This window comes from Nomascus leucogenys, chromosome 22a, assembly GCF_006542625.1.
Source record: "Nomascus leucogenys isolate Asia chromosome 22a, Asia_NLE_v1, whole genome shotgun sequence".
NCBI classification, from domain to species: Eukaryota; Metazoa; Chordata; class Mammalia; order Primates; family Hylobatidae; genus Nomascus; species Nomascus leucogenys.
Genome location: NC_044402.1, coordinates 138585695 through 138655756, shown reverse-complemented (window position 1 = coordinate 138655756; position 70062 = coordinate 138585695). Strand labels below are relative to the sequence as shown.

The 70062-nt window shown below is 48.3% G+C and overlaps 2 protein-coding genes across 3 annotated transcripts; one reads left to right on the top strand and one right to left on the bottom strand.

The window, feature by feature from the left end:
* The first annotated feature begins 25062 nt into the window (after positions 1-25062).
* ILKAP (ILK associated serine/threonine phosphatase) lies at positions 25063-58321 on the top strand. 2 transcript variants are annotated; one of them, XM_030803100.1, is made up of 12 exons: positions 25063-25306; positions 33912-33977; positions 34452-34508; positions 38700-38819; positions 40446-40572; positions 43455-43561; positions 44621-44714; positions 44998-45085; positions 46573-46694; positions 55110-55229; positions 57708-57789; positions 58047-58321. In XM_030803100.1, the coding sequence occupies exons 1-12, from the start codon at positions 25252-25254 to the stop codon at positions 58185-58187; spliced, it is 1179 nt and encodes a 392-aa protein (XP_030658960.1). In that variant the 5' UTR covers positions 25063-25251; the 3' UTR covers positions 58188-58321. The 2 variants fall into 2 exon arrangements, with proteins under 2 accessions (XP_030658960.1, XP_030658961.1); XM_030803101.1 differs by having other exon boundaries at positions 25127-25306; positions 33912-34000.
* Positions 58322-59839: 1518 nt separating this feature from the next.
* Positions 59840-69774, bottom strand: ERFE (erythroferrone). The gene is made up of 8 exons (XM_030803009.1): positions 69548-69774; positions 67020-67142; positions 65875-65977; positions 64716-64978; positions 64532-64640; positions 64355-64445; positions 63034-63112; positions 59840-61772 (listed from the first exon to the last, which is right to left on the bottom strand). The coding sequence occupies exons 1-8, from the start codon at positions 69740-69742 to the stop codon at positions 61674-61676; spliced, it is 1062 nt and encodes a 353-aa protein (XP_030658869.1). The 5' UTR covers positions 69743-69774; the 3' UTR covers positions 59840-61673.
* Positions 69775-70062: the final 288 nt, after the last annotated feature.

The following is a 70062-nucleotide window of genomic DNA, read 5'->3' as shown; positions in this document are numbered from 1 at the left end:
AGGCAGATAGGCTGTTGGGTTGTTGATGTTTGTCTTTTTTTTTTTTTTGAGACAGTTTTTGCTTTTGTTGTCCAGGCTGGAGTGCAGTGGCATGATCTCGGCTCACTGCAAATTCCTCCTCCTGGGTTCAAGTAATTCTCCTGCCTCACCCTCCCAAGTAGCTGGGATTACAGGCACCCGCCACCACACCCAGCTAATTTTTGTATTTTTAGTAGAGATGAAGTTTCACCATGTTGGCCAGGCTGGCCTTGAACTCCTGACCTCAGGCGATCCACCTGCCTCAGCCTCCCAAAGTGCTAGGATTGCAGGCGTGAGCCACCACGCCTGGCCTGTTGTCTCTTGATCCTTGAATACGCAGTCTCTGTCTTGTCTGTATTCCTGCCTCCTATTTTCTCTCTCCTGCCGCTATTTTCTCTCCCTCCTTCTTTATCTCGTAAACCGTTGTCTCTTCATCCACACCATGGGAATGGCAGTAGTACCTACTTGTTTTGAGGGTTGAATGAAATAGCATGGACAGCCCCTTTCTCAGTGCCTACTGTTGGTTGGAATTCCCTTTCTCTTTGTTTCCACCTTGTTCTCTTTGCGTCTTCATCCTCCCCTGCCTTCATATCCTTCCCTTCCCCATCTCACCAGCTCTCTCTTCCTCTCTCTGGCTCCCTTCCTGTCTTCTCTCTTCCCTGTCTCTCTGCCTCTCTCCGTTTCTTTCATTCTCTTGTCCCTGTTTTTGTGTCTTCCTCCAACCCATCTTTGCTGGGCTTTCCCTGCCTTTGCCCCTGCCTTGCCTTCTTTGTCTTTCTCTAGCCTCCCTCTGCCTCTACCTCCCTCTCAGACGAGAGCAGGTGACTCCCCTGATGCTTCCTGCCCCTTCCCTGGCAGTGGGTGTGGAGGGGGTGACTGTCCAGCTTCTGCAGGGCCAGTGACTACCTCCACCTTGTTCCTGCCCTGCAGGGTCTAAGCACCTCCCTCACGCAGGCAGAACCCTGGCTCCCATGTTCACCAGGCTGAGAAAGACCTGTGGGGGACAGCGGGAGGACAGCCGGGGAATGGGCCCGCACTTGCCCAGGTGAGTGCTGTGGGGAGTCAGGCCAGCCCTGTGGAGAAGGCCGCTGGAAAGGGGGAACTGATGCTGCCCTTCCTTATAAAAAGGGCCACTCAGTCCATGTAGCTGAGGACCAGCACCAGGCAGGATCTTTAATGGGACTCTGCCCTTTGTTAAAGGGCCACAGGCTTGTTTAGGGAGGCGGGGACAGAGTCAGGAGGGAGAAGTACCACTTCTCCTGGGAGCGGCATGGAACACAATAGCCCTGGGGCGGGCCCTGAGCCCAGCCCTCATTTTCTAGCTAAGGATCAGGTGAGAACCCCCAGACGTCTAGCGCCCTGAGGAGCCTGGCTGCTGGCTGCTTCCTCTTCCAGAAGTCCCTGCAGATCCTGTCCTCTGGCTTTGCCTTGCCTAAGACCCAGTCTGCACCAAGGCTGACTGGAGAGAGAGGGCTGTCCCTTTGTGCCCTACAAGTGCAGACAGTGTGTGGGCGCCTCCCCTGGGCCCTGCACAGGTTCTGTGGCACCGGTGGCATGCGGGAAGGTGGGAGGAGGCACACCCTGCCTTTGGGAAGCTGAGAACAGATCCCTGGGGGCAACCTGTGCCCCTGTAACCAGGAGGAGTCTCAATAGGAAATTTTAGCTACTCCTGGTGGAGCAGGGCCTGTGCCTTAAGGAGAGTGGAATTTCCGAGGGACAGACATTTCCTGACCATTTGTGAATAGGAAACAAGGCAATGAGAGAACAATCAATGGGGCATGGGAGTTGAGAAAAAGGTGAGATGACCTCTGACAGGCAGGCTCCTGAAGGAAGGCTTCCTGGTGGAGGTGGCATATGAGCCTTGCAGGACAGGTAGAGGTTGGAGGATGAGACAGAGGAGGGGGGCTTGCCTTTCAGACCCCAGACGCCACCATGCTCCCCATCTTGACGGGAATTTCCCAGTGACAGGGCAGGAGTGAAGCACAGGGCCTTCCCACTGCTGGGAATTTGGCTGTGTTGGCGTGTGGGGTCTGCCCTGGGGTGCATGCTGCCTTCGCTGGCTTCACCCCATTTCCCTCTCTCCCCTTCTTAAGGAGGCAGAGTTTGCGCATGCCCGACCTCGCTCGTCACGGCTCCCTGGGCAGCAGCGCCCTGGCAGTTGGAAGTGGAAGGCTTATCAGAGTCCGCGCAGCCCCACCGCCCTCCCGACTCTCGGGGTTGGGCATCGGGGGACAGGGCCAGGGAAGGGAGGAAGACAGAGCCCGGCTCACCCCACAGCTCAGCCCATGAGGGTGCGCAGAGCAGGGCTGGCAGGAGTGGGCCACTCCACACCCAACCCTGTTGAAGAAAAAGAACAGAAATGGGGAACAGAAAGTTGTCGATTGCTGTGTAACAAATTGCCCCGCAGCTCAGTCCCTTCAAACAAACGAAGCTCCACAGTGTTGCGGGTCAGACATCCAGGCCCGGTGAAGGGGCCTCTGCCTCAAAGTCCCTCTCGAGGCCTCAGTCCGGGCCCGGCCGGACTGCGAGCGGATTGCAGGCTCCGTGCGGGGAGGCTCAGCCTCTCTGCTGGCCCCGTGGCTGTGGGCAGGATTCAGTTCCTCGTGGGCTGTTAGAGTGAGGGCCTTGACCTTTTCTCCTTTTTGGCTGGAGGCCTCACTCTGTTCTCTGCTGCACGGATCGTTCTTTGGCGCAGCTCCCGCATCGCTGAGCAAGCCGCCAAGGTGGGCTCCTGCAGCCAAAGGGAATTCTCCCCTCTTTCTGCTGTGTTCTCTTTGTGTCGGTTCAGCCCCGGGGAGGAGGTTCCACAGGACAGACAGACCAGGATTTGGGGGCGTTGAGGGCCATCTCACAGGCTGCCCACCACAGCCCCCACGCAGCCGCCTGTGTCTGTGTTCTTGCCACTGTCCCTACCCTCCAGGAGTGGGTCTGGTCCCATCAGGGAGGGCAGCGCTCTCTTCACTCTGCCCTTACTCTGGTGTTTCACTGTGATTTTAAAAACTGAAACTAATTGTTACCCCTTGACATAGCTGCACCCTGAGAGGGCCTCTGCCATGCCCCTCCTTCTCTTAAGCCTTTCCAAGCTGTCTGATGATTTTTAAATCCCATTTCCTGAGTGACACAGAGCATCTTTTCTTAAGCTTATGAGTGACTTATTTGTGTTTTCCTCAAAGCTAGAGGGGACCCCCCAATCTGTTTGTTTCCAGAGGCCCTGATGGTGTGGTCTGGGGAGTGGAGGAACCTGAGGGAAAATCCCAGGGGTGAGTCAGGGGAGAGCTCTGCCCTGGTGCCCTTGCACGTATCCACATGGGCCACAGCTGCACCCGGCTCTCAGCAGAGGGCCTCGCCATGCTCCTGCGCACAGCTGGGCCCTCTTGCCTCCCTGCGGCTCCTGATGCCTCCCAGGCTCCGCTGAGGTCACCTTGGGCACTTAGCATGGCTGCAGCTCTTTGCAGCCCGGTGTCCTGTCATCCATGTGGTCATGATGTGGTCGCTTTTGGGCATTGCCCTGTGCAAGGTCCATGGGGACTGGGCACCGTTGGCCATTCTTTCTTTGGTTGTCTGTGCAAGTAATAAACTAAATCTGAAAAGGTCTTCAATTTATTTACCAGCAAATCTGTCAGCCTTGGCCTTGCCTTGTGCTTGACAGAGCGGAGGGAAAAGGAGGACAGACTCGGTGGGGGGTGGGGGTGAGTGAGGAAGTCCTGGGCCAGGCCCCCCCTGTTTTGAGGATGCTCCGTGTCTCCCGTCGCCCAGTGCCACATTCTGCTCTCTGCCTCTTCTTTCCACAACTTGGTCCATCCCCTGTAAGGCTTGGCCGCTTCTCCCTTAGGATACCGTATTTTACCCCAGCCGCCCCACCTGGAGAGCCTCCGAGGGGTCACGGGCGCTCCTCCGGGGCCTGCTGGCATCTGAAGCAGAGGAGCAGAGGCCTAGACCTCCCTTCATCCCCAACACCTGGCGACGGACATTTGCGGGCTCTCAGCAGCGATGAACGAATTTTACATTGCACAGCTGGATATATACCCACCACCTGAGTGTACCATTCACATGTTACTGGACTTTGTCAGATCTAGTTAATCCTCCCTGCTTTGATCCATTTTATTTTTTATGCATTTCCAAGTAAATTAGAGACCTCAAGCGGCTTCCCTCACACTCCAGTGCATCATTGCAGTCCATTTGCCACCGGGTTTTCCTTTGGATGGAAAGCTTGGCGTTCAGTGCGACACCCTGCTCACGAGTGAATACCTGCTGAGTTTTGACAAGTGTGTGCTGTTTGTACCTCAAAGCCTTCTCAAGGTCCTGAGCGTGACCATCAGAAGGTTCCCTCACACACCCTCCAACCAGTACCCTCCCGTGCAGGAGAGTGATGCTGGAGCCTGAGGCAAAAGGAAAAAAATGTGTTTTTTGTGTGTGTGGTTTTTTTTTTTTTTTGAAATGGAGTTTTGCTCTTGTTGCCCAGGCTGGAGGCTGGAGTGCAGTGGCGCAATCTCGGCTCACTGCAACCTCCACCTCCTGGGCTCAAGCGATTCTCCTGCCTCAGCCTCCCAAGTAGCTGGGATTACAGGTGTCCACCACCATGTCTGGCTAATTTTTTATATTTAGTAGAGACAGGGTTTCACCATGTTGGTCAGGCTGGTCTCAAACTCCTGAGATCAGGTGACTCACCTGCCTTTGGCCTCCCAAAGTGCTGGGTGGGATTACAGGCATGAGCCACTGCGCCCGGTCGAAAAATGTGTTTTTTAATGTTAATTTTTTTTCCACAATGTTTCAGTAAGTGGAAAATAAAAAAAAATTGGAAAGTATGTATATTAAAACTCAAAATATTTTAAGTTGAAATATTTTACTTACACAAAAACGGTAAGTTTACTCTCCTTACTTAAATGCAAACAAACTCGTGAATATTTCTACAATCTACTATTTTGTTTTTCAGTTGAGAATTGTCATGTGAATTTCTCTTGACCAAGTGATGATCTGAAATAATTTTTCACTAACTTCGGCTGACCGAAATTTCTTTTAAAGATGCCACCGTGGCTGGGCGCGGTGGCTCACGCCTGTAATGCCAGCACTTTGGGAGGCCTAGGCAGGCGGATCACGAGGTCAGGAGATCGAGACCATCCTGGCTAACATAGTGAAACCCTGTCTCTACTAAAAATACAGAAAATTAGCCGAGCGTGGTGGTGGGCGCCTGTAGTCCCAGCTACTCGGGAGGCTTGAGGCAGGAGAATGGCGTGAACCTGGGAGGCAGAGCTTGCAGTGAGCTGAGATGGCGCCACTGCACTCCAGCCTGGGCGACAGAGCAAGACTCCATCTCAAAAAAAAAAAAAAAAAACCAATGCCACCGTGTATTAAAAAGCTTCTCATGCTGGGTGCAGTGGCTCATGCCTGTAATCCCAACACTTTGGGAGGCCAAGACCGGAAGATTGCTTGAGCCCGGGAGTTCAAGACCAGACTGGGCAACAACATGAGACCCTGTCTCTGCAAAAAATTAAAAAATTAGCCAGGTGATCACGCCGCTGCACTCTAACCTGGGCGACAAAGCAAGACTCTGTCTCAAAAAAAAAAAAAAAAAAAGTTCAATGTTTACAAATATCTTTAGTTTGTGAAGTGCCTTGGTTGCATTTGATCTTGATCTCCACGGGGAATCCATGTGTGTTTTTAATGTAGTTTTTTTAAACAGATGTAAGAATATTCTGTCCATTGAATTCACACACAAACACAAACATACAATGCTAAAACAAGTCATCACGTTTCATTTCACAGAAGCAGAATTTCTGCATATCAATTATGAGCTGATTGAGCACAGCAGTTTGGGGCTGTGCTGAGCTATGTTCATGTCACTGCTCTCCAGCCTGGGCAACAGAGTGAGAACCTATCTCTTTAAAAAAAAATCATGAGCTGAGGAAGACACAATTTGGCATAATCATTTTTGGAGGGAAATAGTAGCTTATACACCCGTGGATAACCTGCCATAGTTGTTCCGTGGTCATATCCCTGGCCACAAGCGTGTTTTATGTTAATACCTTTTTCCAACCTCTAATTTCATAAGCGAGACCTAGTTTTTTCTTTGATTTCAGTAAAGTCAGTGCAACTTCTTTTACTGTTGATGGCATTATTCTTCATGTAAGTGTGCTCATAGTCTGACACGCTTGTTCACAATGGGCTACATCTGGTGCACAATCAAAAGTAAGGGGCTGGGCTTGATGGCTTATGCCTGTAATCCCAGGACTTTGAGAGGCAGAGACAGGAGGCCGTGAGTTCAAGACAAACCTGGCAAATATAACAAGACCCCATCTCTTTTAAAAAATTAAATTTTTCTTAAAAAGCAGGGAGCCAGATGTGGTGGCTTGTGGCCGTAATCCTAGTGCTTTAGGAGGCTGAGATGAGAGGATTGCTTGAGATTAGGAGGTGGAGCTGAAGTGAGCTATGATTACTTCAGCCTGGGTGACAGAATGTGACCCTGTCTCTTTAAAAATGGAAGCAAAAGTATTTGCTTCTTTTATTCTTGATAATAAATCAAATCTAATTTTCTAGTAGCAGTACACATTTGCTTCAACGTTATTAGGCACAACATCCTTTTTTATTTTAGTCTTTTGGAGACAGAGTCTTGTTCCGTTGCCCAGGCTGGACTGCAGTGGCATGATTATAGCTCACTTTAACCTTGAACTTCTGGGCTCAAGCAATTCTCCTGCATAGCTAGGACTAGAGGCGTATACCACAATACCTGGCTGTCTTTTATTTTTATTTTTTTTTAGAGTGGGTTTTGCTATGTTGCCCAGGCTGATCTGAAACTCTTGGCCCCAAGTGATCCTCTCACCTTGGCCTCCCAAAACAGTGAGATTTCAGGCATGAGCCATGGCTCCTGGTTCCCTTTTTAAATGATTAGCTATAAATTCACCTAAAGTTAAAAACATGCCACATTTGGGCCTCCAGTAATTTCTTGTGATCCTCTATGATGTAAAATATTTTTTGCCTAACATGTAATATCTAAAATCACTCAAAATAATCTATTTTTGTTTCACTTATTTTATTGCATTCTGCAAAGCATCATTTATTAAACTGTCAATCTGAATATTTTCAAAAGACACTTTCATTTTAGAAAAGCATCACCTGAGCCAGGTGCAGTGGCTCACTCCTGAAATCCCAGCTGCTTTGGAGGCTGAGGTGGGAGTGATGCAGTGGCCGCTCCGGACGGCCTGCCGCTGCCAGGAGCCGGGGACCAGCAGGAGCCCTGCCCCTTCTGAGCTGGGGCAGGAGCAGCTCCCTGGTGCCGCTGCAGCTGCCCAAACTGCGGCTGCCAACCTGGGCCTCCCACTCCACGGAGCAGGCAGGAACCTCACCGGCCCCTTCCCTGCCCAGCAGCAGCTGCCCAAACCGCAGCTACAGACTCAGGCATCCCTGCACTCTTGGGGGCCCGGGAAGGTCCCCCTGACCTCACAGGCCCAGAAGTGCCTGCTCCCACTGCCTGGCCTCTCCCTATTCCCGATGCCTGCTCCAATCTCAGAGCAAAGTCGGGGCTGAGCCCTGGTGCCATGAACGGCAGCAGAAGGCAGACAGATTCCTGGGCAAAGGAGGACGGGTCCCTGGTGAGGCCCTACCTTCAGGCCAGGGAGGGCCTGAAGGTTGGGGGCCAGGGAGGACCTGAAGGTTGGGGGCCAGGCTGCCAGTCCCGGAGCATTGGAGTGGGAACTTGTGATGCCTTCTCCGGGCTGCCCATGGCTGCCCTTGGACCAATCAGCATGCACTCCCTCCCCTCTAAGGCCAATAAAAACCCTGGCTCAACCAGAGCTGAGCAGATGACGGGAAAACCAGCTGCAGAGAGGAGCTACCCTCTCTGCTGAGAGTTTCAGAGACCTGCAGAGACCTTGGGACTACCAGTTGCAGAGAGGAGCAACCCACTCCAACCCACTCTTCTCTGCTAGGAGCTGGGCAGACATCGGGACAATCCCCCTGCAGAGAGGAGCCACCAGGGCTTCCTTTCTGCTGAGAGGTGAACACTCAACAGGACGACTTGGCTACAGAGGAGCTCCCCACCGCGGGCCTCCTTCAGGCTGTTCTAACAGTCAGTAAAGCTCCTCTTTGTCGTGCTCACCCTCTGCTTGTCTGCATATCTCATTCTTCCTGGATGCAGGACGAGAACTCAGGCAAAGGTGCCACCGGCCACAGAGGTTTCCAGTCATAAAAGTGACACCCCAAAGATCCTGTAACAGGAGGATCACTTGAGCCCAGGAGTTTGAGTCCACAAATGCAGTGAGCTATGATTCATTGCATCACTGCATTCAGCCTGGGTGACAGAGAAAGACTCTGTCTCAGAAGAAGACAAAAAAGAAAGCCTCACAATAAAACAAAATTTTCACGGTTACAAATTCTGTTTAACTGTTTCCAATCTTTGGAAACTTTTTTTTTTTTTAGTTGCAAAAGTTTGATTTTATTGCATTGCTGCAGAAAAGTATGCATGAAAAATAAGGACAATTTTTTTTTTAGAACACATGAGCAGTCACAATGAATTCATTTGCCATTAGAACATTGAAGAAAAATGTTTTGTCAGGTGCAGTGGCTCATGCCTATAATCTCAGCAATGCAGAGAATCCCTTGAGGCCAGGAGTTCAAGATCAGCCTGGGCAACTTAGTGAGATGCCCCCTCCCCACTGCCCCATTTCTGAAACAAAAAAAGAAAACAAGAGAACTCTAGAAATGTCCATTGTGTGAAGTAGATTCCCTAAAATCTAAATCTTTTCCTTTGTGATCAATTCAGGTATGTGATCTATTCAGATCATTTTTACTTTATGACAAAGTAGCAGCCACAGTGGATAATTATTGCAATTCATTTGAAATGGCATCTTCTCACTTTTTTTTTTTTTTTTTTTTGAGATGGAGTCTCATTCTTGTCACCCAGGCTGGAGTGCAGTGGCACACTCTTGGCTCACTACAACCTCTGCCTCCCGGGTTCAAACAATTCTCCTGCCTCAGCCTCCCGAGTAGCTGGGATTACAGGCACGCGCCACCATGCCCGGCTAATTTTTGTGTTTTTAGTAGAGACAGGGTTTCACCATGTTGGCCAGGTTGATCTTGAACTCCTGACCTCAGGTGATCCACCTGCCTCGGCCTCCCAAAGTGCTGTGATTACAGACATGAGCCACTGTGCCCGGCCAGCATCTTCTCACTTTTTTGCTCAAACTCATGTTCGTTAGTCTCTGAAACTTCTATAATTTCTCTTTAATGTTTTGAAGCAGATTCTTTAGTTAGCTGACTTTGATGACAACTCTGTTCTGATAATATCAACATGAGAGGACTCAGTCATTTTCAGTAGCCAAAATACTGTATTTCCAGCCAAACTTATACTTGTTTCCTATAATTTTTATATATTTCTGCATGTATTTTTCTTCTTCTCCTGAACATTGTACCTCTTGGCTTTTTATTTCTCATTTATTTTTATTTTAAAAAATTATTTTGTAGAGAGAATCTTGCTATGTTGTCCAAGCTGGTCTCCAACTCTTGGCCTCAAGCAATCCTCCTGCCTCAGCCTCTCACAAAATACTGGCATTACAGACATGAGCCACTGCATTCAGCCACTTGGCTTTTTAGATACTGAAACCTCCACCTCCCAGGCTCAAGCGATCCTCCCACCTCAGCCTCCCAAGTAGCTGGGACTACAGGTGCATGCCACCATGACTGGCTAATTTTTGTTTTTTTTTTTTTGGTAGAGTTGGCATTTCTCCATGTTGCCCAGCCTGGTCTCCAACTTGGGAGCTCAAGTGATCTGCCTGTCTTGGCTTCCCAAGTGCTGGGATTACAGACGTGAGTAACCATGCCCAGTCTCAATACCATATTTATCTAAAAACTTTTAGTATGGATTTAAAATATATTTTAATATAGTATTTAATTGTGGAAATTATAATAGATATTGATTTACATTAATTAACTTAATATGAATTATAATATTTAACAAGTAGGTGTACATAAAATTTTGTATCAAAAATACAGAAATCTCTGTTGTGTACTGAGAGTAAAAGAAAAGAATACAGAAGCCAATTGGTGGGAATGTAAAATGGTGTAGTCACTATGGAAAACAGTTTAGTGGTTCTTCAAAACACTACACATAGAATTACCATATGACCCAGAAATTCCACTCCTAGGTATATACCCAAAAGAACTGAAAACGGGCTGGGTGCGGTGCCTCACGCCTGTAATCCCAGCACTCTGGGAGGCCAAGGCGGGTCACTTGAGGTCAGGAGTTCAAGACCAGCCTGGCCAATATGGTGAAACCCTGTCTGTACTAAAAATATAAAAATTAGCCAGCTATGGTGGTAGGTGCCTGTAGTCCCAGCTACTTGGGAGGCTGAGGCCGAAGAATCTCTTGAACCTGGGAGGCGGAGGTTGCAACGAGCTAAGATTGCAATCTCGGCTTGCTGCAACCTCTGCCTCCCAGGTTCAAGCAATTCTCCTGCCTCAGCCTCCCGAGTAGCTGGGATTACAGGCACACAGCACCACGCTTGGCTAAATTTTGTATTTTTAGTAGAGACGGGGTTTCACCATATTGGTCAGGCTGGTCTCAAACTCCTGACCTTGTGATCCACCTACCTCAGCCTCCCAAAGTGCTGGGATTACAGGTGTGAGCCACCGTGCCCGGCCTCAATCTTTCAATAACATTTTCTTCTCTCTTTTTAAGCACTCATCAACAGCCTCGAGGCCCATCGAGGTTCTACTAACAATCTTCTCAAGGCCATTCCAGCCTTTGCCTGATGCCCAGTCCCAAAGACAATACCATATGTTTTGGGTTGGGTGTTTTTTTTGTTTTGTTTTGTTTTTTAGGCAAGATCTCACTCTGCTGCCCAAGCTAGAGTGCAGTGGTGCAATCATGGCTCCCTATAGTCTCAACCTCCTGGGCTCAAGCAAACCTCCCATCTCAGCCTCCTGGGTAGCTGGGAACATAGCATTCACCACCATGCTGGCTAATGTTCTTAGTTTTTGTAGAGATGGCGGGTCTCACTGTGTTGCCTAGGTGAGTCTCAAACTCCTGGGCTCAAGCAATCCACTAACCTTGGCCTCCCAAAGTGTTGGGATTATAGGTGTGAACCACCATGCCCAGCCTGTTTTGAGTCTTTGATGTACCCACTCTGGGTACCAAATTTCTCTTCCAGTTACTATTGTGTAACAAATTACCTCCAAATTTAGCAGCTTTAAAAAAGCAAGGGCGCTTTGGTTTTGTTTTTGTTTTTGTTTTCTTTTTTGTCTTGTGGTTTTGTAGGTCAGGAATTCACAAAGGGCTTAGCTGGGCAGACCTTCCTTGGGGTCACTCAGGAGGTTGTAGTCAGATTTTGGTTGGGGAGGTGGAGCATGATGGCCAAATAGAAGCCTCCACCCATCATTCTCTCCACAGGAACGCCAAATTCTACAACTATCTACACAGAGAAGTATCAATAAGATAAGAAGCAAAAATCAGGAATCAGGTGAGCAATCACAGTACCTGGTTCTAACCTCGCATCACTGAAAGAGGCAAGGAAAAGGGTACGAAAGACAGTCTTGAATTGCCAACAACACCCCTGGCCAGTGCCCCCAGAAGTAGCTGGCCATGTAGCATGGAGAGACAATCTGTGCCCTTGGAGGGGAGAGAACACAGTGATTGTGGGACTTTGCATTGGCACGCAGTGCTGCCAACACTGGGCAGAACTCAGCTGGCAACCATGGAGGGAGCAATTAAACAAGCCTTGGCCAGAGGGGAATAACTCATCCCAGCAGTTGGAACTTGAGATTCAGCAAGCCTTGCCACTGCGGGCTGAAGTGCTATGGGATCCTAAGTAAACTTAAAGGCAGTCTAGGTTACAAGGACTGTAACTCCTAGTCAAGTCCTACTGCTGTGCTGGGCTGAGAGCCAGTGGACATGGGGGACACACAACCTAGTGAGACACCAGATGGTGCAGCTAAGGGAGTGCTTGCATCACCCCTCCCCCAACCCCAGGCAGCACAACTCACAACTCCAAAAAAGACCCCTTTGTTCTGCTTGAGGAGAGGAGAGGGAAGACTAAAAAGGACTTTGTCTTGCAACTTGGATACCAGCTCAGCCACAGTAGGCTAGGGCACCAGGCAGAGTCATGAGGCCCTCATTCCAGGCCCTAGCTCCCGGATGACGTTTCTAGACACACCCTAGGCCAGAAGGGAACTCACTGCCTTGAAGCGAAGGACCCAGTCTTGGCAGGATTTGTCATCTGCTGATGAAAGAGCCCTTGGAATCGGAATAATCAGCAGCGGTAACCAGGTAGTACAGCCATGGGCCTTGAGTGAGACTCTGAGACATGCTGGTTTCAGGTGTGACCCAGGACATTCGCAGCTGTGGTGGCTATGAGGAGGGCCCCCTCCTGCTTGAGAAAAGCAGAGGGAAGAGTAAAGGGGACTTTCTCTTGAACTTAGGTACCAGTTCAGCTACAATGGGGAAGAGCACCAAGCAGGGTCTTGGGGTCCCTGATTCCAGGCCTTGGCTTGAGATGGCATCTCTGGACCTACCCTGGGCCAGAGGGGAGCCAACTTCCCTGAAGGAGGAGTTCCAGGGCTGGCAGCATTCACCACAAGCTGACTAAAGAGCCCTTGGGCCTTAAATAAACGTCAACGGCAGTACCCGCTGTGGGCCTGTGGTGGTGGTGGACATAAGAAGAGACTCCTCTGCCTGGGTAAGAGTGGGAAGGACTTTGTTTGGTGGTTTTGGCACCAGCTCAGCTGCAGTAGTATAGAGCAACAGTAGATTTCTATGGTTTCTGCTCCCAGGCCCTGGATCCCAGGACTCACCTGGGGCCTGGGGGAATTCGCAATCTCAAGGGAAGGACACAAGCCTGGCTTGCATTGCCACCTGCTGATCATAGAGCCCTAGGGCCTTGAGTGAACACAGATGGTAGCTAGGTAGCAGTTATAGCAGGCATCGGGCAAGAACCAGTGCTGTGCCGGCTTCAGGTCGGACCTAGTACACTCCCAGTGATGGTGGCCACAGGGGTGCTTGTGTTACCTTTCCCCAGCTCCGGGCATCTCAACACAGAGTGAGAGACTTTGTTTGTCTGGGAAAAAGTAAGGGAAGAGAACAAGAGTCTTTACCTGGTAATCCAGGGAATTCTTCCAGATCTTAGATCCTTTATGAGTCGGCAAGAACCACAGTGTCACTGGGCTTGGAGTAATACCTAATGCAGCTACAGCTGCAGTGACCAAAAACATAGATCACAACACCTAAGTCTCTTCAAATACCTGGAAAGCCTCCCCAAGAAGGACAGGTACAAACAAACCCAGAACGCGAAGACTACAATAAATACCTAACTATTCAATGCCCAAACACCGATGAACATCCATAAGCATCAAGACCATCCAGGAAAACATGACCTCACTAAACAAACTAAAAAGGCACCATAGACCAATCCTGGAAAGACAGAGATATGTAAGGTTTTAGACAGATAATTCAAAATAGCCGTTTTTTTAGGAAACTCAAAGAAATTCAAGATAATACAGAAAATGAATTCAGAATCCTATCAGATAAATTTAACGGAGAAGTTGAAACAATTAAAAAGAAGCAGAAATTCTGGAGTTGAAAAATATGGTTGACATACTGAAGAAGGTATCAGAGTCTCTTAATAGCAGAACTGATCAAGCAGAAGAAAGAATTCGTGAGCTTGAATACAAGCTATTTGAAAATACAGTCAGAGGAGACAAAAGAAAAAAGAATGAAACAGAATGAAATATGCCTAAAAGATCTAGAAAATAGCCTCAAAAGGACAAATGTCAGAGTTATTGTCCTTAAAGAGGAGGTAGAGAGAGAGATGGGGGTAGAAAGCTTATTCAAAGGGATAATAACAGAGAAATTCTCAAACCTAGAGAAAGATATCAATATTCAAGTACAAGAAGGTTATAGAACACTAAGCAGATTTAACCCATCGTAGACTACATCAAGGCATTTGATAATCAAACTCCCAAAGATCAAGGATAAAGAAACGATCCTAAAAACAGCAAGATAAAAGAAAACAAACAACATACAATGAATCTCCAACATGTCCAGCAGCAGACTTTTCAGTGGAAACCTTACAGGCCAGGAGAGAGTGGCATGATATATTTAAAGTACTGAAGGAAAAAAAACAAAAACAAAACAAAACAAAACAAAAACAACCTTTTGCCTTAGAATAGTAAATCTGGTGAAAATATCCTTCAAACACGAAGGAGAAATAAAGACTTTCCCAGACAAAGAAAAGCTGAGGTATTTCATCAACATCAGGCTAGTCCTACAAGAAATGCTAAAGAGAGTTCATCAATCCGTTTTGTTGAAAGAAAAGAACAGTAATGAGCAATAAGAAATAATCTGAAGGCACAAAACTCACTGGTAATAAAAGGAAGACAGGGCTGGGTATGTTGGCTCATGCCTGTAATTCTAGCACTTTTGGAGGCCAAAGTGGGAGGATTGCCTGAGTCCAAGAGTTCAAGACTAGCCTGGGCAACAAAGCAAGAGCCCATCTCTACAGAAAAATAAAATTTGTCAGATGTGATATCACACACCTGTAGTCCCAGCTACTCAGGTGGTTGAGACAGGAGGGTCACTTGAGCCCAAGAGGTCAAGGCTGCAGTGAGCCATGACTGCACCACTGCACTCCAGTCTGGAAAACAGAGCAAGACTGTCTCCGAAAAAGGGTGTGGGGGAGACAGGAAGGAGAGAAAGAAGGAAGAGAAAACCAAAAACAGCTAGAACACAACAAAATGGCAGGAGTATGTCCTTACTTATCAATAATAACGTTGAATGTAAATAGACTAAACACTCCAATCAAAAGACATAGAGTGGCTGAATGGATTAAAAAACAAGACCCAATGATCTGTTGCCTATATGAAACACTATTCACCTATAAAGACACACATAGACTGAAAATAAAAGGATGGAAACAGGTATGCATAGAACCAAAAAAAGAGCAGGAGTAGTGATACTTAGATAAGATGGATTTCAAGACAAAAACTATAAAAAGAGACAATATCACTATATAATGATAAAGGGGTCAACTCAGCAAGAGGATATAGCAATTGTAAATATATATGTACCCAACACTGCAGCATCCAGATACATAAACCAAATATTATTAGTGCTAAGGACAGTGATAGATTGCAATACAATAACAGCTAGAGGCCAGGCATGGTGGCTCACACCTGTAATCCCAGCACTTTGGGAGGCTGAGGCAGGCAGATCACCTCAGATCAGGAGTTCGAGATCAGCCGGACCAACAGGGTGAAACCCCATCTCTACTAAAAATACAAAATTATCTGGGCGTGGTGGCACATGTCTGTAATCCCAGCTACTCGGGAGGCTGAGGTGGGAGAATTGCTTGAACTCAGGAGGCGGAGGTTGCAGTGAGCCAAGATCACGCCATTGCACTCCAGCCTGGGCAACAAGAGCAAAACTCCATCTCAAAAAATAAAAATAAATAAAAAATAAAAAAACAACAGTTGGAGACTTCAACACCCCACTTTCAGCATTGGACAGATCATCTGAAGAGAAAATCAACAAAGAAACATCACATTTAATCTGCACCATAGACCAAATGGACCTAATAGATATTTACAGAGAATTTAATCCAACAGCTTCAGAATATATTCTTCTCCTCAGCACATGGATCATTCTCAAGGATAGATCACATGTTAGGCCACAAAACAAGACTTAAAGCAGTCAAAGAAACTGAAGTAATGTCAAGTATCTTCTTTGACCACAAGGGAATAAAACTAGAAATCAATAACAAGAGGAATTCTGGAAACTAGACAAACACATGGAAATTAAACAATATGCTCCTGAATGACCAGTGGATCAATGAGGTGATTAAGAAGGAAATTGAAAAATATCTTGAAAGAAATGATAGTGGAAATACAACATACCAAAACCTATAGGATACAGCAAAAGCAGTACCAAGTAGGAAGTTTATAGTTATAAGTGCCTTCATTAAGAAAGAAGAAAAACTTCAAGCTGGGGGTAGTGGCTCATGCCTATAATCCTAGAACATTGGGAGGCCAAGGCAGGTGGATCACTTGAGGTCAGGAGTTCAAGACCAGCCTGACCAACACAGTAAAACCCCATCGCTACTAAAAATACAAAAAAACACCAGGCATGGTGGTGGCCACCTGAAATCCCAGCTACCTGGCAGGCTGAGGCACAAGAATTGCTTGAACCTGGGAGGTGGAGACTGCAGTGAGCCGAGATCATGCCACTGCACTCCAGCCTGGGCAACAGAGCAAGACTCTGTCTCAAAGAAAGAAAGAAAGAGGCCGGGCACGGTGACTCATGCCTGTAATCCTAGCACTTTGGGAGGCCGAGGTGGGTGGATCATGAGGTCAGGAGATCAAGACTACGGTGAAACCCTATCTCTACTAAAAATACAAAAAACTAGCTGGGCACGGTGGCGGGTGCCTGTAGTCCCAGCTACTCGGGAGGCTGAGGCAGGAGAATGGTGTGAACCTGGAAGGTGGAGCTTGCAGTGAGCCGAGATCGTGCCACTGCACTCCAGCCTGGGCAACAGAGTGAGACTCCATCAAAAAAAAAAAAAGGAAAGAAAGAGAGAGAGAGAAAGAAACAGAGAGAGGAAAGAAAGAAAGAAAGAAAGAAAGAAAGAGAAAGAAAGAAAGAGAAGAAAGAAAGAAAGAAAGAGAAGAAAGAAAGAAAGAAAGAAAGACAGACTTCAAATAAAGAACCTAGTGATGTATCTTAAAGAAAAGAAAGAGCAAACAAAAGCCAAAGTTAGTACAAGAAAGGAAACAATAAAGATCAGAACAGGAAGAAATGAAATTGAAATGAAGAAGACAATACAAAGGATCAATGAAATAAAAAGTTGGTTTTTTGAGGCTGGGTGCAGTGGCTCACGCCCATAATCCCAGCATTTCGGGAGGCCGAAGCAGGTGGATCACTTGAGGTCAGGAGTTTGAGACCAGCCTGGCCAACATGGCAAAAAATCCCATCTCTCCTAAAAATACAAAAATTAGCTGGACATAGTGGCGGGCACCTGTAATTCCAGGTACTCAGGAGGCTGAGGCAAGAGAATCGCTTGAACCTGGGAGGCAGAGGTTGCAGTGAGCTGAGATCACGCCACTGCACTCTAGCCTGGGCAACAGAGTGAGACTCTGTCTCAAAAACAACAACAACAAAAAAAAAACAAACAAAAAAAGAAAAATTACACAAGAGCCCCAGGAAAATCCTGCCCTTTTCTTATCACGCCTCACTGAAGCTATGCCAAAATATACCAGTTTGGACCCAGAATCCAGAGAAGGTCAAACTTTTTCCACCTCCAATTTATTTCCCAGATATCCAGAAAAAAATTACAAAAACTAGAGGAGGGTCCCCAGACATCTCGGTGGGACCTCCTAAATGCAGCCTTCTATGTCTTTAACAACAGAGATGAGGAGCCCAAAATTCAAAAAGACAAGGATCTCCGTTTAAAATACCAGAGGCTCACCTCTGCTGTCCAAAAGTCAATCACACAAAAGGCTCCCGATAACCCAAAAGGAAACTCTGCCACCTCTCTGGGAGCCTGTTTCCGATGTGGCAACCCTGGACACTGGACAAAGGCTTGTCCTAACCCCCAGCCCCCCACCAAGCCATGCCCAACTTGTGGTCTTTGGGGACACTGGAAAATGGACTGTCCCAATGGGGACACCTTCCCCATTCGGGTGTGGCTCATAATGAAGTCCCCCGGCCATCACAGGAGGAAATCTCTTCACTGCTGGTGCTGACAGCAGAGGACTGACGGTACCCGGGATTCTTTGCCCCCATGTCTAGTGAGTCCACAGAACCCAGAGGGTAATTGGGACTGTATCTGGTGAGATTATTTCCTTTCTTTTGGATACTGGGGTGAGCCTATTGGTATTAACTGACTATCAAGGCCCATTAGAACGTTCATCCATTTCTGTTGTTGGCACGAAGGGCATACAAGAAACCCCATACAAAACACCGCCTCTATACTGCTCATTTCAGGGAGTCATCCTCATTCACTCTTTCTTGGTCATTCCTCACTGTCCCACTCCCTTATTAGGAAGGGATATTCTACACAAACAGGGGGAATCATTCATTTATCAGCCCTACACCAAAGACACCCTTATTTATTATTATGCCAAGAACAGAAGCCCTCCTCAGACACTCCACATCAACAGATTTAAATCTCAAATTTCTCAGCCATGTAAACCCCATCATATGGAACGCTGACTTCCCCATAATAGCTACCCACCATTCTCCAACCCAAATTTCATTGAAGAATCCTAAGCACTATATAGTTTCCAACATTGTCCCCTCAACCCTGATGGACTGCGGGGACTCAAGCCCATCATCTCCTGATTTTGGGTGCCGGTATTTTAATCCCCACCCATTCTCCCCACAACACTCCTATTCTTCCAATTAAAAAACCAGACAGCTCCTATAACTGGTCCAGGATTTGTGACAAATCAACTCCGCTATTATTCCTGTTTGTCCCATTGTCCCAAACCCCTACACCCTCCTATCACGAATTCCTCCCAGCACTAGCCGCTCCTCTGTATTAGACCTCAAAGATGCCTTTCTTACTATCCCTGTACACCCCTTCTCTCAAAACCTTTTTGCTTTCACTTGGACTGATCCTGACACAGGCTACTCCCAACAACTCACCTGGACTGTCCTCCCCCAGGGGTTTAGGGACAGCCCTCACTATTTCGGTCGGGCACTTCAATTAGACCTCTCCCAACTACCTCTACAACCCAGCATTTTGCTTCAATATGTGGATTTACTCCTTTGCACCCCCTCCCTAGAATACTGTATTCAACACATCACCAAGCTTTTGCATTTTCTGTCTGAATATGGGTACTGGGTATCCAAAAGAAAGGTTCAAAAATTTCATACCTAGGACTAATCATAACTCCAAATTCTGTCAGCACGAAAGCAAGGTGTTCAACAAATCTCATTTCCTAAAACAAAAAGGGACTTACTTTCCTTCCTTGGATTAGTGGGATATTTCCAAATATGGATAGCAAATTTTGCCATTGTCGCTAAATCCCTTTATGAACACACAAAATAAAATTTTGACCAACTCCTCACTCCCACCCCAGATCTTTATCATGCTTTCTGTCACCTAAAACGTGTGTTATTACAGGCCCCCACTTTATAAGACCTTTTAATCTATATTTACACCGTTCTCATAATCAGGCCCTTGGTCTATTAGCCCAACCCATGGCAAACTCCCTCCAACCAGTGGTATATTTTTCAAAACAACTAGACCCCATTTATAAAACCTGGCCCCCTTGCTTAAACATTTTGGTCACAAAAGCATGAAAAATTATCCCTGAGGCACAAAATCTCACGTTTTATGAACCTCTTCAGGTATTTTCTTCTCATAGTCTACAAGATATGCTCAGCCATCAGTGCTCACCTCTAGCTCTTCCTCTTGCAGACAAGCCCTACTTTCAACCCTCCTTCAACCCTCTGTCTCTCTTCATAGATGCTCCCTGACTAACCCCACTACTCTTTACCTTCAACACCAATTTTAGACCCCGACCAACACTCATGCTCTGATCTAACTGAAAGTTCTCTATGTATCACCGCCTTACTTGCACTCACATAAAAGGAGCCCCAGATTGGTTTATAGATGGGAACGCATAAAAAAACTCTCCCCTCTAAGCAGGATATGCCATCACTGAAAGGATATCATGATGATACCCACTCTCTGCCACCTAGAAAGCCATAGAGGCTGCCCCCCTGCCTTTGGGCACATCCCCCCAACAAGCAGAATTAGTTGCCCTAATAAGAACACTAACTCTAGCAAAAAAACACACAAGTGAATTTTTACACCAATTCTAAATATGCCTGTAACATTATCCATTCCAATGCCCAAATTTTGAGTGAGCAGGGCTATCTCATAGCTAAGGGAACCCCTATCATTAATGGAAAACTCATCCATCATCTATTAAAGGCAGCTATACTTCCAGAAAAGGTTGTGGTTATCCATTGCAAAGGACATCAATCAGACAAAAGCCACATTCCTTTAGGGAACCATGAGGCTGACTATTGGGCAAAACACGCCTCAACCAACCACCCAATTCCCCAATACTTATTTCCCCTCACACAACATATCCCCTCCTTTGATCCAGAACACCAAACACAACAACCAATCACAGTGGGGGCAGACAATTTAAACCCCCATACTGGTTCATACAAAACAAATTAGTCCTACTTGACCCTGAAAAAACAATTTCTTCTATGGGACATTCACAACCTCTTCCACACTAGCCATTCCCCTCTACAGCATTTCTTAAGTTCCCATATATACATAACCCCAGATATAAAGGAACAGTTAAAAGCCATTTCCCATCAATGCTCTATTTGCAAAAAAGCTTCACCCCAATTCAATTCTTTCCTAACCCATCAAGCCAAGGGACATCTACCAGAACAGGACTGGCAAGTTGGTTTTACCCACATGCCCCCAGTAAAAAGCGTTCGATTTCTTTTAGTTCTGGTTGATACCTTTTTGGGATGGGTCGAGGCCTTTCCCACAACCAACAAACGAGCTTCTACTGTCCAAATTAATAACAGAAATCATCCCCAGCTTTGGGGTACCTCTTTCTTTTCAATCTGATAATGGCCCTGAATTCATTTCTCAAATTATTCAAACACCTGCATGCGCTACAAATCACCTGGAAGTTGCACCTTCCCTCTCGACCTCAATCTTCAGGAAAGGCTGAAGAAATGAATGGCATTCTACAAAAACACCCTCACCAGGTACTCATACCAAACGCATAAAGACTGGGTTACACTTTTGCCTTTAGCCCTTCTAAAAATTCGGGTGCTCCAACGTAAACCTCTAATGCTGAGCACCTTTGAACTCATGTATGGGAGACCTTTTGCCCCTCTGCTCCACCTCAGGGTCAAGCCCCACCTCCACCAACCCCTCTCATTTCTCCTCTTGTATGTACTATCTGCCATTTCATTTGGGAATATGCTGACAAATACCTGACACGACCCATCGCCGGCTCCTCTAATCCCTTCCTACAGCCAGGAGACTGGGTTCTGGTAAAAGATCCCAGTCCTACCCCCAATTCCCACTTCACACCTAAATGGAAGGGACCTTACCAGATCATCCTTACCACACCCACAGCACCAAAACTCCAGGGACTCCCCAGCTGGTTTCTTCGTACTTCTCTCAAGAAAACAGGCTTCCCTTCACCACATACCCAAACAACCAAGTCTAAGACCCCTTCAGCCTTCTCTTGTGTCTCCCAGGACCCACTTCCCTTCGCCTCACCCAAATCCCTGAGGAAAAGGAGGAGAAATCCACATAAGCTGCTTATGTCTCTTTCTCTCCCAAACTTTCATCACTTCCTAACCAACCTTGTTACAGACCTTCAGTGGTGCCCTTACGAAGCTCCTATTATACATCCTGATCAGCTCATTACTGCTTTATGGGACCTATGGCTTCAAGGAACTTTCCAGGACTTTACTCCTACCCAAATAACTTTTTTCTCTTTTTGCTTGTTTCTTTCAATATAAATTCCCTAATCACATCAACCTCATCAATACAACCACTTCTCACTGCTCTCAAACTAGAACGCTCTATAAACCTTACGCAATCTCTCTTGCGGCAAGCTAACTCTTCCTTTGCTCTAGAATGCTGGGTGTGTTTATCGCTGTCTTCCTTAGCTTACACAGTCCTTCCTACATTCCTTCATGACCTTTTAACAGGAAACACAACCCTAATTTATAAACTCCAAAAAGGAGCTTCCTTTTTTGAAAGAGCTGACACTCCAGTCGGTGATTATCCCACTTCCAGGGCCAATCAGGCCAACAAATTATTTCAAACCTATGATAACTCCCTACAGCGCAAGCCCCACGGCCCTCCTATTGAAGGGCCCATAATCAAACACACCCCTCCTCTCACAAAGAGCCTCACTTTGCTTTTCAGCCTCGGAGGGAAATTTCCCTGCAGGGTCCTTAACATCTAACCTATGCAACCACACTATCATCGTGAAACACCCCCTGACCGTCACACTAACAGGGCTAACTACCAAGTATCACCGGAAGCGAACGGAGCGTTTCTGCAGCTGGCTGGTTTGACAGCCTCTCCCTCAGCCAATGCCTCCAGCCTAACCTGTGTTGCTCCTAGTGCCCACCTTTTTCCTTGGCTCAATATCAATAGTGCAACATCCGACCGCATTAAATCTGTAAAAAATAACTCTTCCTATACCTCTAGTATAGTAGGTGTCTCCCAGGCCTCCTCCTTGTCCACCTGGAGTAATGAACCACAGGAAAGAACAAACACCTCACCTTTAATTCACTTATTTTCTGTCCATATCTCTGCTTGTATTTACAATAAAGCCTTGTTCTTTTTGTGCGGCCTCAACACATATATCTTTGTCTCCCCATCAACCAGACCAGAACCTGTACCCTAGTTTATCTTTCTCCCTCCATTGGACTAGTTCCTCCTAATCAATCTTCACCCGTTCCATCCATCCAACATGTTAGGAAGAGGACGGCCATCCACGTCATTCCTTTAATGGCTGCCTTAGGTATAACCTCCGGGCTTGGGTTGGGAACAGGCGGATTCACCACCTGCTTAATATACTTGAAAGCTCTTTCAACAGAACTGCAGAGTTCATTAGAGCATATGGCCCAAAGCCCTATAAGAGTCCAAGACCAACTAGACTCCTTGGCTGGAGTAGTCCTCCAAAATAGACGGGAATTAGATGTTACAACAACTGAAAGAGGGGACCTCTGCCTCTCATTGGGTAAAAAATGTTGCTTTTATCTCAACCAATAGGGCCTAGTAAGAGACGCTGCTAAAAAACTTAAAGAAAGGACTAAAAAGCTAAGAGAATAACGAGACAACCAAATAAATTCTTGGTTTAAAAACAAAGTCCTAATATGGGTCATCCCATTCCTGGGCTCTCTCCTAAAAATATGCCTAGGAATAATGTTCTTACCCTGCTTAATTAACCTTTCTCAAAGATTTTTTTTTTGAGACGGAGTCTTGCTCAGTCGCCCAGGCTGGAGTGCAGTGGCAAGATCTCGGCTCACTGCAAGCTCTGCCTCCTGGGTTCACACCATTCTCCTGCCTCAGCCTCCCGAGTAGCTGGGACTACAGGTGCCTGCCACCACGCCCAGCTAATTTTTTTTAATATTTTTAGTAGAGACAGGGTTGCACCATGTTGGCCAGGATGGTCTCGATCTCCTGACTTCATGACCCACCCGCCTTGGCCTCCCAAAGTGCTGGGATTACAGGCGTGAGCCACCATGCCTGGCCACCTTTTTCAAAGATTAACCAGCAGGATCATGGCCATCTCACAGACAATTACCCAAAAACATCTACAGACAGCGTTACTCCTACAATCAATCTGAAACCAAAGAACTCTCTGCTCACTCCCCCAGCAGGAAGTAGCCAGAAAAAATGCACTGCCCCTCGTCCTTTTCATAACATAGAGACTGGCTGACAGAGCAGGAGCATTGCCATCTTGGACAAACACCACCTTTCTAAGTTCCCCTTGATTAAAAAACCACCTAAATCCTACCCCAAAACATCAGCCTAATGGCTAATGTCGGCATAACCAGAAATATTCCAACCCTAAGATAAACCCCTCTTCAACCAGAAACACGCTAACCCTGAAATAGCCTCCCTTCCAATAGCCTCCCCTCCGACCAGAGACATTCCAACCCTGCAATAAACGTTCCCCCACTTCCAAAACCCTTAAATATCCTTTGTCTGTAAGAGAGAACGCTTAGTCTGTAAGAGAGAGTGCTCCTGATCCAAATTGGCCAGAATCCCCTCTCAGGTTTATTCTCTGAAATAAACCTGTCTTTTAACGTTGAGCCACTTTTTGTATTCCTTTCCTCTTTCTTTAACTGTTACAAGCATTGTTACTTGAGTGTTTCTGCTGTAATGGAGGAGGCAGCATGAAGATCTCAAACGGTTGCTAGTGAGGAGCCACGCAGATGAGAGGCATGAAGCCTTGTTGGGCTCCCTCCATGTCCTACAGCCAGAGAGCACCAGAAATACATCTGCCCTGGAATGAACTGGGCTGAACTCTTTGCATGGAGGGAGACCACATAACCTGGGGAACTTGGGTAAACGGTGTTGGAACGGACATGTAAGGTTTGGGTTTGTGTTAGTTGATTTGGGGAAACGTTTATGGAAACGGGCCTTTGCTCCGGATTGGATGTCAGGAAGAGGAGGATTCCATGATTGGGTATCTTGATGAAGCTTATCTAGACGGCAGGAGGACTAGACAAAGGCTAAACATGTAATGGTAAAGAAGCAGCAATCACTCTTATTGGCCAAGACGAGGGGAATGTGGTCACTTTTGCGGCCTGGACAGTGTTCCTGTTTTGTCTGTGTTCAGACTTGATTACACAGTGGTCTGTTTTTTTCTCTTGATCTGTATCATGGCCTGATGTTGGTGTTTTATGAAATTGCTCACATACAAAGAGAACACCCAGGCCTAGCTGTTTGTGCCAGACCAACCCCAAGTCCTGGCTGCAGAACCAAGCCAGCTCCCCGATGTCAGTGGCCACCTTTCTCTTTACAGGCATGGAGGGGGACACCATCAAGGAGGAGCCCCTCTTCTCCGCTCCCCACAGAGACCAGTGGGTGCAGACAGGTCAGGGAATGCCTCCTTTCCCTCCGGCATCTTTTGAGGTTTCCGTCCTCGACGCCCAGGGCCGCTCCATCCAAGCGTCGGTTTCTCAGTCTCTAAAACAGGCCAGAAACCGGGCACGCTGTGGTTAAAGGACGAGCCGAAGAGATGGCAAGAGCGCCAGAAAGCCTTCCCAGGCATCGGGGCTGCCCTTGAGCTCAGACATTTCTCTCTGGACAGGCCTTCTTGGACAGGAACTCAACGAAACTTGACAGAAATCGGACACCCCCCACCAAGGAAAAGCAGGAGGGGCCCGGGGTTGGCCAAGGCGGGAAACACCGCGGGGCCCAGGCTGCGCCGTCTGCCCGGCTCGCAGTCGGGGCGCGGGAGGGGCCTATGCGCATGCGCACCGCCCCCCCCCCGCCCCCCGGCCCCGCCGCTCCAGCCGCCCCGCCCCTCCCGCGCGCAGCCCTCTGGGGCGGCCGGGCCACGCCGCGCGCCGATTGGTGGCGTCCGGGGCTCTCCCTGCAGGTGACTGACGGCGCCGGCCGCCCCTGCCCGTCGCCCGCCCGCTGCCGCCGCCTGCCCGGGGTGTGGAGCCCGGCCGCTGCTCGCGGGCTGAGCGTCTGCCGCTGCTGCCGCCGCCGCCCAGCCTCCGCCATGGACCTCTTCGGGGACCTGCCGGAGCCCGAGCGCTCGCCGCGCCCGGCTGCCGGTAAGCGGCGTTGCCGCCGGGCCGGCCAGGGAAGGGAGAGCAGGCGGGATAGGGGCGGCCAGAGGCCCGGGGCGGCTGAGGCGGCGTCCGCTCTGGGAGGCGGCGGGCGGCGCGGGCTGCACGGGGCCTGCTGCTGCCTGGCCAGGCCCCGTCCGGCCCACTGGCGGCCCTGCCGGAGGCCCGGTCGCTTGCGGAGCTCGGAGAGGCCGCTCCGCCATTTTCGCTACGCAGGAAGGAAAGGGCCGCGCCGCCCTGGCCACGGCCCCTCTGCGTGGCGGTGAAAGGCGCCGGCGCGACCGCGTGGGCCAACCCGAGGGACCAGCTCTGAACGCCCGGCGGCCCCGCAGGCCCCCGCGCCACGATTCCACCCGCGGCCCGGGCTGCCCTGCCCGCCGCCCGCCCGCGGCTTCCGGGCCGCACTTCACCCGCGGGCTGTGGAACGGCCGCGTTCCGGGCCGGTGCAAGTTCAGGGGCTTGGCGGTTTTTTTGCACAGGAGATTGAATTAATCACCATCTTAATCCTTCGTGTTTTTGAAGCCTGGAAGACAGGATGCCTCTTCTGTCATCCTATGATTTTGTGATAATTAACAGTAGTTTTTTTTTTTTTTCTGGCCCACGGGAAGTTCCCCCTCTCCCTCAAGTTAAGGGGTCCGCTCATCTGCTAAGCCCTGGCCCCTGCCAGTGGGAGTCCCTGTGGGCTGTGGTTTGAGCTCAGCATCCTAGCAGCGTGAAACAGGGCCTGTGTTAATCCCTGCGTCCTGTGGGTTACAGTCTCCGGGTTTCATTTGTCAAAACGCGTGAATATTTCATATGCAAGACTTCCAGCTTGATGTTGTAGTTTAGGGCCTTATTACCAAATTTAACTTGGGGGCAGAAAACCTGGAAAACTTAAGACGTTCAGATTTCCAGGCCCACCTCAGCCCCAATAAATCCGAATCCCTGAGAGTGGGGTTTCCCAATCTGTTACTAAATCCCCAGGCCAACCCAGCGAGGGCTGGAGACCAGTGGTTTGGGAACTGCTGTTGTAGGGCAGACGGAGGTGAGTAAGGCCCAGCCTTCGCTTTCTAAGAGCTGCTTTCCGAAGGGTACTAATTACGGTAATTAAAACTGGCAAAAGTTAATGACTGTGGGAAATGCTGAGGACTCTTGAGGAGGGATTGTCGCCCACCGAGAGACTGGGGAAGGAGGCAGTGTTTGAATTGAGCTTCCAAGGATGATCAGGCTTGTGATTTGCAGTAATTCTGGGCAAGAAAACATTTTATTTTATTTTACTTTTTGAGACGGAGTCTCGCTCTTGTCGCCCAGGCTGGAGTGCAATGGCGAGATCTCAGCTCATTGCAACCTCTGGGTTCAAACAATTCTGCCGCCTCGGCCTCCCTAGTAGCTGAGATTACAGGCGCCGACCACCACACCCGGCTAATTTTTATATTTTTAATAGAGACGGGGTTTCACCATGTTGGGTAGGCTGGTCTTGAACTCCTGACCTCAGGTGATCTGCCCGCCTCGGCCTCCCAAAGTGCTGGGATTACAGGTGTCAGCCACCGCGCCCTGCCCCCACTGACCGTTCTGATGGTACGGAGCATCTCAGTAACTGGTGCTGGAGTCTTTGAACTTGACTCAGCCATTCATTTTCAAAATAACCACGGTTTTAGCTGTGGGTAAAAATTGGCTTTGTGTAGCAGTCTTTTTTCTCTGTCAGTGGAGTATAATTTCTATCTGAATATATTTGGGGCAGCATTTGGATTCACCAGTGTGCCTGTAAACCTATGAGTCTTAAAATCTCCATTGCTTTTTACCTGCAATTAATTAGGTTCTGCTCAGGAGTAGGCTCCCTTGACTAACAAAAAACCTGGCAACTCAGAATCTCATAAGTTGGCACCTTAGCAGCCTTTTGCCAGAGCAGTGGGAAAGGTACATCCTGTTGCTGTTTTTTCCAAACTGAGTTTCCAACCTTGACTGAGCTGAAAGGGTGGCAGAGGGGGTGCATGGTGTTCAAACTGCTGACCCCCCTGAGAATGGATTGGTCAACTGCTCCCCATCTGCTAGGAGGGCACTGACATTGTCAACAGGTCCTGCTTGGCTGAGTGTATTTTTAAAAATAGCTTTAAAACGAAGGAGATCTCATAATTTGTAGATGATTGGAAGCTGAGAGGGATAAGTACTAAAATGAGTGACAATTGGGATCCATAGTTATCACTGCAGGCAGTTAGCTACAACCAACAAGATGAGATTTGACAGGTTAAAATCGTTTGTACAAGAACAGAATCTGGTTTCACATACTTGTGAAAATACTGTGATTTAAAAAAAAACCATACTTTGAATAAATCATATTGATTGCTAAAGTGAATGGAATAATGAGTCTAGACTGTGCATCATGACCCTCACACATGGTATGTGGGTACCACAAATCTCCAATGCAGTGAACAATAGAAGACCTCGTTATTTTCACAGGGCGCAAGAAAAGTTGTTCAGAAAGTGTAACCAGACTATTTGGTTTAGAATCCAGCTCTTCACTTACTAACTCTGCCTTCTGTGGCTATTCCTACATCTGTAAAAAGGGATGACACTTCCCACTGTTACTGTACAAATTAGTACAGTATGTATGGTGCTGCACATACTGTGGGGTAGAATGTATAGTGTTTTATAGATGTTAGCCAGGGTTATTATTTTTGAGACAGCCTCATTGTGTCGCCCAGGCTGGAGTGCAGTGACAAACACAGCTCACTGCAGTCTCGACCTCCGTGGGCACAGGTGATTCTTCCACCTCAGCCTCCTGGGTAGCTGGGACTACAGGTGTGCACCACCACAGCCAGCTAATTTTTGTATGTTTTGTAGAGACGAGGCTTTACCATGTTGCCCAGGCTGCTCTCGAACTCCTGGGGCTCAAGTGTTCTTCCCACCTTGGCCCTCCCAGAGTGCTGGGATTACAGGTGTAAGCCACTGTGCCTGGCTGAGCCATTAACAGTTGTTTAAAAGTGGAAAAATGCAGTCTTAAATGAATTATGGGAAAGCACTGAGTGTCCAAAGGGAGAATACTACAGTGTTTATATCACATCAAATGTATTAATATTTTGTTCAGATCTTTTTGTTTTTATTTTAAACGTTGCATCTAATGTTCCCACTCCTAAACCTCTTAAATGTTTATAATCTAGAAAAATACATAGAATGCACTAAACATTTCAGGTATTTTGCTAAATTAGTAGTTTTCTTCCAAGCCCTTAAATGTTTTATTTGCTGACTGAATCAAGTTTTTTAAAGGAGAGATATATATATTTTACCTAAAAAAAAAGAAGTGTTTGTTCATATCAGGCAGAAATGGAACTTTTCTATGTCATACCCATAAAAGTGCAGACTTGATGTCTTTAAGATTGGCAGCTTATATTAACAATCCATGTATGTCAGTTAAAGGTGTCATGGTTTAAAATTGCTTTGCCAGTAACTTGGTTTCACTTTTATAGGGTAGTTCTTTTACTTACTTGGTTGCTACACTAGTACATTAAAAATTGATGATCAGTTGTTGAGAACGAAATAAAATATTTGATTGCCACACCATCTTAAAAATACTTTAAAAAAATTGGAGGCTGGGCTCGATGGCTCATACTTGTAATCCCAGCGCTTTGGGGGAACAAGGCAGGAGGATGGCTTGAGGCCAGGAATTTGAGAAGAGCCTGGTGCAACTTCGTGAGACCCCTGTCTCTACGATTAAAAAAAAAATGAATATTTGAACATAAAGGTTAAAGTATTAGAGGAAAACAGATTGTAAAACTACAGGATTGAACAAGAAAAAAGTCATAAAAAGTTAAAGTGAATTTGACTATGCAAAAATTTAAAATTTCTGCAGGACAAATGATACTATAAAGGCAAAAGACAAACCGAGAAAATAATTGCGATATACATTACTAAGGGTATAAGAAAGGCTCACAGAATTAATAGGAAAACATAAAACCCACTAGAAAAATGGTCAAAGGATGTATCCTCCCAGTTCAGAGGTAAGGAGTACAAATGGCCCATCAACAGAAAGTCGCTGAGGAACCATTTACCTTTTCACCTATCAGATTAGCAACAATTGGTAACATTGGTGAATGTGTAGCGAAATAGGCATTCTCATAAAGTGTTTTGGGAGTGAAAATTACAACTTTTTGGGGAACAAATTTTGGCTTCTATCAGATTTAAACTAATATCCTTTGACGAGCAGTCTAGCAGACTAAGCAGGAATACGTGTATCAGGTTGTTGATTGTGGCATCACTTGTCATATGAAGAACTGGGAAAAGCTTGAACCCATCAGTAAGGATCTGGTCGAATGAGTGGAGATGCTTCCCATGTGTCACTGTTCGAGAGAATCAATTAGACTCAGGTGTGTTGGCCTGGAGCATGCCTTGATGGGTTATGTGAACAATATATGTGGAGTATTGTGTAGAGTATGACTCTGTCTTCTACAAATTAAAATGCATGTATCCATGTACATGAGCATTAAGGAAAGTGGAAAGGATACACTAAACTCATACTGTGGTTGGGGAGTGTGGTGGAACCTGTCCCCCCTTTTTTCTGATAATGCCTCTGTGGTGTTTGGAAAACACCTGGATTTATTTTATAGTTAAAAAAATTGAGGTATAAAAACCAATTTAGGCAAAATATTTTAACATCCTTTTTTAACTTTATTGGATACAGCAACCTTTGACCTGAATATGATCAACCCAAGGGTATTTTTCTCAGCCTAGTATATAACTTCCAGTAGACTTAGCTCCAGAATGTAGATAACTGGGGGGGAAGAAAAAAGTTCTAGGTGAGATCAACTATGTTAATGAACATTTTTAGTCTTGTATTCTTATTAGGGTTCTAATATTTTTAAGATTGGGGGAGGGGCCTCCTCCAGATTTTTAGGTCAAGGTCACACTTTGTCCAATAATTGCAGCCCTCAATGCTTTGAATTTCAGTTTATTCAAAATAGAATGTAAGGGCCTGGAACAGTGGGTCACATCTGTAATCCCAGCACTTTGGGATGCTGAGGCAGGAAGATTGCTTGAGTACAGAAGTTTGTGACCAACCCGGGCAACATAGTGAGACCCCGTCTCTACAAAAAGTTAACAAATTAGCTGGGCATGGTATTGTATGCCTGTAGTTTCAGCTACTTGGGAGTCTGACGAGGGAGGATTGCTTGAGCCCAGAAGGTTGAGGCTGCAGTGAGCTGTGATCACACCACAGCACTCCAACCTGGCTCACAGAGCGAGACTCTTGTCTCAATTAAAAAAAAAAAAAAAAAGAATCTAAAGGTTTTGACTAATCGGTAGTTTCCTTATGTATCTGTGACCTATAGATATTTTTTTAAAGAATCCACATACAGACTTCTAAGTTAGATCCTTTTGATGATGCAAAAGATATTCCAGAGATTTTATAAAATCTCAGGATTATCATCATAGGATTGTTGTAAGGGTAAAATGAGTTGGTGTTTGTGAAGTTTCTGAAAGGGTGCCCATGTATGGAGGCAGCATAGTACCTCACTAAGAGCATGGACTGCATGGCTTTGAATCCCCACTCCACTCCTTACTGGCTCTGTGATCTTGAACAGGTAGTTGACCTCAGTGCCTCAGTCTTTTCATCGGTAAATAATAATAGTACTTATCTCATAAGAATTAAATGAGAAGATGTATAGAGCTCTTAGAATAGTGCCTGGCAGGCAGGCAGTATGATCATGTTTAGAAGCCATTCCCAGTTTTGGCCAGCAAAATGTAAGATGGTCTCATTGTGTTTAATTGAAATACCTCTCATAGTATTCCAGAGTGAGAAAGAAGGTGGCAGGCAGTTCTCTGGGGATGGGGCTCAGTTTGGGGCACCATCTGACTGAACTGTAGCCAAAGGAGAGGGGGCCAGGCTAGTATTAATACTAAGCTGGAAGTTGCATTGTGAGGAATGCTTGCAAGAACTGAAAATGTATTTATTACCTGGGTAAAAGAAGACTTCCCCCATTGTACAGTGGCAGTGGAAAGACCTGATTTAGATGGGCAAGTTAATTCAAAAATTAAAATATGACCTAGTACAAGCAGAAGGGTTGTTTGCTCTTCAGGTTGGGCTGTTACCTGTAAATGTCCCCTCCCTTGTCCTAAGACATCTGGCTCTGTGACACCACTGAATGCAGCGTGATTGTCTGGATCATCTCATGTGGTTTTTGAGTCTGTCCAGAGAATGGGCGTTTTGATTGTTAGACCCAGTGTCGTTTGGGCAAAAGTGACCTACTTCGGGGTATTAGGAATTCTTGTAAGTGGATTAATACATTGAGTAATGGTTATCCTAAATACTTTTTTTGAGTGGTGGGGCCAGAGTCTGGTTTTGTCCCCCAGGCTGGAGTACAGTGGCGCTATCTCAGCTCACTGCAATTCAAGCTGTTTTCCTGCTTCAGCCTCCCAAGTAGCTGGGGCTACAGGCACCTGCCACCATGCCTAGCTAATTTTTGTATTTCTGGAGAGACAGGGTTTCCCCATGTTGGTCAGACTCATCTCGAACTCCTGACCTCAGTCCTGACCTTGGCCTCCCAAAGTGCTGGGATTATAGGTGTGAGCCACCACACCTGGCCATACTAAATACTTTTTAATGGCTTTCTTCTGCTTCTTGTATACTTCTAATAGAGTCTTTATGTCACTCGTAAGAAAAGTGAACGTATTTGCAATTCCTTAATTTGTTTAGGGTCATCCTGAGGGATTAGAATACATTTTCCCATTTGTATTACGGATATAAAGCAAAATAGTTATTTTTTGTTAACTCAGGAATTTCTTGTGTATTTTAGGTACTTCTGACCCAAAGACCCTGGGAGAAATTTCATTCCCTTAAGTTTATAAATTTTTAATGAAAGCTTTTGTTTTTAAAAGAAGAAAGTTGATACCCAGCTCATTTCTAAATGGAGGCAAAAAGATGATAGGGATGACCCTCTTGGGGGATATAAATTTATTTGTTTAAGTGAATTGGTGTTTGGCCTGGCACAGTACCTCACACCTGTAGTCCCAGCACTTAGGGAGGGTGAGGCGAGTGGACCACTTGAGGCCAGGAGTTTGAGACCAACCTGGCCAACATGGTGAAACCCAGTCTCTACTAAAAATACAAAAATTAGACCAGGCATGGTGGCTCACACCTGTAATCCCAGCACTTTGGGAGGCTGAGGCAGGCAGAACACTTGAGGTCAGGGGTTCAAGACTAGCCTGGTCAATATGGTGAGACCATGTTTCTACTAAAAATACAAAAATTGTTTGGGCACGGTGGTGTGCGCCTGTAATCTCAGCTACTCAGGAGGCTGGGGCAGGAGAATCGCTTGAACCCGGGAGGTAGAGGCAGTGAGCCAAGATCACATCACTGCACTCCAGCCTGGGCAACAGAGTGAGACTCAGTCTCAAAAAAAAAAAAAGCGAATTGATTTTTAAGTGAGTACTTTTTTTTTTTTTTTGAGACAGGGTCTCACTGTGTTGCCCAGGCTGGAGTGCAGTGGCCCAATCATGGCTCACTGCAGCCTTGGCCTCCCTGGGCTCAGTTGATCCTCCCACCTCAGCCTCCTGAGTAGCTTGGACTACAGGCGCCTGCCACCACACCTGGCTAATTTTTGTATTTTTTTCATAGACATTTTTTTGCCACGTTGTCCAGGCTGGTCTCGAACTCCGGGACTCAAGCAATCCTCCCACCTCAGCCTACCAAAGTGTTGGCTTTATAGGCATGAGCCACTGCGCCTGGCCTAAATGAGCACATTTTTATACTTGGACTCTGAGGGACAAGAGGTGGGATAAAGCTGGTGTGTTTGGTTGGTGTGTTGAACTTTACAGGAGGTGAACGTGTATACTTTCAACTTGGATTCTTGTGTGCCAGTTCAGATATCTAATAGCTTAAATAGAATTTCAGCAAAAAGCTGGATAATAAGGAATGGTGGTTAAATTTTATGTGGAAAAAGATAAGTGGGCATAAAACATTCAAGACATACTTTTGGAGTGTAAAGCTTCACATTTTTTGTTAAAAGAGTTTCCCGACTTTCTCCTGAGGCTATCTGTCTTTGGTTACCTGAAGCTCCTTATTTTCTCCATAGCTATTTATTGAATCAGACACTGTGCTGGGGCTAGGGACACCAGGTTCCAACAGATTTTCTTCCCTTGCAGAATGTTACTGAAATAGGATTTTTATATACCTGTAGGTCTTTGAAGGCCCCTCCCCCACCCCACCCCACCCCAAATTTCTGAATGTCTACCTTGAAGTCTCAAGTATTGTTTTCCTGGTCTAGAATCAGTTTTTTTCTTCCCAGGATTCTATTTTAAAGAAATACTTTTAAATGTTTCATGCTTTCAATAATGAAATTATCAAGAAAATACTTGTTTTCCTCAAAATATTCAGTGGCCCTGAAAATGCCTGTTAGGGCATCAATCATTGCTTTTATGTTGACTGTAACTGTTGGAAACAGATGCCCATATTAAAAAAGCTGTTAAGAAAATATTTTTTAAAAATTTGCCCAACAGGAAGGAGAAAATTAGAATCTAATAGCAAACTTGACTCAAAGCAGGGGAGACCACATGATCTTCCTCTTTGAAAATCTGTCCTGGATGATGACCATGCTCTCTAAACAGGTTTTCTGTGTTTTAGGGAAAGAAGCTCAGAAAGGACCCCTGCTCTTTGATGACCTCCCTCCGGCCAGCAGTACTGACTCAGGTACAGTCTTCAGGCTCTCCCAGGTGTGTGTCAACGTCTCTACTCATCCTGGGATTGTAGTTGTCTCAATCTTTTTCCCTTTCCCCCATTTTCAACACACAGATGTTTTAGGTGTTGGACTGTCTTTAAGTTTTGAATCCATGGCATCAGGTAAGGCAGAAAAATCTGCTAGTCGCTAGCCCTGAGAAGTACTGCGAGGAAATGTGGAGCAGTTTTCTCTGGTTCATTTGAGTATTTATTTTACTACCTGAAGTACAATTTAACTTTTTAAGGCAGATTTTTATTTCCTTTGAAATAATAGGACTTTAAAATAGGTTCAAGATATTATTCACTGCAGTATGAGTTGCCACTGGATTGACGCAAAAGTTTTGAGTTTATTTCAGTAACCTACATAGGTGTCCTGGTGGGATGGATTCTGAAACTTAAGTCTTACATATTTTTTGTGGGCTCACTAAGTGTTCTGCTGTGTTTCAGGATCAGGGGGACCTTTGCTTTTTGATGATCTCCCACCTGCTAGCAGTGGCGATTCAGGTAAGTGGTAGGAAAAATCCAAGGTGCTGATGGAAATAATACATATAGTGTTTTGCTCTTGTGTGAAATTTATATATAGGTTTTAACAGGATTTTGGATGACATTAAGTCATAATACAGCATAAGGTTTACTAAAACTATAAACAGGCACATTAATTGGAAGCACAAAGATAAGATAATACTATATCACTTTCTGGTGATATTAACTTCTTGAGGTTCAGATTGTTGGAACTGCCTTTAAGAATTAAGAGTTCACTGATTTACTCTTAACTTTGTTATTGACATTTTTTAAAAATTCAGAGTCCATTATTCTGATTTGCCTTGTTAAACAGAGTGCTTGACTCATATGTATCAAGGCTAGTAGCATTGGCTCTACCTCCTCCTGAAAATGTTCCTTTTCATGTCCTAATTAAGTAGAAGGGAAGAATAGAGCAGATTCCTGTTGCCATTGTGGCAAAGGTATGATTCTGTCTCATGAGAACTTCTTAGGTAGAGCTCCTCTGGTTGGGGAAGGTGAGGGTTAGGAGAGGCTGGGAGATAGATGGTGTGGGGGCAGTGGGGAATGCAGGTAATCCTATTTCATATGCAGGTGTATTTTCTGTATTTTAGAAAAAGTACTGTAGTCATCTTACATAAGAGTTCTCAATCTTCAGGGCTATTGACCCATACCAAAAGACTGCAGCATCCTCACACTCACAGTGTAGCCTGAAACCTTCCCAATAAAGATAGTACCCTTAGTTGTAATGAAAGTTAATATGTTCTGGCTGGGCACGGTGGCTCACGCCTATAATCCCAGCACTTTGGGAGGCCAAGGCGGGTAGATCGCTTGAGGTCAGGAGTTCAAGACCAGCCTGGCCAACATGGTGAAACCCCGTCTCTACTAAAAATACAAAAATTAGCCGGGCGTGGTGGCACGTGCCTGTAGTCCCAACTACTCAGGAGGCTGAGGCAGGAGAGTCGCTTGAACCCGGGAGGCAGAGGTTGCAGTGAGCCAAGATCACACCATTGCACTCCAGCCTGGGTGACAGAGCAAGACTCTGTCTCCAAAAAAAAGGAAAGTTAATATGTTCAAAGAAGGCTGTTAAGGGATTTAATAGAAGAAATGAAGATACAGTATAGCTGTCTCTTAGTTATCTGCAGGACAGAAGACAAAGTAGTAAAAATTTAGAAGATTTACATAACACTATTAACAAGCTTGATTTTTTGGATATATAATCTTGGGCCTAGTGTTTTAGATTTCTTGAGAAGTTACATTCTTTTTTTTTTTTTTTCTTGAGACAGAGTCTCACACTCTCACCCAGGCTGGAGTGCGGTGGTGCAGTCTTGGCTCACTGCTACCTCCGCCTCCCGGGTTTAAGTGATTCTCCTGCCTCAGACTCCCGAGTAGCTGGGACTACAGGCGTGTGCCACCATGCCTGGCTAATTTTTGTATTTTTAGTAGAGATGGGGTTTCACCATATTGGCCAGGCTGGTCTCGAACTCCTGACCTTGTGTTCGTCTGCCTCGGCCTCCCAAAGTCCCAAAGTGCTGAGATTACAGGTGTGAGCCACTGCACCCGCCAATAACACATTCTTTTTTTTTTTTTTTTTTTTTTTTTTTCCTTTTTCGAGACTGAGTCTTGCTCTGTTGGCCAGGCTGGAGTGCAGTGGCGTGATCTCAGCTCACTGCAAGCCCTGCCTCCCAGGTTCATGCCATTCTGCTGCCTCAGCCTCCCAAGTAGCTGTGACTACAGGCGCCTGCCACCATGCCCGGCTAATTTTTTTGTGTTTTTAGTAGAGACGGGGTTTCACCATGTTAGCCAGAATGGTTTCCATCTCCTGACCTCGTGATCCGCCCGCCTCAGCCTCGCAAAGTGCTGGGATTACAGGTGTGAGCCACCTTGCCTGGCCCGATAACACATTCTTAAGCAGGCAGGAACCATTTACAAAAGTTGATTATGTACTAAGCCGTAATTTGTTTTGAAATTTTATTATTTTTCTTTTTTTAAGACAGAGTCTCACTCTGTTGGCAGGCTGGAGTGCAGTGTTGCGATCTCGGCTCACTGCAACCTCTACCTCCCGGGTTCAGGTTCCTGTCTAAGCCTCCCAAGTAGCTGGGACTACAGGCACACGCCACCACACCCAGCTAATTTTTGTATTTTTGGTAGAGACGGGGTTTCACCATGTTGGCCAGGATGGTCTCAATCTCTTGACCTAATGATCCGCCTGCCTCTGCCTCCCACAATGCTGGGATTACAGGCATGAGCTGCCACGCCTGGCCTTTTTCTTTTTTTTTTCTGAGATGGAGCCTTGCTCTGTCGCCTAGGCTGGAGCGCAGTGGCGAGATCTCAGCTCACCGCAGCCTCCGCCTCCTGGGTTCCAGTGAGTCTCGTGCCTCAGCCTCCCGAGTAGCTGGGATTACAGGCACTACCACGCCCGGCTAATTTTTTGTATTTTAATTAGAGACCGGGTTTCGCCATGTTGGTCAGGCTTGTCTTGAACTTCTGACCTTAGATGATCTGCCCGTCTCAGCCTCCCAAAGTGCTGGGATGACAGGTGTGAGCCACCACACCTGGCCGTCTGTTTTGGAATTTTAAAGGAGATAGTTTCACATCCATATGGGGAAAACTGGAACCCATGCAGTAAGCCACAGGACACTAATGGGGACCTTTGGGAGAGATACTGTTGGAAACATCTGTGTTGCATTATGCAGGGTGCATATGTGTATTATGTTATACTGTTGCAGAAATAGGTCCTTGTGCAACTAATTTACTCTTCTTGAGGACAGGAACATTTTCATTACTTTTTCCTCAGCACTAAGAAATGTCTGACACAGGGAGTTTGAGACCAGCCTACCCAACATGGTGAAACTCCGTCTCTACTAAAAATACAAAAATTAGCTGGGTGTGGTGGTGCATGGCTGTAGGCTGAGGCAGGAGAATCGCTTGAACCCGGGAGGTGGAGGTTGTAGTGAGCTGAGGTTGCATCACTGCACTCGAGCCTGGGCGACAGAGTAGACTCCGTCTCAAAAAAAAAAAAAAAAAAAAAACACCTTGTGTTTACAAAAAAATTAAAAAATTAGCCGGGTATAGTTGTTCCTGCTTTCAGTCCCAGCTGCTCAAGAGGCTGAGGTGGGAGGATCACTTGAACACAGGAGTTGGAGGCTGCGGTAAACTATGATCATGCCACTGCATTCTAGTCTGTGTGACAGAACGAGACCGTGTGTCAAAAACAAAAAGAAATGTCTGGCAAAGAGTAGGTTGAGTAAGTAAATAAGTACTTGTATCCTTTTTTTTTTTTTTTTTTTTTTTTTTTTTAAGAGAAGCGTCTTACTCCTTTGCCCAGGCAGGTCTCAAATGCCTGGGCTGAAGTGATCCTTCTGCCTCAGTCTCCGGAAGTAGCTGTGACTGCAGGCATGTGCCACTGCATCTGGCTATTGCATACTTTATACCTAAATGCAGAGAACATTTCAAGTCATTTATTAGGACAGCAGCTGCCCTTATTGGAGATTGATGTGTTAGGCACTGTGACAAATGCTCTTCCTACTTGTCCTAACCCATTTTCAAACATCCCTCTGAGATGACAGTATTCTTACCGTGTTAAGCACGGGTGAAGACAGCTGAGACTGAAAGGTTAAGTTGCACACCTCTTTGAAACTTGACTTTTCTCATTTCAAACACATACACTGCAGATTCCCTTAGCTTTGAGTACAGATTCATCCTTTTGCTAGTGGGAACAGCTGTGGCAGCCTTATTTTGCCTTTGAAAGGATGTATTACAGTTCTTAAAGGCTGCCATTTACCTCATTTTGAGCCGTTTCGGGTACTTGTTACTTTTTGGAACTTGATTAGGATATGTTAGTTTGCTTACAGATTTTGTAAGTGTTTGTTTAACACTAAGAGCCTGTGGATATAAAAACATGTATATGCTACAGGCCAAAAAAAAAAATGTATTTTTACCACTGGGAAAAGTCTTTTACAAACCCCTTCAGCAGGGTCAGTTTGACTCAGGGCCTGGATCTTAACTTTATGTTCTCTCACTGTGGGACCCCCCACCCTGCCAACCATGAAGACACAACTCCTGGATCTGCCTGGGTCTGCCAGTCCTTGCTTAAAATGACCTTGTCTTTGAGTGCTAGGATGAAGCCCAGTCTACTAGTGACTTTTTCCAACAGTCTACAGCTGTGTTTCTGTCCGGCTTTTACTTTATTTCCAGGTTCTCTTGCCACGTCAATATCCCAGATGGTAAAGAATGAAGGGAAAGGCGCAAAGAGAAAAACCTCCGAGGAAGAGAAGAATGGCAGTGAAGAGCTTGTGGAAAAGAAAGTTTGTAAAGGTTTTCAGACAGTTTGAAAACAAATGTATTAGACTTCATATTTTAAAACAACCCAGAGCAAAACCAGTTTCAGCTTTCTAATAATACTTTCTTTTTATGTCTGTATTTAAGAAATGAGTAGGGTTCCCTTTTTGCAAATGAATTTCCAAGTTTCTCTGTGCTTTCTCCTACTTTTCATGTACAACTATCTCTGATCCTACCTTTGATCAGATAGGAAACCTACATTTGTTCCTCAAGAGTTAAAAAATACAGGTGGTTTTTTTCTTAGCCTTCTGCAGTGAATGGTTAGTTTTTAGACCACCTAATCTCTCTCTGACTTCCAATCTTTGTTCACAGTTTGTCAATTAGTGCTTTGAATTACGTGATTTAGCTTAGTAGGCAGCTTCCCTAAGCCTGGAAAAAGCCGTTGAAATTTGTAGTCAGTTGTGTAACTTGTCAAAGTTAGTGAGGAAGAAAACGAAAAGTATTAACTAAAGAGAATACTTCAGTTGTGGTACTAAAGTATTCTTGAGCTATGGGATTTTCTTTTCTTTTTTTGTTTTTTGAGACGGAGTCTCGCTCTGTCGCCCAGGCTGGAGTGCAGTGGCACCATCTCGGCTCACTGCAAGCTCCACCTCCCGGGTTCATGCCATTCTCCTACCTCAGCCTCCCAAGTAGCTGGGACTACAGGCACCCTCCACCATGCCTGGCTAGTTTTTGTATTTTTAGTAGAGATGGGGTTTCACCATGTTGGCCAGGATGCTCTCGATCTCCTGACCTCGTGATCTGCCCACCTCGGCCTCCCAAAGTGCTGGGATTACAGGCGTGAACAACTGCGCCCGGCCCGAGCTGTGGGATTTTCATTGACTGCATTGTCCTTTGTCACAGATTACCTCAGTGAAAGCTGTATGATGCAGGCAGAGGTATGTGAAAAAACCCACTTGTAGCTTTGCTGGGAAGATGTCTTCTTCAGCTTAGCTCGTCACTTCCCAGAAGACAGCTCTTCACAGTGTTCATTTTATTATTTGTCTGGCATTAGGTATCAGAAAATAAGCTTAAATGAGTCTAACCATTAAATGTAAATAGATCTCTGCCTGCGTTGGAATCTTTTATCTTTTTCTTCCTCAGCTGAAGTAAAAGCAACCGATCTTACTGTTTGTTCAAATTCTTCACCAGCCTTGAGCATGGCATGGAAATACGTATTTTCAGGGCATCTTACAGGGCTTTTGAGACAAACTCTACTGACTTGCATTTGTCTAACTGACTGCATTTGTCCTTATTCAATTATCACAAGACTAATTTGCACATGATCCTTTCCCCTGATTTGGATCTCACTTCTCTGGGATGGCAGCACATCCCTTGCCCTGGTGCTTTGACTTATACCCTAGACAGAGTTGTTTTGTGCTCACTGACTCATCTCTCGTGTCCCTGTGCAACCTCTTAGAGCTCACCCTGTCCAGCAGTGCTCCGATTTTAGTTACAGACTTGCAGCTGGGGAGATGCCTTAAGGGATATTGCTTATTTGTTTGTGCCATTAGGATATTGCTGAGTCAGACAGTCATGGTTCCCTCTCATTTGCTCTGGGACTAGGGTTTCCAGAGGGTTGGGCACAGTTTTGTATTGGCTTTTTTGTTCTCTTTTCCTTAGCCTCTTCGGTGATCTTTGGTCTGAAGGGCTATGTGGCTGAGCGGAAGGGTGAGAGGGAGGAGATGCAGGATGCCCACGTCATCCTGAACGACATCACCGAGGAGTGTAGGCCCCCATCGTCCCTCATGTGAGTCTCATGTAGGAAGCCCGGCTGGCATTAACATCTCCTGGGTTCTCACTGGCATTTTGGACGGGCTAGTTTGTATTTACTAGAAAATCTCACACATCACTTGATTCTACATCAGTGATTCTCAGCTGGGGTTGATTTTGCTCCCCGCCCAGGGGACATTTGTCAGTGTTTGGGTACATTTTTGTCACAATTGCGGGAGGGCGTTGTTACTGGCATCTGGTGGGTAGAGACTAGGGATGCTGCTAAACATCTTGGAAGCACAGGGCAGCCCCACAACAAAGAATTGTTCAGCCTGGGATGTCAGTAGTGTCGCAGTTGAGCAGCCCTGCTGAGCGGGAGATGACGCTCCATGGCATGGCTCTGCAGCGTGTGTTACTCCTTACCAGCAACTGAGCAGCTTCTGGCAGAGAATATTTTTAATCCATGGCCTAGAAGATAAGAGTTGGAAGCCACTAATTAAAGTATGAATGGTGATCAAGGAGAGCTAGTAGAGATAATCAGGGCCCAGGAAGAACAAAAGTCAAAATGATGTCAAGGAAAAGACAGACAATGAAAAATTAGCTGCAACTATACAAACTAAAATGAAGCCTTCTGGATAAGCTCTTGGGCCTGGAGGAAAAGAAACCAGAAGGTAGGACATTAAGTTGGCTGTTAACATACATTATAGTACATATTTAATAATATATATTACATAGGTTACATAATTCAGAATTACATAATAAATAGCTTACGTACCTTTACTGACACCAGCTGGTCATTAACATACAGTGTGCTGGAGCCGTTTGGGCTGATGGCGTTTGTCCCGTAGATGAGGTGTACTCATAGAGATGAGGTGATGGCTGCTGCAGAGCAGCTGATCATATGTAGAGGGGACAAGATACACACCCATTGAGACAGGGTCTTGCTGTCTTGCTCAGCCTGGAGTACAGTGGCACAATCACAGCTCACTGCAGGCTTGACCTCCTAGGCTCAAGCAGTCCTCCCACCTCAGCGTCCTGAGTAGCTGGGACCATAGGCATGTGCCACCACAGCCAGCTAATTTTTTGAATTTTTTGGAGAGACAGTGTCTCCTTAAGTTGCTCAGGCTTGTCTCAGAGTCCTGGGCTCAAGCCGTCCTCCCACCTTGGCCTCCCAAAGTGCCAGGATTACTCACATGAGCCACCATACCCAGCCTGGGATTTACATTAAAACCAGGAAGGGGACCTCTGGAGCCCAAGAAGGCAGATCCTTTGAGTGTAAATTTAATTGGGAACACTAAATCATGCCTTGCAAATAACAGGCAGTAAGAACAGCTCTGAGTTATAAACCAGATGAGGTTTTTTTCTCATGGCTCAGGATGTCCTGAATTGAAAAGGAATTCCAAAAAATTTGAAAGAAAAGCAGCTCTCTAGAATAAATGTCATTTCTCGTAGGCATTTTTGTTTTTTTTTTTCTTGAAATAGTTTATTTGATGTCTTTTATTCCATATATGTGGGTTTTCTGGCAAAATTTGAAAGGGGAATGGGAATAAGAGTAGTAAGATAGGTTTTAAAAATGAGATATTTAAAATTTATTTGAGTAACAATTCTGTAATATCCTCCCTGCTCTTACACAGTCATGTGCTGAATAACAACATCAAGTCAGTGGTGGACTCTGCATATATGACGGTGCTCCCATAAGATTACAAATTTTGTAGAGATGGGGTCTCGCTATGTTGCCCAGGCTGGTCTTGAACTCCTGGCCTCAAGTGATCCTCCTGCCTTGGCCACCTCCCAAAGTGTTGGGATTAACAGGCATGAGCTGCCGTGTTCAGCCATAATACCATGTTTACTGTACCTTTTCTATGTTTAGGTATGTTTAAATAACACAAATACTACCAGTGTGTTACAACTGCCTATGGTATTTAGTGCAGTAACATGCTATACAGTTTAGCCTAGGAGCAATAGGCTCTACCATGTATGTAGCTTAGGTGTGCAGTAAGCTGCGCTGTCTTAGTTTGTGTAAATATGTTCTATGATGTTCACACAACAAAATCACCTAACAACACATTTGTGTTAAGTGATGCATGACTGTGTTTTTTACTGTTTTCGATAAATAACTTGATCTGTTTGTTAATGTTTAAAACCAAATCTGATTTAAATAGGAACGGAGTTCTGAATTTTAGTTTTGTTGTCAGTGAAAAATCAGAATTAACAGATCTTGATCTTTGAAGCAAATGTGAGTTTTAAACATTTAATGTAAAATACTGTGAAAAGTGTTACAGCTCTTTTAGAATATTAGACCTTTAGCAGGTCTTGTAGTCTTCACCAGAAACACTGCCACACCTACACACACACACGCACACACACACACTGGTTTTTTTTTTTTTTTTTTTTTAGACAGAGTCTCGCTCTGTCACCCAGGCTGAAGTGCAGTGGTGCGATCTCAGCTCACTGCAAGCTCCGCCTCCCGGGTTCACGCCATTCTCCTGCCTCAGCCTCCTGAGTAGCTGGGACTGTAGGCGCCTGCCACCACGCCCGGCTAATTTTTTTGTATTGTTAGTAGAGATGGGGTTTCACCGTGTTAGCCAGGATGGTCTTGATCTCCTGATCTCGTGATCCGCCTGCCTCGGCCTCCCAAAGCGCTGGGATTACAGGCGTGACCCACCACGCCTGGCCCACACACAAGTATTTTTTTTTAAAAAAAAAAAAAAGATAAAATGCTGTGAAAGTTACTTAAATATTTGTCTCAGTTAAAGCCTTTTTTTTCCCATTTGTAACAGTGTGTGACTGGTGTCTTAACCAGTGTGACTTCCTCTGACTTATTAATGTTCACTCTTTGAGATGAAATTTAAAAGCTTTAATGGAAAAGTGTGGTTTTTGCTGTTGAGAATTTGATTAACTCTCAATTCATTCTTTCAGTACTCGGGTTTCATATTTCGCTGTTTTTGATGGACATGGAGGAATTCGAGCCTCAAAATTTGCCGCACAGAATTTGCATCAGAACTTAATCAGAAAATTTCCTAAAGGTGAGACTGAGAACTAAATCAGTTGATACTCATTTTGGTTATTGCTGTTTGGATGGCTGTGTGAGGCAGTCAGATGTGTCATTTTGGCTTTATCAGAGAATCATTGATGAGTCTTAAAAGAGTGGTGCTGAGGAGTGGACTCCAAGGCTTCCAGGAGTAGCGGCCATGCAGGTGTGACTTAGAATGGCACTTCTCATGATTCTAAATGATAGGCACCTTTTGTGAATTGTCTTTGGGTTCATTTAGTGTCTTGCCTTTATTGGAAAACTAGTAAAACCAACTTCAAATGGCACTGTGTTATATGTGAGGAAACAGAGATTGTTCTGGCTGGGCACGGTGGCTCACACAGCACTTTGGGAGGCCAAGGCCAGAAGATCACTCAAGCCCAGGAGTTTGAGACCAGCCTGGCAACATAGGGAGACTCCATCTCTACAAAAAAAAAAAAAAAAAAAAAACCTAACTGGACATGGTGGTGTGTGCCTGTGGTCCCAGCTGCTCAGGAGGCTGTGGTGGGAGGATTTTCTGAGCCCCAGGAGGTTGAGGCTGCAGTGAACCATAGTTGCACCATTGCACTCCAGCCTGGGTGACAGAGTGAGACCCAGTCTCAGAAAAAAAAATTAAAAAAAAAAAAAAGAAACAGGGATTATTCTTAATCATGCTTGAAAATCAATTGATGTGCAGAAATTACAAAAACAAAATGGCCAGCCCTGGTGACCCACGCCTGTAATTCCAGCATTTGGGAGGCCGAGGCAGGTGGATCACGAGGTCAGGAGTTTGAGACCAGCCTGGGCAATGTGGTGAAACCCCATCTCTACTAAAAACACAAAAATTAGCCTGGCGTGGTTGCGCGCGCCTGTATTCCCAGCTACTCAGGAGGCTAAGGCAGAAGAATCGCTTGAAGCTGGGAGGCGGAGGTTGCAGTGAGCTGAGATCGCGCCACGGCATTCCAGCCTGGTGACAGAACGAGACTCCGTCTCAAAAAACAAACCAAAATGACAGTGGGAGGAGGATAATCTTCCCTCCTTGAGAGATTGTTTTCTTTTGGCCCTTCTGTAACAGGAGATGTAATCAGTGTAGAGAAAACCGTGAAGAGATGCCTTTTGGACACTTTCAAGCATACTGATGAAGAGTTCCTTAAACAAGCTTCCAGCCAGTAAGTATAACTTGATGATGAAGTTTGAGTGGACTGTGTGTGGTGTTTTCCTAAATGCATTTCAGTCTTCTGATGTGGTTTAACACTATTGCTCACTGTCTGAAAAGTGCATAGCACTCAGTAAGCTCTTATAACCATTAGCTAAATCTAAAACAGAAAAAAAGCAAGTATCAAGGAAATGGTCCATTTTGAAATATAAGATACTTCCCATTGAGCTCTGAAAATTAGTCTCAAAGTGCTAGGCTGTTGGTGGTGACTGTGTTTCTGATGTGTTTCCCCCCAGGAAGCCTGCCTGGAAAGATGGGTCCACTGCCACGTGTGTTCTGGCTGTAGACAACATTCTTTATATTGCCAACCTCGGAGATAGTCGGGTATGTGGCCCTGGAGCCACCCACTTAGATGACAATACGTTTTATGGGGAAAAGACTTTAGCAAGTACTTGTTGAATAAGATTAAAGTGATGATGTCTGGTTGAAACCTTTCTTCTGGGGTTGCTGCAGAGTGTTCTGCTACAGTTTAACTTCTGGGTAAGGGAACAGCAGCTCAGCTAGAGGCCGTTTGTTCTCTGGGGAACTTACGCCCTATGATAGACTTGTGCTTTAAAACCCAGATCCCGTCTTTTTTGTTTCTTTTTTTCCTCCTGTGGTTTGTGTGTGTGATGCTGTGGATCAGAATGTAATCAGTATGCAAGTAGCCTAAATCTTCTTTTATTTCCTTTCTCTGACCTTGGACAGTAATGAATGAAAAGCTTTAACCCCTGTCTCTCAAAGTTACTGTGATTTCAGAGTAACTTGAGAGCTGTGGCTGGAAAATACCAGATGAGGTGCTGTTCATCCCCTGAGCCCGGTCCCTGGCTGAGGGAGAAAGCCCAGGGTGGTGTTCCCCCTGGTGACAGTCGTGGGGATGCTGTAAAGCCTAGAGGGTGCTGCTGCGGAAAGCTGGATGCAGACCCTGCCTCCTCTGCGTCAGTACCTTATGTTCTGTTCCATTGCCACTTTTTCAGCCGGCCTCCTTACTCCTTCAGCAGTTACAGGAACCAAGTGACTCTGTCCACAGTTAAGCAGCATCTTTAGACCTCTCCCCACGATGGGGGGAGGATGTGGGGGGATGATTCATCAAATACTAAGCGCTAGGGGTATGGCAGGGACTATAACAGATGACAGCCCCTGCCTGGTGGAGTTTATATTCTGGTGACCCTGTAGTAGACTGGCGCTAGCCCACATGTGTTTAGACCACATGATTTCAGAAATAGCAAGAGGAAAATTGGCAAAAAATAAAAAAAATAAAGACTTAGGAGTCAGACCCAAATTCGAATCCTGGCTCTGCTCTGTGACTTTATTGAGTTACTTATTCTTCAGTGCCTCAGTGTCTTCCTGTAAAACAGACACAGTGAGCCTGGCAGGGGTGAGAACACCTGGAGGCACTGGTGTGGACGGCCTGCCTGGCACTCGGCCAGCATGCACAACGCTTGCCCTCCTCTTTGCCTTCCGTAGGCTCATGGACATGTCTCTGGCCTTGTAGACTCCAGGCCAAAAGGGACCTTGATACTTGTTGAGTGCTTCCTTTCATGTCACAAATGTGACAACAGCCAGAGTGAGCGCTTGGCTGTAGTTATTCAGCAGAGTTTGCACCAGAGTTGATATCAAAACCAGGGGCGACTGTCTACCTAACTGTTGTGTCTTTGACACTTCTTTGCTGCTTGATTCTCTGAACTTATATTTATCAGCACGAGGCTGAATGTGAAACTCCATTGTTAACTGTTTTCTTCAAATTCCATTGTTAATTGTTTTCTTCAACTGGTACCTTTAGATGCTGCGCCCACTGGATTTCATGACTATTATAATCTCCATCTTCCCAGGCAATCTTGTGTCGTTATAATGAGGAGAGTCAAAAACATGCAGCCTTAAGCCTCAGCAAAGAGCATAATCCAACTCAGTATGAAGAGCGGATGAGGATACAGAAGGCTGGAGGAAACGTCAGGTAACCGAGGGACTGAGAGGAGCTCATGGGAAGGAGGGCTGTTGGCTGTAGAAGGGTCCCGAGACCTTCGAGGAGTAGAACTTTCCCTGTTACGTAGTCTTCAGTGTGACGAGGCTCTGTCTGAGATCTAACGCTGGTGACATAGGTAGGTGACTGTTGTAGATTTCACGTGTCCAAGTGGAAGGAAACTTGCCTCCCTACATTTGCAAAAGGACAAATTCATATTTACCATTCACAGTGTTTTCTCTGTGCCTAGGAAGTTTCTTAAATACTGTCACTTGTGGTGGCAGGCGCCTGTAGTCCCAGCTACTTGGGAGGCTGAGGCAGGAGAATGGTGTGAACCTGGGAGGCAGAGCTTGCAGTGAGCCAGGATCACACCACTGCACTCCAGCCTGGGCAACAGAGCGAGACTCCATCTCAAAAAAAAAAAAAAAATACTGTCACTTTTTGCATTGAATAAGTTACAGTTTTAGGTGAATTCTCCAGAGAGAAAATCTGAAGTAGTTAAGATGGGTTAAGTAATGTCTTTGGACTTCTTGGGAACAACTGGCACAGAGGACCATGTCTTACTTGGCTCTGTCTTTTGCGGTTTCATTTCACTCTCTCTTTAAATCTTTGAAAACCATATGTCTGCTCTGGTTTTATTATCTGCTTCTAGCCAAGGCAGCTAAAGGAGGGCATAAGTCTTTTCTTTAGAATTCCACTTCACGGACATTGCATTATGAATTAGACCACGAGTATTTTCTGGTTTATTGTACAGTTTGACTATTAAAATTTTCTGCCAGAGATAAGAGAGATGTCATCTCTTAGTATAAGACTGCACTTACCTGTCCTTTGAAGTGTAGTTTCTCTTCTGTTATTCATTTGGGGAAGCCTTTTTTATTGCTCCAGGCTGAATCTAGTCAGTGGTACAGGGAGGTTTCTGGAGAGTAGTTGGAACCCTTAGCATTTGTTCAAAAAGCTCCTGGATTAGTAAGAAGCAGTTTCATTCACGGTTGCTGCAGTTTACGTGAGCAGTGATGGGATTATAGGCCTGGTTTCAGGCCTCAAGCAGTGCTGTTTGCCTAGTTTTTGCCACCGTAACTACGTCCTAGTAACTACTGTGGACAGTCATGCCTGAGAACGTGACTCTAACATGAGGGTAAGCATCACCTCTTCTCCCCTTTCTTGTAAGTTTTACATTCATTCTGCTTTTGCCTGAACTCCTTGAAAATAATTTGATACTGACAGTCCTGTGGCTGAAAGTAAGGCCAGTTGTGTTGCAGTTGCTTCCTATATCCCAGTCCTTACCTATTTCAGAGAAGTGTTTACATGCCTTAGAGAAATCATTTGACAATGTGGGCTTTGGGTGAATCCTTCATCTCAGAGAAGGGGGGCTGCAGGCTAAGAGACCAGCAGCTTGGGTCTCTGCCCCTGAGCAGCAGAGCCCTGTTGTGGCCTGTTCTCCTGCCTGAGGCCAGGGCTGGCTCCCCCACTCTCAGCTTTTATTATTAAATTTTTCAGACATACAGAAGAAACTTTACAATAGTAAAACAAACATTTCCAAATCTACCAGCAGTGAACATTGTGTCATGTTTAGTCTGTATAGATGTGTGTCAGGTTGAGCTGTTTAAAAGTTGCAGATACGATGACATAACACCCTAAATACTTAAGCATGCATCTCCTGAAGATAAGGACGCTCTTGACATAATTAATGAGAATTTTCACACCTAAGACAATAATATTTCCTTAGGTTATGTTAGGTTATCTAATATCCTGTCTATATTTTTATTTCCTGAGTTATCCCCAAAGTATCTTTGTTTCAAACCAGGGTCTAGTCAGCATTCATGCCTACCGTGGACTTCGCGTTTCTTTTTCTTTTTTCTTTTTTTGAGAGAGAGAGTGTCTTGCTCTGTTGCCTGGAGTGCAGTGGCACGATCACAACTCACCGCAGCCTTGACCTCTGAGGTTCAAGCGATCCTCCAGCCTCAGCCTCCCAAGTAGCTGGGACCACAGGCATGTGCCACTGTGCCTGGCTATTTTTTTATTTTTTGGTAGAGACAGGGTATCTGTCTGTGTTTTCCAGGCTGAGCTAAGTGATCCTTCTGCCTTGGCCTCCCAGAGTGCAGGGATTACAGGTGTGAGCCACCGCACCCTGCCAAGACTCATTTCTTACCAGGCTTTGAACCGTGTTATAGGCCAGCAGTTGTACAGAGTCACCAACATTCTGAACCTGCGTGTTTTTTTACGGTGTTATTTCTGTATGTTTCCTATAAACTGGAAGTTAGGTGTAAGGCCTTCTTTAGATTCAGATGAGATGTTTTTAGCAATGTTTTGTGGGGGATGCTGTATACTCAGTAGTCCTTCACTTCAGTAGGCACATAATGTGACCCTTAATTAAGTTGCCAAATCCCAGCACTTGGCTCCGGTGGTAACAGCCGGATGCTCCTGTTACCTTGTGTCATCAGCAAGTAATCTGGGGAGGTTCACTGGTATCTTGTGAATATTCTGTTTCCTGTCAACCTTTCACCTAATGGTCTTAGCATCCCTAAATCATTATTTCATCAGGAATGTCAAAGATGATTTTCATATTCTGTGATTCTTTTCACATGTATTAGTGGGCATTCTGTAAAGAAACTTCTTATTCATCATCAATAAGAGAACATCATAGATTCTTCTAAAAAAGCAGGGTCTATGTTTCATTCTGTCCTTTACCAATTTGAAAGGAAGATAGTCCACCTATAGTTGTGGAAATTAGTGTTTTTCTTTCACTCCTGCCTCTCTCCCTCCATCCTTCCTTTGTGAATCACTGTGTGCCAATTGACTACTCAGTGTGTTGTAGTCACAGTCATGGTGTTTTCGGCGGCTCACTTTATTTCAGATATGGCCAGTGGAAACTCCTGCCGGCTGGTTCCTGTGTCCTTTTCATATGTGTATATTAATGTTTAAGAACCAAATCCAGGCTGGGCGCAGTGGCTCACATCCGTAATCCCGGCACTTTGGGAGGCTGAAGTGGGTGGGTCTCTTGAGCCTAGGAGTTCAAGACCAATTTGGCAACGTTGGTGAAACCCCATCTCTACAAGAAATACCAAAAAATAAAAAAGAGAGAAATTAGCCAGGTGTGGTGGCACACACTTGTGGTCCTACTCAGGAGGCTGAGGTGGGAGGATTGCTTGAGCCTGGGAGGCGCAGGTTGCAGTGAGCAGAGATCATACCATTGCTCTCAAGCTTGAGTAACAGAGCAAGACTCTTGTCTGAAAAATAATAATAATAATTGATTTACATCAGTGTAGGGAATACATTTTTTTAAAAAGAGCCCAAATCCATGTTCTCGGGTGCTCAGTTCAGTTGGAGTGTCATTAGCTCTATGTCCACTCAAGACATGCAGAACTAGGAGACACAACACATTTTAAATCGCAAGCTTGGAGTGCTATTTCTTACTCATATTTAACGTTACAGAGTTTTCTCTTCTTTGGTTTAATATTTGTAGCTCATTTCTCTTAATGCTAGAAATCTTGGTTCTTAACAACAGTGTATTTATTTGTTAAAACAGTTTCTTAGTATCAAAATTAACACTACTAGGGGAGCAGAGGGCTCACACCTGTAATTCCAGTGCTTCAGGAAGCTGAGGCAGGAGGATCGCCCCATGCCAGGAGTTTGAGAGAAGCCTGGGCAATGCAGTGAGACCTTATCTGTACAGATAATAAAAACAGCACCATGGAGCCAGTTCTGGTGGTGTGCGCCTGTAGTCCCAGCCACTCGGGTGGCTGAGGCAGAAGAGTCACTTGAGTCTAGGAGTTCTAGGATGCGGTGAGCTAGGATTGTGCCACCGCACTCCAACCTAGTTGACAGAGTGAGACCCTGTCTCAAAAAATAAAAATAGCCTAACTTCAGTTTGTGTTCCTTGCTGTTCTCTTGTCCTTAGAATATACCTCACTAAAGCAGTACTGTTGGCACTGTGTGCAAAAGTGAAATAACTGTTTTTACTGTGGTTATTTTGCCACTTTGGTTATTAATATTATTAGTTTTCCATTTATTCAGTTTATTGTTTTCAGTTTATCCAATTTATAAAGGGCTTTTTTCCCTTTATAAATTACAGGGAGAAAATGAGAACCCCTGTGCATGGCTGGCGGGAATGTGAAATGGTGTAGCCACTATGGAAAACAGTATGGCAGTTCCTCAAACATTAAACACAGAGTTAGCATATGATCTGCAGTTCCACCTCTGGTATATACCCGAAATAATTCAAAGCAGGAACACAAACAGATATTTGCACACCTTTGTTCACAGCAGCAGCATTCACCATGGGGAAAAGGGGGAAGCAACCCAAATGTTCATTGACAGATGAATAGATAAGCAACGTGTGAGATGTCTATATAACAGAATATTATTTAACCTCAAAAAGGAAGGAAATTCTGACCCATGCTACAAAATGAATGAACCTGAGGACTTTATGCTGAGTAAAAGAAGCCAGATGCGAAAAGACAAACACTAGGACTTCACTCATAGGAGGTACCAGTCAAGTTCACAGAAAGTAGAATGGTGGTTATTGGGGGGTGTGAGGTATGAATTGTGGGGAATGAATTGTGGGGTTAGTGTTTAATGGAAACAATCTCAATTTGGGAAGATAGAAAAGGTTCTGGGGATGGATGGTGGTACTGATAACACAACAGTGTGAATATATTTAATGCTGCTGAACTGTACACTTAAAAATGGTTAAGATGGTAAATGTCATGTATATTTTACCACAATAAAAAACATGAAAAACTCCCTATTGCATGCTTCAAAATCTAAATTGAGTAAAAAGACATTTAGAGATGTCATGTTTTCATCCCTGTCCCCTTCATCCTATTTCTTGATTCTTTCCAGTATTTCTTAACAAAAGTATGTAAATCTTTGTGCATTCTTATTTTTTTCTACTTTCTTACATTGAAGGTAGCTATGTCGCAGTGAATTTTTCTGAGAAGATTAAGACAGGTTTTATTTTTATTTTACAAGGAAGGCAGCTGAACAGATGGGAAGTTTACATATAGCATTTAAATTTAAATGTCAGTACTGTGTGCCTAGAACTTGATCAAGTGCAGGCCTCTGATAACTAAAAGTAACTGTTCTAGCATTGTACCTTTGGTTATCTCTGTAGCACTCCTTGTATTAATACGTTGGATTTAGGCATCCACCAGTCTTTGGATGGTCAGGAGATGGAGCTTCCACCTCCCAGCCTTAACTTTGCAAACATCACTTGTGGATAGTCTGTTTATTGAGACCAGCTGTGTCTTGCTTTTACTGACATGCAAGAGGAGCTGAAGACCAAGCAGCTTCCAGCTGCCTTTAGCAGCCAGATTAGCCTTAAACACACCAGTAGTAGAATGTCTCAGTCTCACCCAGTCTCTCTCTCTCTCTGGAGAAAGAATTAGAACAGAAAATATCAACAAAAATAGCTAAGATCTGAAGACACTGTTGAACAGCTTGTCCCACAGTAGGAAAACGGTTTTCTGGTTGGCAGAAAACAGAAGAGAAATAAAGCAGCACAAAGCAAAAGTTGGAAGTGTGTAAGGGCAGGAGGCCAGTCCTAATGAGTGCTGGTACCAAGCGACAGGCAGATTGGCTTGGTAGGCTGAGACTTAAAATGCTACTTACTTGGCCAGGCGCGGTGGCTCCCACCTGTAATCCCAGCACATTGGGGGGCCAAGGCGGGTGGATCACGAGGTCAGGAGTTCAAGACCAGCCTGGCCAAGATGGTGAAACTCCATCTCTACTAAAAATACAAAAATTAGCTGCCGCGGCAGCAGATACCTGTAATCTCAGCTACTTGGGAGGCTGAGGCAGGAGGATCACTTGAACCCAGGCGGCAGAGGTTGCAATGAGTCGAGGTCGCGCCACTGCACTCCAGCCTGGGCAATAGAGTGAGACTCTGTCTCAAAAAAAAAAAAAAAAAAAAAAAAAAAAGCCACTACTTGCTAAGCATTGTAATTATGGGAGTGGGGGGAAACTGAGGGAAGGGGAAAGAGAATGAACTTTGGGCAGTTTGTTTGAACTTTGAAAACTGGGCAACGGGGAGAACCTGCTGTGAAACAGACAGCTTTCTATTGTGTCTAGAGTAGTACAGACTTTCTAAGAAATGGACATGGATAGAGTATGTATTGGTGGCATGCGCCTGTAGTCCCAGCCACTTGGAGGCCGAGGAATGAGGATCATTTGAGTCCAGGAGCTTGAAGCTATAATGCGCCACCATGTCTGTGAATAGCCACTGCACTCCAGTCTGGGCAACATAGCAGGACCCTTTCTCTTAAAAATAAAAAAGAGTTCCGGTGAAATGGATAAAGCAGACTGGGAAGTACGAAGCCTGTGGGGCTGCTGGGGCTGAGTCCCGACCAGCTTCATCAGTGGTGATCCCTTTGAACTTGTACCAAAGTTTCCAAAACAGGCGGCATGGATTTACCCTTGTGTGATGCTCGATCTCAGAGTTGGGACTCTGTGATTGGCCTTTGTTGAACTGACAGGTAGTTGAATGTGCACATCCTATGTAGGACATTGCATTGAGTGTAGGCATAGTCCCAGGGCAGCTTGCCTTATCATTACCAGACGCTTTTCCTGGGATCCATCATTCTGCCCATTGTGCTTTCTCCTGTTACTCTAGCAGTTCAGTGAATGTAAGATTACTACTCTGTACGTGGAACTTTGAAAACAAGAATGAGGCCACATTACGCCTGTAATCTCAGCACTTTGGGAGGCTGAGGTGGGAGGACTGCTTGAGGCTAATTGTTTAAGGACCAGCCTAGGCAACACCCCATCTGTACAAACAAATTTTTTTTTATTTACCTGGACTTGGTGACACCTGTAGTTCTAGCTACTCAGGAGGCTGAGGTGGGAGGATCACTTGAGCCCAGCGAGAGCGATTGCACCACTGCCCTCCAGCCTTGGCAACAGAGGGAGACCCTGTCTCTAAAAAAAAAAAAAAAAAAAGAGAGAGAATGAGAGATGGCAGTTCCTGTGCTGCTCATGTTTTCCTTCTTTAGACTTAGGAATTGTTTCACATTTTCTGTACTGTGTTGTGCAGTACCAGAAGCTGCTGGTAGCTACTTGGTCTTCTGGGACCTGCCATTGCAGAGGTGGTCATTGTAATCTTAATCTTGTTGAAACAGGATGGGTTTATGACTGGGATGGCCGGAATCCACACCAGACACCCAGTCACCTGGTCATGGGAGCGGTACTTTGTTGGCTTTTCATAGTACTTACACTGTGAGCTGCTTCCTGAAGTGGCACTCTTAAGGCCAAGTGCCCCACCCATCTTCAGTCCTCAACTCTTCCCCGTGCACTCTGTTTCCTCTTGCTGTTTAACAGTTTGTATCCTAAAAGATCGCTAGGCTTTTTGCAGATACCAGCAGAAGTCTTTGAAGAAAAAAAAACATGTTTGTTACGGATACTGAACTGTGAGCCACTGAGAGGGTAACGGGGGCCCAGAGAAGGGCCAGGCTGAATTCTGCCTTTAGGACAGCAGCCCAGGAAGCATTTTCTACCATGTGCAGCCATCTGCACCGCATCTCCTGAGCTTGCTTGGTCCATGATTTGGGAGCCCCATGGTGATCCTAAACGCCCATGTGCAGCCATGGCATTTGCGGAGTGCTCTCCCACACTTTGAGTATGGTTCTCTTCCTTGCCTTTACAAACAAGGGCCTGAAGGGGAAAGAGCTTGCAGCTGCCTAAGGCAACAGTGCTACAGCCTAGACCAGAATTGTTTTTTGGGGCAGTAGGCTCCCCCAAATGGTTTTTCCTTGGCAATAGGACTGTCCCTTAGATGCCTCTTCCCATTTGTAGATCACCGCCCATCTCCTCCATATCCCCTCACCTAAAAATAGAATGGGTGAAACTATGATGCTATGCAGGATACAGTCATTTACATTAACATTAAACCATACCTGTACTTGATGCAAAGGACGTGTGCACCACAATCCAGGAATAGCCACTTTCAGGGATTTTCCAAATCTAATTAGATTGAAATACAAAATATCCCTCTGTTCTAGCTATTGTTAACCCTGGCTGCATGTGGGAAACACTCAAGGAGCTTTAAGATACAAAAACACTGCCAAGCTCCTTTACCCAGTCCAGTCAAATCCGATTCTGGAGTTTGAACCTAGGTGTGTGATGAGAACTGCTGAGTCCTATTGAAGGTTAAGCTGGGCAGTACTGCTTGGCAGCCACTGGAGGTGCTGTTCCCACCCATGTGCAGCTGGCTAGGGTCCCTACCCCAGGGCAGCAGTTAATGGCCTAGACACCCCTGCATATTTGAGATCAAGAAATGTCAGTACTGGTTAATAATGTGAATTCCACAGTCTGTATCTTTCACACTTCCATTCTCTGCTTTTAAGGTGAGATTCTAAGTACTGTGGGCCCATAGTCTGTCAGGTAGAGTCTGAAATGTTTTTCCTCTCATTTTAGGGATGGGCGTGTTTTGGGCGTGCTAGAAGTGTCCCGCTCCATTGGGGACGGGCAGTACAAGCGCTGCGGTGTCACTTCTGTGCCCGACATCAGACGCTGCCAGCTGACCCCCAATGACAGGTAAAATGGCCCTGTAAGAGGCACAGGTGTGTGTGCATGTGGCTTTATTTCTCTTCCTCACTTCTTCCAGTTTGTATCAAGCTTTTGTTGGAGGGAAGGTGTGCATGGTGCTAGGCCCTGGGGATGCAGAGATAAACAGAATGTGGTTTCTGCTCTGGTGGGGTCGCAGTGGTAGGGAACACACATGGGGATGGGCAGCTGCAGTCCAGTGTGTCCTAGGCATGTGCCATGTGCTGGGGTCTTTGGCAGTAGGGGAAGGGGGTATCCCTGTCAGAGGAGAAGGGCCTTCCTGGCAGAGGGAACACACAGTAAGGCATTAAAATGTGACAGTGTGAAAGCATGGCCAGACAGGCGCTTGAAGGACCAAGGGAGTGGTGGGAAAGTGATAGCAGGGTACTTTGGGGGCAGATCCTGAAGGGCCGGCCCTCAGTCCCATGCTGGAGAGTTTGAATTTTAGTTGATCATTGGTGGAGAATCATAGGACGTTTTTACACAGAGCCAGGATCGGTTGAGAAAGACTGTTCACTTGTTCATCTCCTGTTCTCCATGCCTAAGGGTACGGCACCGTGCTGGCTGAGGGCAAGGTCTCAACAGGTGATTGTTAAAGATGGTATTGTCGGGCCAGGGAGGCCCGTGAGCAGCAGTGCAGCAGCCCTGGCCTGATGGTGAGGGCTGAACTAAGGCAGTAGCAGGAGGGGGTGAAGGAAAGCTCCCGGAAGCAGGATTCACAGCACTGAGTTGATGAGGGGAGGCGAGGGACACTAGCGGCACGGTGGCGGGGTGGTCCTCTGAGTGCTGCTCTGAGTCCTGCCCCATGCTGCGGATGAAGAGCACGTGCCTTGCTTTGGCACTCGCCTGCTTGGCCTTGTCTTGAGCCACTGCCCCATTCTCCACATCTTCCTTCAGTGTGTGTGTCATGTTCTCACGTACCCCGGAGTCCTCCATCATCTTTCCAGCAGCCATCTCCTCTGGTTTTCTGAATGATGCACCTTCTGCTTTGCTTCCTAGCTCCCCTTCCTGGGTTGTAATCATGGGTCTATGTGATTGGTTATTGAGGGTCTGACTTTCAGGACACTGGAAGGGGCGGGAGCCTGCCAGGACTAGGCCCCACTGTGTTCTTAGCATGGATGATAGGCTTAGCAAATAGTGGCTGAGTGAAAGCCTAGTCAAAAGAGGAAAACAGGCTGGGTGTGGTGGCTCACGCCTGTAATCCCAACACTTTGGGAGGCGGAGGCAGGTGGATCAGCTGCGGTCAGGAGTTTGAGGCCAGCCTGGCCAACATGGCAAAACCTCATCTCTACCAAAAATACAAAAATTAGCCAGGCATGGTGGTGGGCGCCTGTAATCCTAGCTACTCAGGAGACTGAGGCAGGAGAATCACTTGAACCTGGGAGGCGGAGGTTACAGTGGTCGAGATCATGCCATTGCACTCCAGCCTGGGCGACAAGAGCGAAAGTCCGCCTCAACAACAACAACAACAACAACAACAACAAAAAGACACAGATATTACTGAGAAAAGGAAGGTGGCTTATACCGCAAAGCTGTGGGGAAGCATATTCCCCACCCCCAATGCCAGGAGAACTAGAACTGTCACATTGAATCCATTGGTGTTCAGAAAGATTCCAGGGACAGTCTAGAGGGGGGTTGATTCTGAAAGGGAGAGCATGTGGTTTTCAAACACAGGAACATGCACAGCTGCCCCTTCTTGGGCCTTGGACTTGGATGCAGCCCCAAGCTGTGCAGTGTGCCCCCAAGGATGTTTCACCGAGGCTGGGCTCATTCTCAGCTTTATGTCTGTAAGTGGTGTAAGGCCTATGGTGTTACAAATTCTTGTATATTTACCACAACACCCATGTTTTTATTCAGTGATTTTTCTTGAGTTTGTCTAGGAAAGTGCAGCACCTAGTGTTTGAGGTAATTAATAATTCTGTTAATTTGTGAAGAGAAGGATGGTCTCAGTTTTGATGTATAACATCCTATCCACAAATACTTTTAAGTAGTTTAAACCTTTGTCTCGGAAATTAAGTGGGTTTAAACAAATCTTAGCCTGGCCAGGCGCTGTGGCTCATGTCTGTAATCCCAGCACTTTGGGAGGCTGAGGCAGGTGAATCACCTGAGGTCAGGAGTTTGAGACCAGCCTGGCCAACATGGTTGAAACCCTGTCTCTACTGAAAATACAAAAAATTATCCGGGCGTGGTGGCGGGCACCTGTAATCCCAGCTACTCAGGAGGCTGAAGCAGGAGAATCACTTAAACTGGGAAGGTGGAGGTTGCAGTGAGCTAAGATTGTGCCATTGCACTCCAGCCTGGGCAACAAGAGTGAAACTCCATCTCAAAAAAAAAAAAAACACAAAAAAAACCTTAGCCTTTGAATAGTTGCACAAATACTTATTTTATCTCCATCTCCAGGCCCTTTTTTTATTTTTTATTTTTTTGGTTGGACCTAAAACGCATTTATATTTCTCCATGGTGTTGTAGGTTCATTTTGTTGGCCTGTGATGGGCTCTTCAAGGTCTTTACCCCAGAAGAAGCCGTGAACTTCATCTTGTCCTGTCTTGAGGTGAGAAATCTCACACGGGGGTGGTTGTTGTCCCAACTGTGTCTTAGTTTTCAGAGAAGTCCTGAGACCCCGTTTCCTCCCATTTGTGGGACGGCCCTTGTGCCCTTTTTCAGTGTGAACTCTGCCTACTAACTCACTGGTCATTTTGTCCTGCCAGCCCTGATGGAGACCAGAGCAGCTCTTCTTCCTGGCAGTAATGTCTCAGGAAGGTGACAGGGTGCAGAGTCACTCCACTCATTCCGTTTCTCATCTGGTAGGATGAGAAGATCCAGACCCGGGAAGGGAAGTCCGCAGTCGATGCCCGCTACGAAGCAGCCTGCAACAGGCTGGCCAACAAGGCGGTGCAGCGGGGCTCGGCCGACAACGTCACCGTGATGGTGGTGCGAATAGGGCACTGAGGGGTGGCATGCGGCCAGGAGCACGCATGGTATTGACTTAAAAGGTTCATTTTGTGTGTGTGCACATTGTGTGTTTTGTGTACTCCTGTGGGACTCCCATGGTTGTAAATAAAGGTTTCTCTTTTTTTTTCCTAGTCTTTTGAGTTCTTATACTGTGAGCACCTCTTGACCCTTCAGAAATTGTGTTTGCTTTTGAATATGCTGTCTTTCCTTGTTAAAACCATTATAGGCATCTTGGACTGGCTCGTAGTGGCCTGCAGGCTGCTGGTTGTGTGATGTTTTGTAGTTCACAGGCATTTTGCAGTGCTTTCACTCTCATGATGACCCTGGTTGGGGAAGTGGCATGTTGCAATGAAGAGACCCAGGGGATGACTGGTTAGAGATAAGGCTAGGACCAGACCAGGGCTTTTGGAACCCTCTAGCTCTTTTCAGTTTTCCCTGTGGAAGTAGTGTTGCAAAATGTTACATAGCATGAGCTCAGGCTTAGCCAGGAAATAGACTCATATACAAGGTTACTCATGCATCAGACTCTCCAGAAACAGTACAGAATTAGCGATTCTGATTCCATTGGTGAGAGCTGCAGTCTGGTGGAAGGAGTCTGTGGAGGACTAGGTTCAGTGGCTTCCATCTGGACTCCTGGGTGTAGGTGTGCACCTTCCTGTTGGAGCAGGCAGCCTGCTGCTCAGCATGTCCCGGAAATTCTGCTTCCTACGTGAGGTGGGTGTGGGGGGTTGGCCCTGTGCTGGAATGAGGTTAATCTTTGCAATAACACCTCAAAAGGGGACACTTCTGTGAAAGATGTTAAAAGCATGAAAAGAGTGCATGAAGAATAACAAGCTCAGAAGAATAAGCTTTAAAATACTTTTCAAGCACTTGTTTATATAGAAAACATGTCATCATTATGACTGTAAGTAGTTTTTAGTAAAGCAGCTCTTGGATCCTTTTGTGTAAATGTTTGGCTCAGGATGATGTAAGATTCTAAAAATTTGCGTTTTCAGAATCTGTTTTGTAATGCTCCCTGGCCCCTGCCCAACACACACACATGGTTTTATCACCCAGTTGATTGAGTGAGTGGAATTGGGATCCATGCTGCGAGGACCACAGCGGTAAACGCTTCCTGTAAACCTTAGATGCCTCCTGGGGGTCTGTTGTGTAAAAACCACAAGAAAGAACTGAACGAAGTGTTGGTGCTGCCCCTTTCTTCCCCAGGGAGTTTTAAGAGCCAAGTACCCATTTCAGTTTGAGGACTGGGACATTGTACAGTGTGGTATCATTGAAGAAAAGAGCCCTGGCACCCCAGAATCAGGAAATAGAACCATTTATTTGGTAAATATTTTCCTATAGCAAACCAGGTGTTTGCACACTGATGTCTGTGACTCATAACATCCCTGTGTCCCACTGTCCCCGAGAGGTTTGACCCTAGTTTCCCAGGAAGGTTCACTCCCAGCCTTCAAGGGAGTCCCTCCCACGTAGAGGCTGGAGGCCATCTCCACTTCACCTTCCAGGTTCCTCCTTACCGTGCTTAGTTTAGTGAACCTGGGCTAAAGGACTGATTCCGGATCTTAAGGTCTGCCTTTTGTTTTGTAACTGTTGTGTCACATAGTTCTTAAGAAGTGCTTGAACCACACCACGAAGTCAGTTATATAAATATATTCCACCTGGCAGTATTAGACAATAAATACTTTAATAAATTGCTGCATAACACACTGAGAAAATGAAAGAGATGTGGATATGTGGCTTTTTCAAGAGTAAAAGATAAGTTCTCTAAAATATCTGTGCCCAGTGGATACAAAGTGAAATCTAGATAAGGGCGTGGCCACATCACCCCCTTATCAAAACGCACGGGATGCAGTACCCAGGCCAGCCCAGTACTTCTAGGTAGGGTGGATATGAGTCCTACTGAGAATCGCTCCAGGCCTGCCCCAGGGCAGAGTGTTTGTTTGGTTTTTGTGTATTACTGCACTTGGGGATGGAGATGTTTGTTTGATTCGGAGTTGGGGTTTGGAAGCTGGGCACCTGGGGAATCATTCAGGCCTGCGGCAGTCACCTCATCTGGAGGCTAGTTAGAAGGTGAAGGTGACTGGCCATTGCTCCCTTCTCTCCCAGGCCTGAGTACCCTTGCCAACCAGCTTGGCTCCCAGGAGGTCCTGAGGCACCAGGTTCTTCATAGCCTGTTGTGTGGGGAGGCAGTGGGTTAACTCTTCCTCAGCAGGTAGAAGGCCCTGGAGGTCGCTGCCGAGGGCCTTGTCCTCTTCACTACCTGCTCTGGGACAGTCCTGCACTTTGAGGAAAATGTGGGAGGCTACATTTGAGGAGGCTGCGGGCTCACAGCCTGTGTGTCCTCATGAGAGCCTGCTGTCCCCATCCCCAGGCCCCATCACTGCCACAGGAGCACAGCAGGCTTGGGACCAGCCCTCCCAAGACCACCCTTTCTCAGGACCATCTCTCGTCCACCACCTGTCCAATGTCAGCGCTGCATCGCCACCCAAGTGGGAAAGATGCTTGGGAGGCTCATCCCAGAGCCGCTGGACCCAGCCAGGCCCTGGCACCCCTGGTGGAAGCCTCTGCTTCAGCTATTCGGATGATGGGTCAGCAGGCCTGGCTGTCTCCAATCTGTAAAGACGTTCTAGATCTTTCCTCTGGTGGGTGGATCCTACCAGTGAGTCAGCACCGCAGAGGGGAGGGGAAAAGGGATCTCATCCACCTCTGGAGAGGGTGGAAGGGACCTTGGCTGTGAAAAGATTTGCAGAGGAGGGGAAGAGTGGAGCTCCCATTTGGAAAGGCCTTCTGAGGTGAGTTTGTGAGTTAATCTTGCATACATTAGAACTAGAAGCTGGGCCCAGACTTACTGTCCCCCAAAGGCCCTTGTCCAGTGTCCCTCTGGCCCAGGCTAAGCAGTGCTCAGCTCCACTGGCAGGTAGAACACAGTTAGGGGAGGGGCAGAGAAGACCAAGGAGCCCAGATGGAGACCAGGGGAGTGGTGAGTGACCTTGTCCCTTCTCAGCAGTAAGAACACACAGCGTACTTCCCTGTGGCAGCCCACTCAGCCCTGCGTCAGCTGACCCTCTTCCAGGCAGGGGCCCTGGCTGGTGCGCTCTGCACTCCATGAGAACATGAAGAGAGGTGGAAAAGGTGGGGCTGGGCACAGGAAAGACGCAGAGGCCATCTGGACAGGTGCTGAGCAGGCCAGGAAAGAGTCAGCCTGCAGCTGGGGACTAGCAGGTGGCCCTAGGCACGCCGACTCTTTCCTGGATAACAGCCCAAGATGGAGTCCTGAATCACCCCTGGCTCCGGGACCACCAGCGTGCATGTCACGTCCGTAGGCCTGCCTGCAGTGGCTCTGTGGGCTGAACTGCAGTGGCCAGTGTGGGCAGAGTACCGGGTGGGCCTCCTCCTCCATGTGGCCACTGCTACTCTGACACTGTCCACACATTGTCTAGACCTGTGCTCCATTTGCCCCCGAGAGGAAGGGCCTGTGGTGGCTGCTCACACGCCCAGGAGGACAGCACTGAAGTGGGAGCCACTGCGCACCGTGAGGGAGGAGCCGCTGGCGTTGTCCAGGAACACGGAGGTCCACTGCCCCATCTGGAAGGAGGCTGCCTTTGAGGCACTGGGCCGCCCCAACAGCCTGCAGAGGCGACCCAAGGGCCAGCAGCCACGCTCCCTCCTGCCCACTCAGCCCCGCATATGGGAAGGGCTCAGGCCCAGAGAAGAATGTGCCGCCAAGGTCACAGAGCAAGGGCCCGCACGGGTTGGGCCCCACCCAGCACCTCTTCTCCTTTCCCTGCAGTGCCCTGCGGTTCGCGTCTGTGGGAGCGAGCCCCTGCTCAAGGCCAGAGCGGGATTCGAGAGTCCAACAGGTTTCTCAGCTGCAGGGCTCCTCAGAGCCTATAAGAGCTCCAAGTCAGGTGCGAGGGTGGCCCTTCCCCACAGGCCTGGCCCTGCAGTCATTTGGCAGAGCCTTCCGTGAAACCAGCACTCTAGCCTGGCTGCTCCAAACGTGGTCATGCACCAGCAGCGTCACATTCCCTGGGAACTCCCGGAAATGCAGAATCCGGGATCCAAACAAACCTGCCTCAGGATCTGCATCTTAAGATCCAGGTGGGGCAGAGACCATCTGAGTTCACCAAGCATGCTGTGCGGCACCCAGGAGGGATCTCTAAATGCCTTTCAGCGAGCACAGACTCTGGAGCCGGAGAGCCTGGCCTCCATTTCTGGCTCTGCTGTGTGAACTTGGGCTAACTCAAGCAGTAGCACTACCTTCTCCAAAGCTCTGGGAGAATTCAATAGCAGCTGTTATTCCACACACCTGCACTCAATTGTTTTCTTTGTTAGTAAATTCCACCTTTATGTCCATTTCTCTACCACTTGCCAAAATTCCCACAGTGCCAGAGATGGTCACTTAGGGTTTTAGGTAGGAAAATAACATATCTGGCTTCCCACAGTCACAGGGGACTCAGGGCGTCAGCCTGGGCAGAGTGCTGGCCTCCATTCCCTCCCTGCACCGGTCCCTTCAGCGGGCCTGTGGCGGCCAGGAGTACTGGGCCTCAGGATGAGGTGCTCAGGAAGTCTGAATATCAGGAGTGCAGAGCGGAGCAGCTGCTCAAGCGGGCAGGCGCCCTCGGGGAAGGGCTGCATTTGGAGGAAGGAGATCAGGACTTGAAGCCTGGCTGCGCCCAGACCAAAGTGAGCGCTTGGCATGTCCTGGATCCTCTCCCAGGCCTGGAGTCTGAGGGTGCTGCACCCGACCCAGTGATCCTGAGCATCTAACAGCACCCTTCTGCACCCAGCCACCCGTGGCCATGCCCAGGCAGTGCCCCTCCATGCCCAAGCCTGACCCACTCACCTGCAGGTACAGGACGCCATTCACGGAGATGGTGAAAAGCTCACTGCTGCTCTCCAGGCCCACGATGGCCTCCAGGGAGCTGTAGCCAAAACAGGAGGAAGGTCAGCCTGCCCCATGAGACCCCACCAACTTCACCCACAACACACAATCCTGCCAGCAGCCAACACATGCCCAGCAAAGTGCCTGGCCCTGGCCAGGTCTTCAGTGGAGGTGGTGTCTGAACCGAGTCCCCAAGAGGAGGAAGGACACAGGGCCAGAAGCACGCTTGCTGTACTGGGAAAGGCAAGGCGAGGGCCCAGCAAGAGGCAGCAAAGCCCTGGCTCTGATGGGAAACAGGACACTGGCTGATACAGCTGGAAGTGGGGGTGTGGTGGCAGGTGATGCTAAAAGTTGGTTCAAGCCAACACACTCTGGGGGTTCAAAGGCAGACTAAGAAGTTTTGGACTTGATCCATTCATTCAAGTCTGCTCCAGCTATCCTATCCGCAGGGCATCTCCGCTGTTCGTGGGCTCCCTTCTGGGTGTGGGGAGACAGGGAGCTCACAGTCACTGCACTCATGGGCTAGATGCTGCAGGAGCAAGGGATGCCATCATGGGGAAGAAAGTTCCCGGGTGAGGAGTGGGAGGGCGACTGAGGAGGGGGCCTCCAGAAAGCTGTCTGGAGAGGCCTCTTGGAGTAACACTGGTGCTTCGAGCCCCAAGATGAAAGTCCCCGAGGTGGGAAGGAGGTGGGAGGCTGGGAGGAGCCGGGCCTCCTAGGACCTGGGGAGGAGGTGAAGGTCTGGGCAGGGAGTGGCCTGGAAAGGTTTTTTTTTTTTTTTTTTTTTTTGAGACAGAGTCTGCTCTGTCGCCCAGGCTGGAGTGCAGTGGGGAGATCTCAGCTCACTGCAAACTCCGCCTCCCGGGTTCACGCCATTCTCCTGCCTCAGCCTCCCGAGTAGCTGGGACTACAGGCGCCCGCCACCACGCCCGGCTAATTTTTTTGTATTTTTAGTAGAGACGGGGTTTCACCGTGTTAGCTAGGATGGTCTCGATCTCCTGACCTCGTGATCCGCCTGCCTCAGCCTCCCAAAGTGCTGCGATTACAGGCGTGAGCCACCACACCCGGCCGGAAAGGTCATTTGTAACAGCTCCTGGTTGCTATGAAGGGAAGGCCTGACAGGGGCAGGAGTAGACCGGGAGACCTGGAAGAAGGTGTGGGGCCACCTAGGCCACGGTGGGGTGTGAACGGGCGGAAGCCCCGTCCGGTGCCTGTTTAACCACCTCCAGCTTGTGGAGGCCGAGCGAATGCGGGTGTGGGGTCCGGGCCGGGGTGCACTCACGCGTTGCGCTGGCACCGGGACTGGATGCAGATGAGCAGGCGCAGGTGGTCCCGGGGGCGCGGCGGCCCCCTCCTCGGCGGCTCCCCGAGCGCTGCGGGGGAGGGCGGGATGCGGTCACGCGGGCGGGCGGCGGGGTGGGCGACAGGGCGGGCAGTCCCCCCACGCCCCGGGCCTCACCCACGTGCAGCGTGGCGGCGAGAGCGTAGAAGCCAGCCACGGGCGCCCTGTATTGGCCGCTGGTCAAGTTCAGGCCCGGGCCGCGGCGGAAGGCACCCTCGGCGTCGGGCTGCGAGGAGCACGGATGGTCACCCCGGCTCCCGCCCGGCCGGACCCACCCGCGCTGCCGCGAGCCAGCACTCACCAGGTAGTAGACGCCGAGCTCGTGCAGCGCGCGCCGCTCCACCAACGCGTCCCGGCGCAGGCGGCAGAGGAAAGCGGCCTCCACGCGCGGCGCCCGCGGCCCCGGGGCCAGGGGCGCGGCCAGCAGTGCCAGCACGTCCCCCGCCGCGTCGTCGTCGTCCTCCCCGGCGGTGGCCGAGACCGGGGCGAGGCTCGCACCCACCAGCCCGGCGGGGCCACGCGTACAGGGTTCGGGCTCCGCGCGCTCCCGCTGCCGTACCGCGCCTGGCACAGAGCGAGCGGTGGCCGCGCGCCGGGGACCCCTCACCCGCCCGCCGAGTAGGTCCAGCCCTGAACGACAGGTGCTAGCGGGACGAAGGGCCTGCCGGGCCAGGGGTGGGGCGAGGGCGACGCCCCCTCGGCCTGAAGGGCCTCAGAGTCTTTGCTTCCTGACCCTGCAGGGGCTCCCGTTTCCCTTAAGATTTGGGAAGCTCGGGCAGAAGTGCCCCAGCGCCCTTGGCCTCCAGCCTCACCTCTACCCCACCCACATTTTCCAAAGACGCTAGGGGTACAATAAGCGATTGCAGCTTTACTGGAAGTACAAGGAGGTTCTTCAGCGCAGAAGGTGCTATATTTAAACGAACAGGACATTGAACTAAAAGGGAAAAACAGCTCAATTCTAATGACTAGTGTGAGCCGACGCTCCGCGGGAGGCCTCAGTGTGGACTCCGCAGCTCCGTTCAGCCCTGCCTCCTCCAGCGCAGGCTGCCTCAGCCCTGGCCAGTGGTGACTGTGGGTGCCAGGCCGAGCTCCACCTGGTGCTGCCCCATACACCAGCCTCTGCCTTTCGCTGGGCTCTCCTGACTTCCAGGCAGGGCATGGGCGCTGGTCCCTGAGCACCCGCCGTATTGAGTGGCCAGGTCTACCTTCCTCTGTGAAGCCTTCTCCTGGCCATGGTTCCCCACCCCCAGCCATCCCCAGCCCTGACCCTTGGCAGACATGGGCCAAGATGGGGCAGGGATGGACCTGGGCCAGCTCCACTGTCCTTGAGTCCAGCCCAGAGCAGGTGCCTCCTTGGGTGCCTGCCGAAGTGCTGAGGTTGGCCCTGTCGGCTCCTCGGACACCCTCCCAGGCCCTGCTCACAGCGGGGGGTGTGTGTCCCAGCCGGTGCACACCCCTACCTTTCAGCAGCAGCTGGAACTCCTTCAGCAGCGCCTCGGGTGGGATGATGGGGCCTGGGGGGCCCTGGGGACCGGGAGGCCCAGGGGGCCCTGGCAAGCCGAACTGAAAGGGAACCTTGGCAGTGAGGACATTCGAGGAGCAGCAGGCTGGAAGCCACAGCATCCCCTGTGCAAGCTCTTGCCACTAAGAGGCAGGTAAGAGAGCTCCCCAGTGGGCTCCAACCTCCAGCCAAGGATCTACCTCAAACAGTGAAAGCTTCTCCTGGAGTGAGTACAGGGACTGTGCTGGAGGTGGGGGCCCTCGGGGCGGGGCTTTAGTGGGGAAAGGCTCTGCTCTGAGAGGCAGAGGGCTGAAGCCCAATCCTGTGGCCAGGCAGGCCTGGTGGGGGGAAGAAGACTCCAGGCTGCTTTTGGGGACTTGCCTCTCAGGGTCTGCACTGGGCCTGAGTCCACCATCAGCAAGTCCCCACTAGGCTGGGTTGGGACCTGAAACAGGAGCCAGTGAGCCCCCTGTGGGGAGAAGCTTAGGGCAGGGCCAGGAGGCTGGGCAGAGGTAGAAGGCCAGGCCACGGGGACAGCCCGGCCTGTGCACCTGCCTCATGCACCGCTCTGAGCTGGCCTTCCATCATGCCGTCAGATCCCAGGCAGGTGAGACTGGCCCCCAGGGAACAGAGAAGCCCACACCCTATATGTGCCATTTTGGGGGCTCCAAGCAGGAGGCAGCACCAGGACCAAGCACCAAGTTTCTGCCCAGGCCAAGACCCAAAGCTGAGTGAGGGTGAGAGCCCAGCAGCCGCCAGGCCCCCGTGCCCCTAGTCCCTGGGAGCCAGGCACTCCTGCAGGCCCCTCCAGCGTGGACAAGGTTCTCACCACAGCCTGGGCTAGCCCAGCCTCCCTGGCCTGGATGCAGAGGGAGGAGAAAAGAGGGAGTGCCTGGCATTTTAGGGGTGTGGGGAAATGGCTGGGACCAGGCCCCTAACTCGGGGCTCCCCCTGGGGCTGCCTGGGTTCTTTGTGTTCTCTGTCCCCAGGCCGAGGCGTGAGGGGTGTGCTATTGGAAATGTTCAGGATGTAGGAGTGGGAGTGGATGAGGAGCAAGGAGGTGGAGCCCCCCACGGCCTGGCACTGATGGGATGCCGGCCTCACCTTCAGCTTCTTGGCCTTGCCCCTGCTCCTCTTCTTGCCATTGACACCCTTGTCACTCTGCCTGACGAAAAGCATCCAGGTGTCCCGGGGGTCGACGCTGTGTGCACGCTCAGCGGTGGGCTCCTGGAACACAGCCAGCCCAGCAGGGCGGTTGGCCTCACTGGGCTCCCACCAAGCAGGTGGGACACTTTGCAGGAGGTGACTGTGTGGCCTTCTGTACTCTGGGACCCTGGTCCTTGTCACCTGTGGTGCCCTCAAACGCAGTGCCTCAAAGGCAGCTCCCAAAGGGGCCCCCACCCCTCACACCTTCTCCCCTGGCCCGTGGAGGACGACTCCTAGGAACAGGCCACACCTCGGCCTGGACTTGGCACTCATGGGAGAGGCAGACCCAAGATGCCTGGAGGGAAAATGGGGTGCAGGGCTCGGGTGTAGGGGTGAATCCCTGCACTGCTGGGCCTCCTTCCTCCAGAGGAGCTGCAGTGATCACACCATCCTCCAATCACCAGGAGGATCCGACCACCAGAGCACCCATAGGTCTCAGGAAGAAGCAACTGTGGTTATCAGGGAGCCCAACTACTAGCCAGCTCTCCTCTGTCCATCCCCCACTGTCAGAAGTTCTAAGGAGGCAAATTCAGCCCTCACAGCTGCCTCGGGTTACAGTCCAGTGGGGGAGAGGACCAGGTGAACTGTCATGACGCGAGGCCTCTGTGTGAGACTTTCCTCAGCACTTCAGAGACACTGACTCAAGCATGGACAGTGATGCTTCCAGAAGTTCCCATTCCTGTCCGCGCTGCATCCTGACTGATGCTGACACTGAGCACAGTTTTGGGAGGGACCTTCCTGGGAGAGGCTTTGGACCCACTGGGCTATCTGGGCTCCAGGCAAGGCTGCCAGCTGGGAAGGAAACCGGCCCAAGAGGGCTTAGATTAGGTCATGGGTGCTGACGCTGGGGGCTGACGGAAGGACCCTGAGATTTTAGAGCTGACTGGGCCCTTTTATCAGAGACAAAGCCGGCTGCCAAGTCACTGCCTTTGGTTCCTGGCTGATCTGGGGGGGTGCAGGGCCTTCTTTCGGGAGCTGGCTGACCAGTGCACAGGCTAGGGGGTTGTGGTGGGAAGACGGGGGCTGCGGTGCCAGAGGAGCCTGTGGTTGGACGGAGAAAGGGTTCAGGGTGCCCAGGGCCTCAGCGCTGCTCAGTGCTTCCTTGTGCCTTAGAGGGTCAACTGCACCACCTGCTGGCTGATCTCCCCTCTACCCCCTCCCAGGACCCTCTTCCACTTCGTGTGTGCCCTCCGTGGAAACATGCGGCGAGGATGCTACACACCGGCCAGGAGGGGTGTGCCCAGCTGACCCTCCCAGCTGCACCTGTAGCCTGTGGATGGACTCTGACCCCAGTGTGGTTTGGGGGCAGAGCTGTAACAGGCAGAAGTTGGCGTCCCAGGAGATGGCCCCAGCAATGGGGGTGGGTATTGGGCAGCTGCCCTGATTCCAGCCACAAGGGGTCTCTCAGAAACAAGCCTTGGAGCCTGGGAGGACCTCTGGTGTCACCGTGTCTCCCGCAAACAGGGTCCAAGGCCAAAACTCCACCTGGAAGCACCTGAGCCCCGTCTGCCTCCTGCTGACCGTGCCCTGACATTTGGCTGCTGTGCCCACCTGGGTGGTTTGGCCAACTGCACGGGGAGGGGTGCCTTCAGTCCCTGGGAAGTGGCTGGGGGTGATGGGGCTGGGATAGAGAACTCTGGGGGACCCCAGGCCTGGCTGCACCCCTGTCCCCTCTAGTAGATGCGTTCCTGGCTCTCCCCTCTACTGCCCCTGAGCATCTTCAGAATAAACAGCACCAGCCGCCCTCCCCGGCTTCCCTAGGGCAGCCCTGCCTCCCTGACGCAAGGCCCGGCCACACTGAGGGCTCCTCTGAAGTTCTCCCCTCCTCAGGCCTGGGCCACACCTCCCCAGCCAGAGCACCCTCTGCTCAGCAGTCCAGGCTCCAAAACCCTGGAGAGGAGGGGGCAGGGCAGAGCTCAAGATCACCCATTCACGGCCAGAAGCCACTTGACCACTTGACTCAAAGCCACATGTCATTCCCCACCCTGAACAGCCCCCTGACCCCAGACCCGCAGGGAAACACTTTTTGTTTTTCAGATAATTGCACCAAATAGATTGGAGGCGGTGGCAGTCATTCGCTTACACTTTTTACAAATGCGTTCTTCCCAATTTCCTCAAATCAAGTTATTTACACTTTATCTATTTCCCAACTTCCTTCTGTCCCAAAAGAAAAGAGGGTTTTCGCCGACCTAGCAGAACCTTGCTTTAAGTCAAACTACCCCAAAGCCAAAGGCAAGGCTGCCCCGCCGGGCTGAGGGCGGCGTCTACACGGCCCTGAGTCTCGGCGGGGCCCCGGAGCCCCGGAGCCGGGCGTTGCAGCAGCTCTCGGGAGTGAGGGCGGGCTCGGCCTCCACGTCCGCCTCCCGCCGCCCCGAGCCGGGGCTTGCGGGCGCGGGCTGGGTCTGGAGCGGGCCCGGGCGTCTTACCGGCGGACGGGCGGCCGGCCCCGCGCGGCTCTCCCCAGGGCCCCGGGGCAGCTCGTTCCCGGGCGGCGGCTCCTCGCGGGCGCGGCTCCTCGAGGGCGCCCCAGGCTCCGGGGACCCCAGGCCCGCGGCGGCGGCCAGCAGGCCCGCGTAGACGAGCAGCAGGCGGGCTCCGGCGGGGCGGCGGGCCGGGGCCATGGGGACGGCGGTTCCCTCGCGGCTCCGAGCGCGGCGTCTCGGACGCCCCGGGCTCCTCGCCTTATAACGCGCTTGAATCCCCCGCCTCGCCCGAGACCGCGCGCCCGCCCGCGCCCCCTCCCGGCTCCCGTGCGCGCTGCATGGGGACTCGGGGAGTGTCCGGGCTGGGGAGTGGGAGGGGGGCACGGGGAGCGGGGCAGGGCAGGGAGAGCAAGGGGTGTTCCCCTGCTGGGCGCGTCCCCCCTGCAACTCCCGGTTCTGGGGTCCCTCCTTCGGGCTGTCCAGCGCTTCTGCTTCCTGGGGAGCGAGGCGCCCCCTTC

Bases quoted from the DNA above. Each gene is read 5' to 3' on its own strand.
- ERFE (XM_030803009.1), bottom strand. From the start codon at position 69,742: ATGGCCCCGGCCCGCCGCCCCGCCGGAGCCCGCCTGCTGCTCGTCTAC. The intron at 64,979-65,874 runs GTAGGGGTGTGC...GCTCTGTGCCAG, and splicing joins GTTCCAGCTGCTGCTGAAAG to GCGCGGTACGGCAGCGGGAG. The intron at 64,446-64,531 runs GTGAGGCCCGGG...CCTCCCCCGCAG, and splicing joins CGCCGCCACGCTGCACGTGG to CGCTCGGGGAGCCGCCGAGG.
- ILKAP (XM_030803100.1), top strand. From the start codon at position 25,252: ATGGACCTCTTCGGGGACCTGCCGGAGCCCGAGCGCTCGCCGCGCCCG. The intron at 34,509-38,699 runs GTAAGTGGTAGG...CTTTATTTCCAG, and splicing joins TGCTAGCAGTGGCGATTCAG to GTTCTCTTGCCACGTCAATA. The intron at 40,573-43,454 runs GTGAGTCTCATG...TCATTCTTTCAG, and splicing joins AGGCCCCCATCGTCCCTCAT to TACTCGGGTTTCATATTTCG.